The 60,948-nt window shown below is 46.3% G+C and overlaps 1 protein-coding gene across 5 annotated transcripts; it reads left to right on the forward strand.

The window, feature by feature from the left end:
- Positions 1–12,953: 12,953 nt before the first annotated feature.
- B4GALT4 (beta-1,4-galactosyltransferase 4) lies at positions 12,954–57,673 on the forward strand. 5 transcript variants are annotated; one of them, XM_050960763.1, is made up of 7 exons: positions 12,954–13,050; positions 32,639–33,128; positions 35,035–35,267; positions 39,429–39,616; positions 53,754–53,876; positions 55,721–55,825; positions 56,437–57,673. In XM_050960763.1, exons 2-7 carry the CDS (start codon positions 32,858–32,860, stop codon positions 56,576–56,578), a joined length of 1,062 nt encoding a protein of 353 aa, XP_050816720.1. In that variant the 5' UTR covers positions 12,954–13,050; positions 32,639–32,857; the 3' UTR covers positions 56,579–57,673. The 5 variants fall into 5 exon arrangements, with proteins under 5 accessions (XP_050816720.1, XP_050816726.1, XP_050816715.1 ...); XM_050960769.1 differs by having other exon boundaries at positions 12,956–13,050; positions 32,644–33,128; XM_050960758.1 differs by lacking the exon at positions 12,954–13,050 and adding an exon at positions 25,019–25,237.
- Positions 57,674–60,948: the final 3,275 nt, after the last annotated feature.

Raw genomic sequence — 60,948 nt, forward strand, 5'->3', positions numbered from 1 at the left:
CTTTAATCCCTTTTCTGCTGGAGTGGGGGAGCCACCTAACATATAATTATAAAATTATTTTAAATATAAATATTGTACTTACATTTCAATGTACAATATATAGAGCAGTATAAACAAATCATGGTCTGTATGAAATTTTAGTTTGTACTGACTTTGCTAGTGCTTTTTATGTAGCCTGTTGTAAAACTAGGCAAATATCTAGATGAGTCGATGTACTCCCTGGATGACTTCTGTATACCCCCAGGGCTACATATACCCTTGGTTGAGAACCTTTGTACTAATATGTCACACATTCTGATTTTAAAATGTTATTAAAGCACATGTTAAAAAATTATATAGTTCACAGGTTAAGAAAAGAGTGTGTGTACATCTGGGTATAGTGTATAGATTACCCACAAATACAAGGTTTGTTTTTAAAGTCATAAGATACATATAGTACATAATCAGCAATAACCCAAATTTAGGTGAATAAATTTAAGAATACAATTTAGGTATTAGCACCCAAATATTCGGGTACATCACTCATGAAAAGCTATACAGAGAGTTGGTTGTGGAAAGCAAATACAGCAATAAGTGAGGATTGTCCCTCAGTAATTGAGAATATAGGGTAGGCTGTCCATTTAGAAAATACAATCCATGAGGAAAGTATTTCAGTTACTTTCCCCCACTGCGCTTCTCATCTGCACTCCAGCTCATCCCTCCTGGTATTGCTGATGTCGGGTAATGTATTCTATGTAGATGTCCCTTGACCACCTGATGGCTTCTGACACCATGAGTTGCTGCATCAGCCTGAGCATAGCGCTGACTGATTCAGCATTCTCTCAACACTCAGTCATTACTGGGGTCCCATGTGCCCAGGGCTCTGACAATCAGCATGTGTGTCTGAACCAGGTAACCCTTAGCTCTCAAGATGTCGGCCAGAGGGGTATTTTTCTCTACCTTTTGAGCTTGGGCATCGTGGAAGGCTGGGTCCTGTTCTCGAAGGGCACCGTGATGTCCACTGTGCTGATCTCCTTCTGGTCCTTGTTGGTGATGACGATGTTCGGTCGCAGTTGGCTGTCGGTTCCAGGGATGGTGGAGTTCATGGCCATCTTCCCCATGGGTTGCAGGATCACTCGGACTAGGCAATCTTGGATGGTGTTATGTCGAGCTACCAGGCTCTGGAATGGGGCTTGCAGCAACACAGGATGTGGGGTAGAGTCTCGTTGGCATAGCCGCACTTCCTGCATCGCTTGTCCCAATTCCCATGGCAGATGGCGCTGTTCGGCAGAATGCAGTTGAGCTGGGCACTGTGGATGAACCTTCAGTCAGCAAATCGGGTGAAGCTTCCCCCAGGGAGGAAGTGTTTGCTGGCATCCTACTTGCACGTCACCTTGAATGTGTTGCCCTGGTCTGGCTTCCGTTTCAGGCTTTTCACATATTAGCAGTGGATGGCATGCATCAGGGTCCTCTCCAGCATGGTTCTCGCTTTCGGAGTGAGGACTGTGTGCTCTGCATTCTTCACCTGTGGCACCAGGACTTCCAGCTCCTGGTGTTCCTCGCACCATGTCCAGCGGCAGCTGATACATTTCTCCAGTCGTCACGCAGTGTTGTGGGCATGAGTCCAGAGTGAAGCAAAGTCTCCCCCGTCTCTTCCAAATTTGCCTTCCAACAAGCTGCTCAGGTAGCTGGCAACATCTTGATTGGAGGGGATCCTTGTAATTCACTTCTTGATGGCATCCCATATAGTACTTTCTGCGATGTTCCTCGCCATGGCATCAGGGCATGTCAAAAGGTGGAATGCATAAGTGATCATTGCAACGTCACACAGATCACTCATACGAGGGACACTGGCGCTGCACTGCCTGTGCAAGATGTACACCAGTTCATTGCTGGCTCTCTGGGAAAGAAACATCCGCTTCTTCACTAGCTGTTTGATGGTGTTGTCTGCATCATTCAAAGGTACCTTCGCCACAGCAGAGCCCCTCAAGACGAATGAGATACGGGGGATCAGAAAGGTGCTCAAGGCATTGATCTTCTGCCATGGTGCCAGTAGGGAGGACTCGATCCTGGCCACATCTCATAGGATCTCCGCGATGGTATCCTCAGGTGTCTGCTGGATGTGGAAACCCGTGGACGTTGGTATGCTTGCCCATCCTCGAGGAAGATCCTGGGTTCACCCTGGATCTGAAAAGACGTCGCCTGGACCAAGTCCCTTTTACTGCCATCGATACGCAGGGATGCGCACTTCCTAGCGTTGAAGTGGAGTCCCATCCAGTTGGCATCCTGGTTGGTGATGTCGAGCATTTGTTGCAGACTCTCAGGGCTGTCTGCGATCAGGATCAGATCACCTGCATAGGCCAGGATATTCACACTGTTGCCATACAGGTCGAAACTGCTAGTCAAAAATTCCAATGTTTCTGTAAGGTCAGAAAGTGGTATATAACAACCCAAGTTGCTTCATCAGTTTTTTTTCCTTGCATAAGAAATGTGCCATTGTGAATTTATGCGCCTGAGGGAAGATTTTTACGATGCACAAAGGAAGTTGAAGGTGATGATTTTTTTTTTTGTCCAATCTAATTGCTTCCTGCTGTGGAAAATAACAGTTCACCAACCTAATGCAATGACATAACTCCATGTGCTATGTACTACATGTCCCTCAGCAGAATCGAAGGATTATTTTAAGGTTGCATTCCCTTGAAACGGTTATTACTAAGTTTATAGACAATGATGTGATGGCTGAAATCAGTGGTTCTTATTGTTGGAGCATGTGTTCCTGGATCTTGTCCAAACACTAGCTACTGTTAATTATGATTTTACTGTTTGAAAAACTTAACTCGCTGGAAAGGTTGGAAAAAGACATAGTGCTAGCATGCATTCACATGTAACAATTCACCCATGGAGATGGGCCTAGACTGCAAAATGCAGGTTGAGACCAGGATCTAAATTTCCTCAAAGTTTGGAATCCAAGGTTCTTGTTCAGACCCAAGGTTCTAATTCTTGTCATACACTGTCACAGGGGGGCTTAGTATGGATGGAGAAAGTTTAATCCTGGACAGGCTGATTTTTAAGGTGAGAAAAGATGCAATTGGATTCTGTCTGGTATGGATTTAGTATGGATTAGCTGATCTAGGTCCCATGCTCAGAAGGAGACTAGGTTATTTACTTGTTCCCATAATACAAGAACTAGGGGCCGCCAAATGAAATTAATGGGCAGCAGGTTTAAAACAAATAAAAGGAAGTTCTTCTTCACACAGCGCACAGTCAACTTGTGGAACTCCTTACCTGAGGAGATTGTGAAGGCTAGGACTATAACAGGGTTTAAAAGAGAACTGGATACATTCATGGTGGTTAAGTCCATTAATGGCTATTAGCCAGGATGGGTAAGGAATGGTGTCCCTAGCCTCTGTTTGTCAGAGGATGGAGATGGATGGCAGGAGAGAGATCACTTGATCATTACCTGTTAGGTTCACTCCCTCTGGGAGACCTGGCATTGGTCACTGTCAGTAGACAGGATACTTGGCTAGATGGACCTTTTGTCTGACCCAGTATGGCCATTCTTATATAGGTCATACTGTACTATGTTTTCATCTTGCCTGAGCCAATCCTTGTGGATCTTTGTGTGTTTTCTGTAGGAACTGAGTATTCAATGAGAGTTTTGTCCAAATAAGGAGTTCAGGATTTGGCTCAGAGAAAATAAACTTGTTTAAAGGGATATCGGGTGTGAGGGAGAATGGATAAGTGGAAGGGTTTACAAAAGTGGAAGCGTATGCAAGTGCATTTACAAGTTTAAAAATATAAATGAAACCAGCTTTTTGGAATGTGAATTATTCCTCTGCAGTTTTGGAAACCCAAACATGGCAGTACTGTGCAAGAGAACCAGAAAGAACTAGTTTGATTGTCCATGCTGGGAAAAGTGTAAAAAGTAGGTGTCATAATTAAGACTGGTAAACCTAAATTTGACTTTTTAACATTTTAAGGTTGAAGAATTTTCAAAGTGTTATCAGTACCAGAAGTTGAAAATACAGGTTTGTTTGTTTTTAAATGTTAATGAACCCATATGTACACACACAGAACTTGTTTGTTTATCCTTTACTACCCTATGGTTCCAGAAACAAAAGATCTTTCCTTGATTTTGATTAAAACTAAAGGAGCAGACACTCCATCTCTCTTTAGCAAAACACTGATGTTTGGGAAGCAAGTGTCTTAGTTCTATGATTTCTTACATTTTCAAAACATCTGCCAAATAACACTAATTTCATTTCACTTAAAAATTTTAAACATCTTAAATGCTCTCATTTTGAAGGCAGTGTTCTAAAAGATATAACTTTTAATTAGTGAACAAAATGCACAGTACATAGGGCAAAATCACTGTTGACGTCAGCAGCACTCAGAACTCTGCCAGAGGCATAGCTTAATATGGTAAATATTCTCCACATGTGCTGGAAACATAGAAACATGCACAATATCTGGGACTGTATCCAAGAAAAACAGAAGCCTTGTTAGGCATTCAGATACTGACCACACCTGTATTTAGTTTACATCTCTGAGTTATGAAATGTTTCTAAAGCAAATAAAATGTAGATAACCAGCCCAGATAACAACATTGAGATGTGAATCACAGTAGTGAATCAGAATAGTTGTCAAGTATAACTAATTCAGTAGGAGACAAAATAATTACCTAAATGCAAAACATAATGGACTCCTCTGAGACGATGTGGAAATTTAAGCCCCCGTGCTACCATGGGCCACCCAATGGGACTACTCACATGAGTAGTTAAACACACATATAAATCTTTGCAAGACTGGGGCGTTATTTAGCTATGATCAGAAAATGAGAATCATTGTAATAAACTATGCTTTGCTCGAATTGGCAGCAGGGTGGTAACTTGCAATACAGGAGGAATTGGCAGTTTATTTCATGAGGACCCCAGGGATATTATTATTATTAACTGTTCTTTGACTGAAACGAGAGTCTGGCGAAACGAAGACCTGCTTGGCCAAACAGTTAATAATCGGTGCCCAGGGGATAATTTCAGGGACGGGATCAGGCTCGTTGGCGCCACGTTTCTTTTCACGCTTTAGGGGGCACCGTGACTCGGGAAGGAAGACGAGGCCTCCCGGCCAGCTCCGTTACTCTCCCGGCTTGTGCCCGCGTCGCAGGTTCCCCAGCAGCCGGAGGCAACGTGCCTCGGAGCCGGGGCGGGACAGGGGCCTTGACACCTTCCGGGGGCCACCGGCGGGAGTTCGCCCAGCCCCCCCGAGCTGGGGGGGAGAGCGGCTGGCGCGCGCGGAACGGCGGTTCCCACCCCACGAGGCAAGGGTGGGGGAGGGGAGCGCAGGGCCGCGGGGCCTCACTCGTGGCGGTTGGGGGGGCGGGGAGGGGTCGCTCTATCCCTCCGCCGGGGTCTCTGTGGTGGGAGGCGGCCGCTCTGCCTTCGTCTCTATGGTCGGCGACAGGGGATGCGGGCTGGTAGCGACACCGCGGCGGAGGCAGGTGAGGAACGGCCCGGCCCGCAGCCCCCAAGTCCCGGGGCTCTGAGGTGGGGAGGGGGGGGCACTGCCCCGTGGCCCGGCTCCGAGGCGCCGCGAGCGAAACAACGGGGCCCAGGGCAGAGCGGGGGGCGGGGCACCAGGAACACCGGCCCCGTTACACGGGCGAAGCACGTACCCGCCCCCGGGGCTGGGGTGGAAGCCGAAGCCGAAGGCGAAGCTCCAGCGCTTGGCCCGTGGCAGTGACTAGCGAGCGCGCCGCACACGTGCCCTCCCGCCCCCGAGCCGGCTGCCCGCGCTGGGAGCTGCGGGCTCCCTGTAAAGCCTCTTTGCGTCGCTCTGAACGTCTAGCGGAGATGCCGAGATGCATCTGGGCGCCTGTTCTGGAGGTGTGAAGTGTGGGGCTGGGGGCCCCACGTGTGTGTGTGTTTGTGTACTGGGCTCAGCCCCAGCTGTGAATTGCGGTGGCTTTGCCTGTCCCTCTCATGAGGAGTTTGGGATGTGCTAAGCCAAGTCGAAGTGGGTGGGGCTGCCAGTCCCACTTCAGAAAAGAGAAGGGGTGTGTATTTATAGGATGCTGTCAAGTCAAATTTGGCCCAGAGTTTAGACTCTGTGAAAACTTAAGTTCCTGCAAAACCCAAGAATAGTATAAATCAGTAATACTCAAACCTCAGTAGTTTAGGAGTCAAATTAGCCACCAACATTACCGAAAAGATTCACAGTAGTGCGACTTCATTGTTTCATTTACTGTAGTATTATTCCTATTTAAACATAAGGGAAATCTTGATATATAAAATTATTCTCACTGTAGATGTTAATAACTTAGTGCAAGTTGATAACATAATTGGTTAATAACATACTTAAAAGCATCCTGATTGGTTAACAATTAAATCACATAGTGTTTTAATATCATGTTCTGTAAAGAGGGCCAGGAGACACATTAAAGAGCCATTTGTGGCTCGTGAGTCAGAGTCTGAATACCACTGGTATAAATGTTTCTGTGAATTAAAGAGAGAATTCCCATGGAGACAGATAAGCAATCCACTGCAATCTATGTATAAGGATAACTCATATGTTGCAGCAATGGGAAAAGGAAATCAACTATAAACAAAAGAAAAACAGCCTTCATTGATATTTCCTTGTCTCAGGAGAAATGTAAAGCAACAACATAAACAATGAGAAGTAACTGTACCCTTTAAAATTATTCTACTATTAAATTATTATCAAAATAGTAGGGAAATTTATTATTATTTGAATGTTCAGCATATTCAAAGCACTTTACTAGCATTGGGCCTCATACTGTGGTTGGATAAGTCTAGGTTGACCCTTGAGTGTTCAGGGAGTCCCACTGAATTCAACCATAGCATTAACTAACCCATTGATTGGACCCTGATCCAGCAAACACTTAAGAAAGTACATAACTTTATTCTTGTGTAGTATCATAGCCTTACTAGTTAAATGGTAAAATGACATATGTGCTTAAGTGTTTGCAGAATTGGGGCCTAAGACCGTAACCTCTTTGGAGTAGGGACCCTGATATTTTAAGGCCTCTGAGAACTACTGTAATGCTGTTCAGGGGCAGTGCTTAATATTAGATTTAACTTTTAACACTCATTGCCATGAAAAAATCTTTGCTAATGTGAATTTGCAGTGCCTTGTGCTCCTTGTACCATTCCAGAATGTGAGAGTTTAATTTCCAAAACTCCAACATTGGAAAACCAGGAAATGCAGAGTTAAGGTCCCCTTGTATCTTCCTTAAAAGATTAGTGTTAGGGTTTAGGATTAGCACAAGGTTACTGGCCTAGTGAACAGGGGAAAAGTCATAGATGTGAGATATCTTGCTTTTCGTAGGGCTTTTGACACAGTTCCACATGACATTCTCATAAGCAAGCTGGGGAAATGTGGTCTAGATGTAATTACTATAAGGTGTACGAAAGCTGTACGCAAAAGGTAGTTATCAGTGGGTTTATTCCGGGTCTGGTACAAGTCAATATTTTCGTTGATGACTTGGATAACAGTGATCACAAATTGAATATGAGTCGACAATATGATGCACTTGCAAAAAAGACAAATATAATTCTGGAATGTGTTAACCAGAATGGACCTAAGACATCGGAGATAATTGTTCTACTCTGTGCAACACTGGTGAGGCCTCTGCTGGAATATTGTGTCTAGTTTTGGGTGCCACACTTTAAGAAAGATGTGAACAAATTGTTCGTTTAGACCCTACTCATATATATGTAAATACACAAAAACACAAACATTATCTTCCCCATATGTCTTCTATGGTTTATTTATTTTGCAGGATGTATAACTCTTTCTAGCCATGTGTCAAATTCTATTTTACAGATGGGAAAAACTGTAACAAACGGAATTAAGCCAACATTTTCAGAAATAACCTTTCATTTGGAGTGCCTTGATTTTTTGGATGCCCTAGTTGAAACACCTAAAGTCTGATTTTTTTCAGAGCTGCTGAGTAGCACACAGTTCCCATTGTCTTTAACTGGGGCTGTGGGGGTTCAACAACTCTGAAAACTAGACTCAAATCATCTCATCCTAAAACCAAGGAGCCCAAAGCTCACTCTTCAAAATTTCGGTCTGACTTGTCCACGGTCACATACAGAGTGAGTGGCAGAGCTGAAAATAGAAGCCAGTTGTCATGACTGGGGCATAGGCAATCTGACCTAGTGGTTGCACCAGAAGTTGGGTTGGGTCAGATGTCAGGAGGTCAGTCAGAGACAGAGCAGACCAAGAGTCAGGTGTCAAGAGGCAGGCAGGGTCAGGTTACCAGGAGACTGGGGTTAGGCATCAGATTACAGACCGCAATCAAATAGCGAGGCCAAGGATGAACGAGGGTCGGAAGCTGTAGTCTAGGATCTGTTGCTAGCAGGGTCTGAAGCAGAAGCAGGGAGGTTGCTCAAACAGCTCCCCATCATTGCTTCCTGGTTTTATATACTGGTATCAGCCCACCTGGTGGCTATCAGGGGCTACCAGTCAGGTCCTTCAGGGGCAGTACTTCCTGCCGAGCCTAGTTTTGTGGGGTCCTCCCGAGGACACCTAGCCTAAGCCTCTAGTGGTGATGTAGAGGCATCAGTGTCCCAGAACCCCCATGGCCCTAGGTTCTAGCCTTGCCAGTTCTTACACCAGGAGTCTTGGGTATAAACCCTGTATGCTTGTCTACATGAACATTAAGGGCAGCTCTACACTTAAAGCTGCTTTAGTGAAGATGGTACTGTGCAGATGGGAGAGCTTCTCCTATTGGCATAGTTAATCCACCGCCATGGGAAGTGGTAACTATGTCAATGGGAGAATCTCTCCTGTTGATGTAGCACAGTCCACACCAGGGATTAGGTTGGTATCTCTATGCTGGTCAGGGATGTGGATTTTTCACACCCCTGAGCAATGTAGTTATACTGATGTAAATTTGAAGTGTAGACCTGGCCTTAGTTTGCAGCAAGCTGGGTGTGACTCTACCCCATACTAACCAGCTATGGCCTAACTGTCCATGAGGACACCGCTGACATGCATTAACAGTTTGCTAGTGAGCTTTGATCTAGTCCTCTTTTAAATGGGACTAAGTCAGAGCTCATTAACAAACTATTAATGCATGTCAGCTGGATCCACACAGATAGTTAGTGCATGGCAGGCTAGTGGGTTAGATTCACAGCCCAGCTTGTTACAAACTAATTGTTCATGTAGATAAGCCTTATATCTCACTGAATCTGCCAGGGCTGTTGGGGTGCACTTGAAGAGAAGTATGGAGCACAAAACTCTGTCCTTGATGACATGCCACTGACTGACTTTGACTAGCTGATACTGAGGGCATGTCTACACTGTGTCTACACTGTCATGTCTACACTGCCAGAATTACAGCGCTGGGAGTTACAGTGGTATTTGGAGCGATGTACTTTGGGCAGCTATTCCACAGAGCACCTCTTTCTCTTCTGCTGATAAGAGTTATGGGAAGCTGGAGAAGCTCACGGGGCATCCTGGGTCCTGTCTGGGTCCTGTCTGTAATGCATTGCTTCGCATCCCAGCAATCCCTGTGCTTCTGTCCACATTTGGCACAATCTTTCAACAGTTTCTGTATTGCACACCCTGCTTCTTCAGTCTGCAGGAATGGATCCTGAACTATTGATCAGTATGCAGCTTGCTCTGACTAATACGTCATGAGTGGCATGCCCATTTTGATCCTGGGAGACCCCGCCTAACCCTTAATGCCGTGGCTTATGAAGCCATAGACGGGGCAACTTGACAGCAGCAAGGAGTAGTTCAACAACAGGCTCAGCAAGTACAGAATGACTGTTGAGTGTGCTTTTGGCCATTTAAAAGCCCACTGTCGCTGCCTGTATGGGAAGCTGGACCTGGCTGATGACAATATTCCTATGTTTATACCTGAGTGCAGTACACTCCATAATATTTGTGAAGAGAAGGGTGAAAGCTTCACTCAGGCCTGGACCACAGAGGCTCAGTGCCTGGAGGCTGAGTTCAAACAGTCAGAGACCAAGGCTATTAGAGGGGCAAAGTGCGGGGCAATAAGGATCAGGGATTCCTTGAGGCAGCAATTTGAAGCTGAAAGCTACTAATATTTGTTGCTATGCTCAGGAGTGCAGTGCTTGTAATGCTAGGAGGTGATTGGTGCAGATGATGCAATATGTGGGTTTAACATAATTGTATGTTGCTTTGCAGGGCTCTTTTTGCTTTCAATTAATAGAATAAAGATTGCTTTCAAAACAACACAATTCTTTTATTAAAAAAAAAACAAAACAACAACTGGAGGAGAGAGTCAAACCAAAAAAAAAAAAAATCAGCAGTGATGGGGTGGGGGAAGGGAAGGTCCGAGGAGGAGGAGGAGGAGGGGTCCTGGGATGGCTAAAGGTTTGTCCAGGGATCATATCCAGCCTTCTTCTTTGGAGTACAATGCAGCAGGTACTGTGCTTCAGCAGGGCCAAACTGCAGAGGGATGGGTGTTGAGTGCAGTGGTTAGTGGGGGTCCACAGTGCTGGACTGTGAGGGGGGAGGAGTGGAATGCCGTGGGTATAGACTGGAACCAGGAGGTTGATAAGAGTATGTTGGCAGTGTCTGGGGGGAGCATGAGAGAGACTTTTGCGACAGCGGCTGCAGGGGAAGGTGGGTGTGGAGCTGCTTGGTTTGCAGTGCTAGTATGTCCTGGAGTGTGTCTGCCTGGCGCTCTATAACCTTTAAGAACTGCTCCGTGGCTTCATTCTGGTGTGCCACGTTCTCCTTTCAGTCCCTCTTCTCGCTGTCCCGCCACTCCTTCAATTCCTTTTTCTCAGCAGCGAAGTGCATCATGACCTCATGCAGAAAGTCCTCCTTAGGTCTTCTTGGTTGCTTTCTAATACTGCGCAGCAGTTCAGCTGCTAATAACAAAGCAGGAGGCTGGGCTCCCAAGGTCATCTCTATGAAGTTTAAACGCAACGTTTTACAGAAGCAGTATTGTTTGCAGCACAGACAACACTGATTCAGTGATGTAAAACAGCCAGTACTCGCACACCTGTCACTAACTGGCTGACCCCAGGCAAGCACACACGAATCACAAGACCCCCAAAATGGTGCATACCCGCAGGGGCAGGGTAAATCACTCATCTCAGACTCTGCTGTATACTGGGCACGTGGCTCTTGGGAAGAGCCAGCCCTTTGAGGGGGGCTGATAATCATTCCTGTCCCCTCACTTTCCACAGGAGGTGATCATTATGGAAGATATCTTGCTGCTGAGGGTGAGCAGGGAATCAAGGGAGGGTCTTTTCCAAGCCTGTGGCTTCTGCCCTGGGCCCATATGACTCGCCTGTATGCAGCAATGGTCCCCCCTCCCCCCACAGTGATGGCACAGTGGCATGAGAAAGTTACCATTAATGGGGCAAGAAACAAAGCAGCTCTGCCCTGTATCTCCACAAGAGATTCCTGGAGATCTTTGAGGGAGATTCCCGTTAAGTGAGGGAGCCTATCAACAGCCTCTTCCACTGCTCAGACTAGGCATGCGGTGGGAGACAAGCCTGCTTTCTGCAACCCTCCTTCCCCTGACCAACTCGCTTCAGCGACTCCCAAAATCAAATCCACTTACTAGGGGGCCTGCTCTCCTGTTTGCACTTCGCCAACATCCACCAGCAGTGACTGGCTAGCCTCCTCCATGATAGAAAAGAGCTGGCTGTATGCATCTCTGACCTCTGAGTCATCCTCTGCCTCTGGGTCTCCCTCCTCCACATCCTTGTCCAAGATTTCCTCCTCCTGGCTCAGTCCACTTTTGACTCGTGTGTGAGCCGCCGAGTATCGTGTCCAACTCTTTGTAGAACCGGCAGCTTGTGTGCGCAGCACTGGAGCGGCGGTTTGCCACCTGCGCCTTGTGATAGACATTCCACAGCTCCTTCACTTTGACTCTGCACTGCAATGTGTCCCAGTGATGTCCCTTTCTGTCAGGCATTGTGAAATCTGTCCGTAGGTCTCACAATTCCTATGGCTGGAGCATGGCTGGGACTGTACAGTCTCCTCTTCCCAAATGCTGATGAGGTCCAGCGGCTTGGCATTGCTCCAAGCGGGGGATCACTTGGTGTGTGGAGCAGGCATGGCCACCTGGAAAGATGCGCTGAGACCACTGCACACATCACTGAGCAAACAGGGAGGGGATTTTCAAAATTCAAAAGGAATGTATGGGGTGGAGCTGACGGTTGGTCACAAGAGGGCAGGGGAGTAGAGTTCAAACCGATGACCAGAGAGTTGAGGCCAGGCATTGTGGGAGACATCCCAGAGGCCAGTCACAGCACTGTAATTGACCACAGCGTCTACACTCGCACGGTGGCACTGTAGCCCTGGCGCAGAAATCTGTACGCCTCTCGTTGGGGTGTTTGTTGTACAGCGTTGTAAGTGTGCAGTTTCTCTGCACTAAGTGGCTTGGCGGTGTGTACACCTTGGGAGTTACAGGCAGAAAACTGCTTTACTGTGCAGAAACTTGCCAGTGTAGACATAGTGACAATGTGATGGAGAGGTCTGTGGGTGTGACTGGGGAGGAGGGTTTGGAAGATGGTGCTAGGCAGATTAACGTAGGTAAGGATGATAGAAGCTTTACTTGAAGAATCTCCATAAGGACAGAGGCTATGGGGGTTCAGGTGAAAATCTTCTTTTGTGTTTACGAGGCTCTTAATCCTTCACAATCCAGACTTCTTACTGTTATTATTGTTCATTATTTGTATTGTGGTAGCGTCTTTGGCAAGCTGCCCTCCCGGATCTATCTGCATGCCTCCAGAATATATTGCTGTCTGCTTTGGAAGATAGAAGCTCTCTACACACTCAGAAGGGGGGGGGGGGAGAGTGAGGAAGGGAGGAGGAGCATGTAGGAAGGGACGAGGGAGTGGCCTGTGAGGTGGAAAAAGGCTGAAAGTGTTGACTTAATTTTTTTTTCCGATGGTCCCTGCAGTGTTGAGCTGACTCTTTCCTGGCATGTGCGAAGCAACAAAGGTCTCTTTGTGGTGTGGGGTTTCATGGCTGAGAAGTGTCTGCTATTCACACAGGAATCTCCATAACTCTGCACAGAGTGACTCCTCTACAGGAAAGAGAGCAGCAGCAGTAAGTAGATCTAATGTATTTGCTTCCTCTTGGTTTGAAAAGATAAAGCCGGGGGGGGGAGGAGGGGGGTGTTGGTTTGGCGGGGCTTGGTGGAAACTTAATAGCCATTGAATTCAGTGTTCCCTTTCTGGGTGAAGACTGAAAAGTTGGTTGAAAAGATTTTCTTTTGGAAAAGGTGGAGAGGAAATTAAACTTAGTTTGTAAGGAAGTGCCCTAAAGCAGTGACACGAATTAGAGTTAACTTAATGGAAAGCTGAAACATGTATTGACCTGAAAAACCTGTGAGAAGGGGCTGGAATAAGCATTTAAGAATTCAGGAGCTGTGACTGTCCTGCATGATAAGCAGATACCATAAGTCAGTATTTCTACTGAGTTGCTGGTAAACAGATCACCTCCTTGGAAGCTGAGGGTCAGAATGTTATTTTGTCTGTCCGTGCTGCCCTCAGCAATAACCTCCTTTCAACTTTGGGGATCCAGTTTGAGTACAGATGTTGAATTGTAAACTGCAGAATTCTGATCTGATAAACGCTGTCCCAAGAACTCTTCTATACTTCGGTCCCTGCTACAGCATGTGTGGACCAAATGTGTTTTTCAGTATGGGTTGAATTTTATCCCTTCTTCTGCAGGTATGCAGGGCCCTCTTTTAGTGGAACTGGTGTATTTCCGCTGAACAGGGTGTATTTGACATCCCCTGTACAGCATGGAGCCCATTTTCATGGAGCTGTCAGCATGCTGTCATGCAAGATATAAAGTAGGCAGTGGTTGGAAGGCTGGGGCTAGATTATGCAGAAATGATCAGGCTCAGAGAATTTGCCACTGTACAAATCCCTGAGTTGCTCTGCTGCTGCTCCCCATCCAGATTGCTTTGTGGGATTCTTCCCCTTCTCCAGTGCTTTGCTGAACTAGTTGGGCTGGAATATGGGGAGATCTTGTCTCTGCAGGAGCTGTTACCAGATTAGCCCGTTACTTTGGGGTATGATCATTTTTCAGGTTACTCTTCTAGGGGGGTTCTGTAGTTCTATCAATGTACTGCTTGTGTCACGTGTGTTTTCATATGGAGCTCTAATTCTCCCTTATGCAAGTCCTCTCCCAGTGGAGCTATCCTGCAGGACCTAAGTTCTTTAGGGCTTGGTTCCTCTAGTCCCAGATCTGGATGAACACACACACACTAACAGAGCAAGTCTGAGCGGACCGAGTCAATCAGCATTATTAAGCTGACCCCTTATATGTCCCTGGGCTCAATGGGCTGGATCAAGCAGCACTTTCAAGCTGCCCCCTCCCCCCAATATGTCCCAGATTCAGCATGTCCCTATCCCCACTCTCACATCTCAATTGTACTGGTAGTAACCTACTTGATGAGCAAAGCCCACAGTATTTGGCGCTGAAGGGATCTTTAGCTTAGGTAAAGAAGCGTTGCTGTAGAATAAATGGGGGAAACTAAAAACACAAAAGAGTAAAGTTCAGCAAGAGAGAGAGAAGCAACCAGCTTAACCATAAAAGCTATTTATTGAATAATAGTGATAACTACACAAGGAGGGCTAACCCAACATAACATACATTAAGGTTAATACCTAAGGTAGAAAGGAAAACAGAGAGAGAGAAAGAGGGGGATCTCCACCTATTCCATGAGGCTTGAACTGGTTGAGATTCCCAGGTAATGGTGGTAGCTCAGGGTCCTGACCCCCAGCACGATCAGTTAGGAGAAGATGCAGTTTCAGTGGAACTGATGCATAGTTTGGATCCAAGCATCAGAACGCTTACTTGAGCATAGGTAGGAGTTTTTGTAGAGAAACAACAATTCAGGGGAGAACACTAGATTTGTTTATGGGCAAACTGATGACTCAAGGATTTTCTTTAGACTAGATAATAGGAGCTGATCACTCTTGGCTATGGGTGGTGTTTTCTTCCAGGGAGCTCACAATGCAATTAGGCAGCTTCCATATTTTGGATATCAATCAAGGATTCATTACTAGAATTGGTCTGATAACTGCTGAGCTGGGTGTGGGCAGGCATAGGTTCATTAACTTCTGGAGCAGAGATTCCCATGATGCAGTGCTTCCCTGCTTTTCTGGTCCCAGAGTTAAGTGCTGTTCTCTGTTCTTCATTCTGTATGCTAATCTCTGTCCCATCTTTCATGCAGATGAGACTAAGGTAGTTGTCTCTGCTCTCTATTCTGTATGCAAATAGAGATGTCTTAATTTTGTCACTCTTGTCAGGATGGATCTAGGTGTGTTTCCCAGTGCCCTTCACTGCTCTCTGCAAGCCTTTTCTCTGATCGGTACTGCTTCAGGGAGAAACCTGCGGGGGTGGAGGGCGTCCCTCATGGGTCAGAGAGGCCAGACACTGTGCCCTGATTCCCCAAAAACACAGAGCTGACTGGTATCAGAGACCCTTGTGGATACACTAACTCAGTGTGTGAGTATGCAAATGTCACTGATATATGTTGTACCTGGAGGATGGGCAAATTAATTTGTTTAGTTTGGCAGGATTGGTTGCAGTTTTATATAGAGATGTGGTTTGCAATACCTATCCTGGTATTTGTCTGTCTTGAAAAGGAGGGTCTGACATCTGACGCATATAGTTCTCAAAAATCTGATAGCACTGTTGGTAAAACCATTCACTTTGGTGTTCTGGCTAAATTCAAATTTGGATAATTATGTTTTACCTCCTTGTATTTTCCCATGGAGTTTCAGTTGGGTATGATGGTGTTCTTTGCTTCCTGTCCTAAACTGCAGTATGTTTTTGCTGTATACTGGTAAGTATTCTACCACCGTTGTCGGCGGGGGGGGGGGGGGAAGTGATTCCTTATCATGTAGTTTGTGAAGGTATTGAACAAAATAAATAAAATTGGAAGTCTGTGAATGTTTCTCAATTATCTCTGCCCACAGTATTCAGGTTTATCTATTGTGAGAGGAGTTTATCTAACTGCAAAGTCAACAGTTTTATCTTGTGTCAAAGTTAGAATCAGGACTCAATATTTGTCAGACCACTCTGTTTTATTAGCGCAGCGCTCCGCCAATAACACCCAGATAATGTGAGTGGCTGTGCAAGACCCAAACAGTCTTATTTATACAGATAAAAGAGCGGGAATTAGACAAAGGGGACAAAGAAAGCAAAACAGTAAAATTCACCTGGGGCACAGCATGCATATCCTACTTCCTTACTAACTCTTATTGATCTAAGGCTAATACTTCACCAATTGCCCTTAAACGGTGCAATTGTTCTATGTTAATGTCTGTATTCCTGACACCTGGATTGCAGCATTCCAACAATTGTGCTTAAAGGTACAGACAGCATTTCTTGAATCCTTTCTGTTTTCACAATATAATTCATTCTACTTTCACACTTGGTATCCATATTCATGAGGAATAATTGTCCTGTATTAAAATACATAGATGCAGGCAGAACCATATTTGCAGGGCCTTAGAGGTACGAGTTCTTGCTGTAAAGTTTATATAATAGTACGCTAGCTGGCCAGGGCTGGATTAACCTTGTGTGGGCCTGGTGCCAAACATATTTGTGCACCCCCTTGCAGTCGTGGGCTTCGAGTATGGGCCTGATGTGGCAGTGCCATTGGTGCCATAGTATACTTGGTACTGAATCTCAGAGACATTTTTCATTTTGATCACACACCTCTGCATGACTACATGCATTGCCATACACAGTTCCCTCAGTCCCCAGTTTTTCTTATAGAGCTGTACACCCATGTGGGTTTACCAGTGTCCACAGTGAGCAGAACTTTCATAGTGGTAAGGGGAAACTTCCCACAGATTTATCTCCTTCCTCATTCAGACCTTCTATAGCCATGTCTCCAGTACCACCCTATGTCACCAGTCACTGCATGTGGTTCTGGTCTCAGCTCAATAAAGTTCCACAGCCAGCAGATACCTGATCAGTTCTGACAAATGCTTTCCTCAGCACCCATCCTGCCACATACATACATATAATATAACTATAATTATAACTTAACTATATATATATATATATAGTTTGTGAAGTTATATATAACACATCTCATTAGATTTCCTATACATCGCATTACACATTTTTGGATTGGACTGGTTACTTTGCAGGAACCAATCATTGTCCACGCTTGACCTACTCTTTACCTTATCTCTACATTCCTAACTTATCTTGTTTATAGTAAATGGTTCTTTGGGTATTCTCGCTTTTATCTTAGCTGGCTCAGTCATTCTGTCTTTTTAGCCTACAATATAAGGTGAGCAGGGAAACTGAGTCATGCATAGTCTTTCATTAAAATATGTTGGGGTTCCCTCCGAGACCTCTTTGCATCCATTCAGCTTCCCAAGAACTCAGTTCGACTCCATATCCCAGTGCTACCCTGACTGAGTTAGTCAGACTGAAATGCGAGTGGGGAAGAAGCAGAGTACATCAGAGCTCCAAATTTACTCAGAAACTCCTTCCTTCTTATTTATTTTTATTGCTGAAATAAACTCAGACTTGCTAAGGTGATCAGTGAGTTACAGGATGAATTGAAGCCTAAATCCCCAGTCTAGAGGGAGAGGGTATGCGTGTTCCCACCCCAAGAAAGGTGACAGCTTGAGGCATGAGACCTGAGTGGGGGTACCATGAAGGTGTCAGAGGTCTCATTACTGTGAAACTGACACATGCACACTTCAGGTGTGGGTAGCTATTTTACCTTGTTTAAAGGAATGCATTCTCTGAAGTGAAATCTGCTGTTAATGAAACCAAGCCTATAGATGATTGTAGTAAGTTGGTCTTGGTCAAATGCCTTTAAACAGAGTACATTTCCAGTATGTTAAAAGCTATATAAAGATAACTACTTTATTTAACTTAACATCCCAAGGTATCCTAGAGCTCTTTGCAAATCACACTATATACAAAGATAACTCACCCACCAACTAAGGGAAACGATCTCCGGGGAGAAATATATCAGTTTTTTAATGATGCATGGCAACACAGTGGTTTATGAAAGATAGTGAAGACGAATATTGTATCTAGTAGAAACTAGAGGAAGAATTTAGGTAGGCAAAATGTAAATATGTGAGCTGAAATTTGACCAGAATACCAGGGTTAACAATGCCTTCTTCTATGTAAAGGGGATTTTTAATGACCACAGTTGGGAGTCAGGACATCATATGAAGTATTACTTCAGTGAGTAGTACAGTAGAAATGACAATGACACTAGAGGAATAGAAAGATCAGATAAGGCAAACGTATTAAATGACAACTGAATGGGACTTGAAATTTGGGTGGAACATACTGATGTTTCAGCCAGCAATATTAAAGAACAAATTCTACCCTGTTAACTTAGTTTCAAACTCAAGAGTGAGCAGTGATTTGACTCAAGTTATATCAGTCACAATATTTTGCCCTTGCCTCCTGTTACCTTCCTTCCTCAAATTTATTGGTGTGGTATATCTGCTAGTGAGATTAAGCAAAATGTGGGAAAATGACTTTTCAGAGCTGAAGTGAAATATTCAGTGAAAATCTCAGCATTTTGTTTCCTCCTTGTTTTCCCTTACCTTTTTCCATTTCTTCCTTGTCTTCTTTTCATCCCTGTTCCTTGTCTTGTTTTTTTTTCTTCTCATCCGCTGTTGCCTCCTCCTCTTTGGCCTCTTCCTGACTGAGGGTATGGCTACACTTACAGTTTTGCAGCGCTGGTAGTTACAGCTGTGTTTGTACAGCTGTGTAGGGCCAGCGCTGCAGTGTGGCCACACTGACAGCTACTAGCGCTGCAGTGTAGCCACATTTGCAGCACTTGCAGCGCTGTTGGGAGTGGTGCATTGTGGGCAGCTATCCCAGCATTCAAGTGGCTGCAACGTGCTTTTCAAAAGAGGGGGGTGGGGTGGAATGTGACAGGGAGCATGGAGGAGACAGAATGGATTTTTGGAGTTGACACTGTTCTCAGCTCCCTGCCTTGCAAGTTCTAAGGACTGTGCCTACCTTCAATCATTTTAAAAGTTCTAACTCCCTTCCCTCACTCCTCTCTCATTCACTAAATGCAAATTATATACTGCTAAATACCCGTCAGACCAGATCAGCAACTGCTGAACACGGACTTCCCCCTCCCCCCCTGCCGTGTGAGCGTGCTGTTTCTCTCTTCAAGCAAACAGCTGTGAACATTCCAAAGTAATTCCCCTGCCTGCCTCAGCTCGCTCAGCAAACAGGAGCTGTGTTTGTTTTTTAAATAAGCAGTTTGCCTGAACTCCGAGCTCTCCCTTTCTTCCAGTTTGTTGTGGACAGGAATTCTGGGATACCTCCTTATACCCCGGAGGTCAATAAAAGCGCTGGTGGGCGTCCACACTTGCTGACCAGCGCTGGATCACCAGCGCTGGAATCCCTACACCCGAGGCTCGACCGGGTGTACAGCCAGCGCTGCAACCAGGGAGTTGCAGCGCTGGCCGTGCTTTGCAAGTGTGGCCACATCCTAAGTTGCAGCGCTGTAACCCCCTCACCAGCGCTGCAACTCTCTAGTGTAGCCAAGCCCTGAGCTATTCCCTTCCTTTAGCTGTTAATCCATCACCATTACTTCTTCTCCTCATTCGATTACCTCTTCACTTCTTATTTGTTTTCTCTACTCCCTGGGGTTGCTGCATGCATTCTCTCTGCCTTCACTACCTGTCCTAATATGCTCTGAGTGCTCTTTCAGTAGCCTGCAGCTCATACTCAAAGGAGCAGAAGAAATGGAGAAATAGAGAGTGGGTTGAGTACTGGTGACTGCAACTGTGTTGGCATTAACAAATCTCCATACCAATGTTCGGGTCCCTCTGGTGGCTCAGTGTAAGCACATGGAGACCACGTTATTGAGCTTGTATTGGTGTTCATTGAACCAGTGTACTGAGAAGTGCATTAGTCTTCCAGCATTTTGGAATGTCATAATGAAAGCCAAAGAATTGATAGACCACCATTATGCATGCATGAATGCCCTTGTGTAGAGATACCATCAACAAGGAGCAAGGTGAGATTTTGGGCAATCTCCAGAGAACCCCAGAGGGAGTGGTCAAAAGGGGTTGGTTGGGACTGTAAACCAGGAGTGGAAGCATGAGGACTCTTTAGTGCTACTAATACAATTGTAAACCTAATCGCCTAGTGTTGGCAGCCATGGAAATTCACAAGAACATCATGACTAACAGAAAAGTCAAACTGGCAGTGACCCTAGCCTGGTCAGTCACCCTAGCAGCACATAAGGAGGACAGGAGTGAGGGCCAAGCTGCTGCTCGACTGCTTTGGAGTCCTGTAGCCACTGATGCCCACCTCCAGCCTGGAGTCTGAAGAGAGGAACTGGAAGAGACCTGATGCCCCTCTCACACCCTGAGCCCCATCCCATCACATGGGACACCTGTTCCCTTACTTGACACTCTGCTCCACAGATCAGCTAACAGACTGTCAGGGTGACCCACTGCTAGAAGAGATTCACTTCCACTTGATCAGCCACATACCAAAGGTTGACCTGCTTATCATTGTCATTGCACATGTGAGGAATAACTCTGTAATGATGCTGGCTTTGGTGGGACCCAACTGAGAGTACCAGTTCAGGAGAAATGGCTTAAAGCAGGGCAGTTATAGCCCCAGGATGGGGTTCCTTTGCACACCAAGGCAAACCAAACCAGCCAAACCGAGAAGACTTCAATTTTACCCCTCTGGCTAACCGTAAGTCACACAAGCAATTTCCTTAGACACTCCAGTTTCCCAGTATCACCACCAGTGCCACTTGTTATGGGGACGAATGGTTATGAAAACCAATACCGCAGTAAAATTAAAAGGGTTCTCCCGATCCCAAAGGACCAAGCCCCAGACCCAGGTTAATATAGAAGTTAGATCTTACCCACAAACCACGCTGTTGCCAATCCTTTAGAATCTAAAGGTTTATTCATAGAAGGAAAAAGATATAGACGAGCGCTAGAACTGGTTAAATGGAATCAATTACATACATTAATGGCAAAGTTCTTGGTTCAGTGCTGGAATAAACTGCAGGTTCAAATTAAGTCTCTAGAATACATCCACAGATGGAATGGGTCATTCAGTCCTTTTTTCAGAGCTTCAGTTTGTAGCAAAGTCCCTCCAGAAGTCAGAATCAGGATTGAAGACGAGATGGAGGAGTTTTCAGGGCCTCTTATATCCTCTGCCCTGTGGAAGATTACAGCAGCAAGATGAAGCCTGGAGTCACATAGGCAAGCCACATGTCCATGCATGACTCAGTTCTTTACAGGCCAATGCCATTGTTTACATGTTAGTTTGAACATTCCCAGGAAAGCTCTGCTTTGGGGATTGACATCTCCCAAAGTTCATTGTCAGCCAAGTGTTTCTTGATTGGGCACTTCCTGAGAATAGTTCTTTCTTAAGAAGCTGACCAAATGCTTCACTGAGGTTGCTTAGAATTAAAACACATTGATATTCAGATACATAGCTAATATTCATAACTTCAACTACAAAAATGATACACCCATACAGATAGCATAATCATAATCAGCAAATCATAACATTTTCATAGACACCTCACACAACAACCTTTGTACAATATTTGCTGCAAATATATAGCAGTGATCTATACGGTTACAGGTTATGTCAGTAACCTCACATGCTCCAAGTTGGGTAGCCACCTAGCGAAGCCTCCATGAGGTGCTGGAAAGGAAGCAGCATGGTGGATCAAGAGGTACCAGGCTCAGCACAGACCTAATCCATATAGCATGTAAAATACCAGTGGCTGCTGGCAGCCTATTTACACTTGGTGCTTCAGCTGTTGCTAACACCAGTGAAGCTGAATTTGTATTAACAATGATGGGAAATGTTTTAAAAATTCCCCTACTATAGATAAAGGTTATAGAATCTTACAGGCTTGACAAGCCTGTATGTTTCTAATTTAAAAGCAAGTAGGCAACCCCCCTGCCTCACCAAAAACAAACACCACTTTTCAGGCTGCCTTTATCCATCACAAAGATGCCAAAAAAGGAAAACACCCAATTGGCAGGTCTTCTTTAAATGTTGTGAAGCTGGTGCTTCCTCTGTTCAAAAACAGTACTGTGCATTAAGTCCTGAGCTGATTAGAATGAACTTCAGAGCCAGAATTCAGTGGTCGCCTAGTAGGCAGCCTGTGAATCCCAGCCTTAGAAAAGGCAGCTGCTGAACTGTTTCCCAGCAGAAAGCTCAAGATGGCTCTACTTATATATTGTTCACTTGGCACATGCTTCAGGTGACTATGAAGTGAGCGGGAAGTGTTCCCGGTCTTTGATTATTGTAACATTTCACCTGTCTGATTTTATTCCAAACCAGTGAGTGTGTCAAGATTTACAGGCTCAGGAGATGGTCTGGTAATTTTGTGGCAGAAGGGAGGTACTCTTGCCAACAGGTCTGACATTGCGAATGTATGGGTGCAGGTAATACTTCATGCTCTAAACAATGCAATCACACCTTCATCACAGAACTACCTGCGGGGTCACCACCTTGGACATCAGTTAAACAAAGCCACAGCACATAATGGCTGCAGAGCTGCAGTAGAACATAGCCAGAGTGGGACTTGGAGCCAAAGAAAGGAGTGCTAGAGCGGCTGGACTCTCGAGTCTCACAAGAATCCCAAAGGGCACATAAGCAGTGTTATTTCATAAACCAGAGTTGGAGGAATGTTAGTGACTTTGCCATCTGCTGTAACTGTGGCCCTTTCACCACTCACTCAATGGCCATTGGCACTTCATGTATCTTCATACCATTTTCAGTGTTATGAGTGGCAGACAAGATGTGCAGTGGCCACTGTTGCTGCTAATGAAAGTTATGTGCACTGTTTCTTTAAATCACGTAGTACAGAGGTGGAGGAGGTTCTAGGCAGAAGCTCTGCAGTGAAGCAGAGACAGACAGGCAGCATATCTTTAGGGATAATACTGTCTTCCTTATTTTAAAACTGTTTCTTGTTCATTGTCAGCAGAAAGTGACTCTGTAATTCTGACATTGCCACATAAATTGTGCACTGTTAGGAGCGTTAATGATATTCAAGCTTGTATATTTGCCTGAAATAGAATTTTGGCTCTTGTTTGCCCATTTAATTTTTGACATTTTTATATTCTTATTAATATGTGTGTTCAAAGACATTGTTTTATGTCTGCCCTCAAACAGATTGGAGGGCGGGGGGGAAGAGCTAAAGTGTTACTAAGCAAAGTGGGAGTGTAATATACAAGGATATGCTTGAAGGACAGTCCTGCCTCAAACTCCTCTCCCGAAATAAGGTCAAGCAACCAGTTGGGAGGGGAAGGGGGATGAGAGGGGAAAGTATAAAAAACACTAAAAGGCCAAAGAAATTCCTGTCCCTGACTGAAGCATAACCTCACTCCTTACCCCTCCCATGGAATATAAAAGGGGTCGTACTGAAGCCCCCAGACTCATGACCCTCCAAAATGGAACATGACCATAGATAGTAAGAGGTGGGGCCAAAGGTGTGCATTACAGGTATAATTATGCCTGCTAAGGAGGGGAGAACTAAAACACTGGGAAGATGCTCTGTGGTGTCAGAGCAATGGATATGCTTGCTTGAAACTAACCCTAATAAACATCGTATTGCCTGCACTTCGTACTTCTGGACTTCTGCTTTCTGTCCGCGTGACAAGAATCGGGAAGGAGTGAAGGGAAAGCCCCCTTGTAATGGGTTAGATCACAGAACCCCATCTTGGGAGCTGCCACCTGATGTGCCAAGACTACTTCTGCTCCTGCCTTCCCTGCCAGCTCAGGACTCCAGCACCCTGTCTTGCTCAGCCAGACTCTCCCGTCTGCTCCAGCAAAGACCCAGGGTCTGAATTACCTGCCCGAAAGCTGCAGGTTTACCTGAAAACAGCTCACAGAAGTGTGCTGGTCTTTAGCACTCAGATGCCCAACTCCCAATGGGGTTTAAACCCAAATACATCTGTTTTACCCTGTATAAAGCTTATGCAGGGTAAATTCATAAATTGTTCACCCTCTATAACACTGATAGAGAGATATGCACAGTTGTTTGCTCCCCCGGGTATTAATACATACTCTGAGTTAATTCATAAGTAAAAAGTGATTTTATTAAATACAGAAAGTAGGATGTAAGTGATTCCAAGTAGTAACAGACAGAACAAAGTAAGTCACCAATCAAAATAAAATAAAACACGCAAATTTATGTCTAATACTGAATACAGATAATCTCACCCTCAGAGATGCTTCAGTAAGTTTTTTCCCTCAGACTGGACACCTCCCAGGCCTGGTCACAATTCTTTCCCCTGTTACAGCTCTTGTTCCAACTCAGGTGGTAGCTAGGGGATTCTTCATGATGGCTCTCCCCTTCTCTGTTCCACCCACTTATATATATCTTTTGCATATTGTCCCTCTGGGTTCCCACCCCCGCTTTCTCAATGGAAAAACATCAGGTTAAAGATGGATTCCAGTCAGAGGTGAAAGTAAGCCGGTCCGGTGCGGCAAGAGCCAGTACACCGTGCCAGACTGCACTGGCTTCCGCGGCAGGGATTTAAAGGGCTCATAGCTCCCGCTGCTTGTATGTTCATGGTAAGAGAGACAAAATGGAGATGCTCAGCCAATGAACTATTGGCTGCAGCTGTGGTGTGGGGCTGTGAGTTTTGCTCCGGAAACATCCTCCATGGTGGGGATAATGTACAAGTAGCTGAATTGGTTTTGGCAAATCAGTGTGGACACTGGCCCAAACTTAGCCAGTTCAGCAAGGCTAATGAGGACATGCTGAATTGTTTGTGCATCAACCTGTTCAGTTAAGTGTCTACTATGGATGACACTTAACAGTGAATGAGGGATGCTGTGTATAGTTCTTGTGCCCTTCTTCCCTCTGTGCAGCCCACTGGAGTCACAAATAAGGAAGAGATGGGAAGAAGTTGCTGAGTAGGAATCCTATAGCCACTGCAGCCTACCTCTCTCCCTGCCAATGCATGTCCCTCTCATCAACTACTTCTGTTTTGAAGAGCTTGGTCCAGTACAAGATATTACCTCACCTACCTTGTCTCTCTTACAATTTGAAGAGTTTGTACTGAGAGTGAGCCTGGAGCATTGTTCTTCCTTCACAACTCCCTTCCCCACCAGCTAAAATAATCTCCTCTCCCACCTAATCTTCTGAAATCTTCTAGAGGAGACACACCTACCTCAAGAACTAAAAGGATCCTATCCTCACTTTATCACTCAGCCTTTCTATCAGAGGGAACCTGTTCCCAACCAATCAGTTCACAGACCTTGGGTGAGTGTGGAAGAATTCATTGATTTGTAGGGGGTGAGAGCGAGGAACTGATGGATGTTTTTGGGGAAGAACATTTTACCCAGAGAATGTTCCATGTGTTGCTAAGGGCACGTCTTCACTGGCAATGTTAAAGCATGGCTCCCAGCGCTGGTACACTGTCTACACAGGCACTTTACAGCACTGACACTTGCAGCGCTCAGGGGGGTGTTTTTTCACACCCCTGAGCAAGAAAGTTGCAGCGCTGTAAAGTGACAGTGTAGACAAAGCCCTTAGTGAGGTAGAATGTTTTTCAGAGATTCTTTGTTAGAATGTTGGCAGCACATCACTCGCACGGGGGGTAGGGGGGGAAGGGGAGTGCAAGTGCTCGTGGCGCAGAGGTTGCATTTTTGCCATGGTGGGTGGTGTCCCCATGCTTCAGAGTTGGCACCCCCAAGGCCACTTTTCTGCATGTGCCTTATCACCAGTAACAATGATTCTGCAGTCAGAGTTTAGTTAGCTCTGAGAAAGTAGCAAGAGAAATAAACTCTGAGTCAATGTCTCATAGTTTGTTTGCTCCGTAGGAGTAAAAAGCCATAAAACTGTGTGCTCATCACTAAAGTTTGTAGATGCAAGATTCAATATGCACAAGGAGATCTGCTGAGATGCCATTATTATATAGTTACTTCTATGACTTTGTGCCTTAAATGTGAGGGGAGTACTCTCTGCTGGATAGTGCAGTGGCTGTTAATAAGTGACTGTGTGAACCTTGAGTAAATTATTCCCCCCTCTGTATTCCTGTTTACCCATCTGCAAAATGGGGATGATGACATCCACCTCACAAGGGTGCTAGGGGATTTAATTTGTAAAGTACTTGGAGTTCCTGTGATGAAAAGCATTGTGTTTTACTGGTATTCTCATTACCCATGCTGACCTTTAGCTGCCGCCTCTTGTTTTCCTTCTGTAATGTTGGTGGAAGGTGTAACTTCCAGTTTGACATAACCCTGCTAGATCTGGCTGAGCTAAAAATAGCAGAGTAGCCACGGTAGTGTGAGTAGCAGGAGAGGCTACTCATCCCAAGTACGCTTTCGTCTGAGACTTTAGGTACATACTTGGGCAGCCAGCTTATCCTGCCACTTTCACATTCACTCTATTTTTAGTGCATTAGTGTGGAGATGAAAGTGACCAACAGTGACTCAGTGAATTGTTTGCATGTAATTTGTTCTCCTTGGTGCAGGTTTTATTTCTCTCTAAACCTAAAAAGAAACCAAACCGGTCCTTCCCGTTCTCAGAGGTCATTGCAGAGACTTGTACTGTCACACATTTTACCAAATGTTCCAGTGATTTTCCTTTCGAAATTCTGGGGGAAACGGTGAAAATGAAAGGCCCAAGCTAACTCAGCTGTGTCCCTGTAATGGTGAAGTGTAGAGTAATCCACAAAAGAACACAGAGATCAGTGAGTACAGTCTCAAGGGCAGGAGAGATAGTCAAGGGGGAAGGACTGAGAAGAGGTGAGGCTTTAATTTTACTCTTGTTTTTGTTTTTGTAAGGGAGATTCTGCTCCCGTGCTTTTGCAGATGGGAACTAAATATTTAGTGGGGAGGTATCAAATATTATTGCACTATTCTCCTCTCCCCTGAGTTCATGCAGACTCAGGGCCTTTCCTTCTCTAAATTTGAAACCTGAATGGCAGTGTTCCCCCCACTGTCCTTTCTGCTTTCCTGTGGTCCCTAAGTTCTCCTCTTTTATCTCCATTTAACCTTGCCCAGTTTCCTCTCGGAGCAGGAATGGGGACCCTGGGGCTTTGCAGGAAGTAGCGTTCTCTCCTCCCTTGCTTTCTACCCTGCAACTGCTATGCAGAGCATCTCCCTCTCCTTTCATCTGTGCTTCTGCCTCACTCCTACCACAGCTCTGTGAGGGGGGCAGGAGAGAGTTGTTCTGAGAAGCTGCTGCTAGGTGCCAAGGTATTCCCTGAAAAGGCAAGAGCCCTCTTCTCCGACCAAAGAAGGTGGAGCCAGGGGTGGGTAAAATCAGGTCACTTTGCCAGCCACAGACTTGTCCCTCATACTCAGCAGTGTCCAGCTGAGGAAGTGGGAGGAGGAGACAGATTGTGACCACATAGCCCCCCATCCTGAGACAGCTCTGCTGGTTTCCCCTTTATTTTGTGAAGCAGTTCAAAATAACTTTCCTTGTTCTTCACACTGTCTATGTTTGATCCAACCTGTATCACTGGCCTTGTCTCTCACTGCTCCCCTCTTCTCACTTAGCACCAGCCTTCACCTTGTCCTTTCCCACTGCTTCATTACTACAGGGAGTTGGTGCCAGAGCCTTCTCTGCGGCTATTCCCTGCTGGGTTGGAGGCAGGAGAGGATGGGACTTCCTCCTCCCCTGCAAGAAGTGGCTGGGGCTGTTTCAGATCTACCTCCAGAAACCTCCCTCAGCTGCAGGAAGATCAGCATCCTCCCCTGCTTCCTGCCCCCATTGCTCCTCAGCTGTGGGGGAGGGGTAACTGTGTGGAGAACTGGTCCCCCATCCACCCAACCCCTGTGCATCCAGACCTCTCATACCCAGACACCCTTGCCAAACCTCACTCGGTACATCCAGAAGCCCCGTAGCCCTTCATACCTGAACCCCACCCCACTGAACCTCAACCCCTGCATTTGGAGCCCCCCTGCATCCAGACCCCCTTTCTCCAGACCCCCATCCCTGCACCCAGACCATCCCCCACTGAGCTCCTTGCACTCAACCCTCCACCCTGATGCCCTATCCCCTGCACCACCCTGAGCCGCCACATCCAGACCCCCATGCCACTGACTGCCAACTAGCTGCACCCAGACCCCCCACCGAGCCCCACTCTGCCAGCACCCACACACCTCTGCTGAGACCCCCGCACCCATACCCCTCCGCTGAGCCCCAACAGCCTTTATCTGGAAGCCCCTGCAGAGTCCCATTGCCCCTGCATCTAGAACCCCCTAATGAGCCTCTGTACATCCAAATTCCCCCACACAGACACTCCACAGAGCTTCCTGCACCCAGATTGTCTCATATAGAATCCTCTCACCCTACACCAGGATCCCCCCACACTGAGCCCTTCCACACTTGGATCCTGCCTGGTTGAGCCTAGCTGCCCCATACGTGGTGCACCTGGCACAGAAGGGCAGGGCCCCAGGGTGTTTCTGGGGCAGGCCCAGGCCTTATGCTATCTCAGGGTTGGGTGCAACCTCACCGCTGAGTCCGTGTCCTGGGGGTAGAGGCTGCAGGGTCGGGGCTGTCCTTACCCATAAGCAAAGCACGCAGCTGCAGAGGGCACCAGGAAATTTGGGGCACCAAATTTCCTGGTGCCCTGCGCAGCTACGTGCTGCTCCAGCCTCTGCTCTGGCTCTTCCCCAGGAACCCCGCCCCTGCTCCACCTCACCCCTTCCTTGCCCCAGCCCTGCCTCTTCCCACCTCTGCCCAGCCCTGCCCCCACTCCCCTGAAGAGTTCAGCAGGGCTGGGCCGCTGCATTCACCGGCAGCGGGAGTGCAGCAACCTGGCCCCAGCTGCGCTGCCAGTGAGTGGGGGTGGTTTCCCCTGCCACCCAAGCCAACCCCCTCCCCCTCCGCGGAGGCCTGGAGCACACCCTCTGCTCCTCTCCCGCAGAGGCCTGGGGCCCGCCCCCGCCCCACGTAGGGCCCCCTAACAGCTAGGGACGGCCCTAGGCAGGGTGATCTTCCACCTTCGTGCAGCCAGTGGCCTATGCTCCCCACTGCCATCCTGGAGACTGCAATTATTTATTGACAAATAAAACTTGCAGAATTTTGCAGAATTTTAAAATATTGTGTGCAGAATTTTTAATTTGTGGCGCAGAATGCCCTCAGGAGTAGTCTTATCAGTTTCAGTTAACAATTAAACTCTGCTGACTGCTGGGACCCTGTGCCCGGCGGGGCTGGCAGAACTCCTTAACGGTTAACCGTTTAACCAATAGAATTTTAATAGGTTAAATGGTTACTATTTTTAAACCCTATTTACATCCCTACTTTGGACTTAACTGTCTTGAGTAATTTTGTATATTCTCCAAACTTTGCCACCTCACTGTTTACCCCTTTTACCAGATCATTTATGAATATGTTTAACAGAGCTGGTCCCAATACGGATCCCTGGGGACACCATTGTTTACCTCTCTCCGTTGTAAAAATTGACCACTTATTCCTATCCTTTGTTTCCTGTTTTTTAACCAGTTACTAGTCCATGAGAGAACCTTCCCTCTTATCCCATGACAGCTTTGTTTAAGAGCCCTTGGTGAGGGACCTTGTCAAAGGCTTTCTGAAATTCTAAGTACTATATCCACTGGATCACCCTTGTCCACATGTTTGTTGGCTCCCTCAAAGAATTCTAATAGATTGGAGAGGCATGATTTCCATGTACAAAAGCCATGTTGACTTTTCCCCAACAAATTGTGTTCATCTATGTGTCTGATAATTCTGTTCTTTACTGTTTCAAACAATTTGCCTGGTACTGAAGTTAGGTTTACCACCCTGTAATTGGGATTGTTTCTGGAGCATTTTAAAAAAATTGTCATCACATTAGCTGTCCTCCAGTCATCTGGTACAGAAGCTGATTTAAGTGATAGGCTACATACCACAGTTACAGTCTAATTTCTCTCTTCCTTGTATGGTCTGTTTCATGGAAAATTAACATCATAGCTATGTGATCATGGGTCAGTGAGAGGGAGTGTCTTCTGGACATGCAACCTGTGAGGTGATTGGGGGAAGAAATAAAAGGTTGGATCTATCATGCTGTCTGGAGTGGCTCATGACCATGAGTGCTTACCTCAGAGCAGACTGTCAAAAACAGGACAGACACCCCAGACTGGTGATATGTTGGTGAAATCTAATTATACAACCCAGTAACAAATGTGAACTTCTGGATCACTGTAACAGTCTTATCATGGAGTCACAGACAGTTCCTTTAAGCTCTCCAGTCTATCTTGTCATTTGGACAAGCTGGACTTAGTGATAAATGGTCACTTACACCAAAAATCACAAAATAGGTTGCTTGCAATCCCAAGAGACTAGTCACTTACCCCAGCTTAAATAGATATCTCACAAAAGATGCCTGTAGCCAATTCTGTAATAAACTGACTAAAGGTTTATTAACTAGAAAAAATAAGTGAGTTATTTACAAGCAAGCAAGCATATAACACAAATGAATTGCAGCCTAAATCCTTAGAGTGATAGAGTCCAGAGTGACCTAGACAAATTGGAGGATTGGGCCAAAAGAAATCTGATGAGGTTCAAAAAGGACAAGTGCAGAGTCCTACACTTAGGAAGGAAGAATCCCATGCACCAGTAGAGACTGGGGACCGACTGGCTATGCAGCATTCTGCAGAAAAGAATCTGGGGATTACAGTGGACGAGAAACTGGATATGAGTCAGCAGTGTGTCCTTGTTGCCAAGAAGGCCAACAGCATATTGGGCTGTATTAGTAGGAGCACTGCCAGCAGATCGAGGAAGTGATTATTCCCCTCTATTCGGCACTAGTGAGGCCACACCTGGAGTATTGTGTCCAGTTTTGGGCCCTCCACTACAGAAGAGATGTGGACAAATTGGAGAGGGTCCAGCTGAGGGCAACAAAAATGATTAGGGGGCTGGGGCACATGACTTACGAGGAGATGTTGAGGGAACTGGGCTTGTTTAGTCTGCAGAAGAGAAGAGTGAGAGAGGGGTTTGATAGCAGGCTTCAACTACCTGAAGGGGGGTTCCAAAAAGGATGGAGCTTGGCTGTTCTCAGTAGTGGCAGATGACAGAACAAGAAGCAATGGTCTCAAGTTGCAGTGGTAGAGGTCTAGGTTGGATAATAGGAAACACTGTTTCAGTAGGAGGGTGATGAAGCACTGGAATGGGTTACCTAGGGAGGTGGTGGAATCTCCATCCTTAGAGGTTTTTAAGGCCCGGCTTGACAAAGTCCTGGCTGGGATGATTTAGTTGGTGCTGGTCCTGCTTTGGGTATTGGACTAGATGACCTCCTGAGGTCTCTTCCAATCCTAATATTCTGTAATTCTATGTAGCGATCTGACAATTCAAAATGTCTCCTCCACCTTCCCTCCCCCCAGGGTTAAACCATGCCAAGCATCATGGGGATCTCTAAGGTTATGTTTAGAAGTCCTTACTCCTCCAAGTCCACATAGCATAAGAGAGATTCAGTTTCTCCTTGATAGGGATTTTTATCTCTTCCTCTCTAGAGTCCAAAACTGATGGAATAAGTTTATGCATAGGTCTCTCCTTCCTGGAGGGAGTAAGGAATGCAATCAACAGAGACTCTGTCCTTTGATGCTACAAAATAGGTCAATGCTTTCAATGGGCTATTCTTGTATGCAGGACAAGCACTTTACTTTTATAAGTGCTTCTTTTCCCGTTTGTTATGTAACACGGTTACAGAGGTTTACAATGCAAACACTCAATATAATTTTGTACCATGGGCTATAGAGAGATTATAAATGAGAGTAATATATGTAACATCCTACAAGGATTTTATCAAGTCTAAACACTAAGCATGTTCTTATCAACTTAACACCTATTATCTCTTTTGATGATGCTAACACACAAGTAAACAAGACTGGTTTCCAGTTATGCATTTGTAAAAGTTCAGTGAGGCCTGGGACCTTGGCACGAGCTGGCACCTGGTCTGCCAGTATCATCGGGAAAAATTTCACTTGAAAATGAAACTCCCACTCAGAAAAACAGGAAAACTTGCCTCCTCCCAGCTAGTTCTTCAACATTCTGAGAGCAGATGAGAAGAAAGTGGAGGGTAGGGGTCACGAGGTGGTAATGGTGAGTGGCTGGGGAAGGAAGGATTTCTGACACTAAGCAAGCATTGTGTGGCTCACTCCTGGGGTGCATCCCTGAGAACATCTCTCCTTAAACTTTAAAGCAAAGCAAGTTTCATTCCTGAGAGGTAATTTCAGTTATGCCTCAACTTTTTTTCAGGAGTGTGGCTAGAGGCAGGCCAGGCAGAGCTTCCTGCCTTCCAGTTGGTGTTCATTATTTGTACTGAAATAGTCCAAGAGACTCAAAATCAGGGCCCCATTGTGCTGGGCACTGTACACACACATAGTAAGAGACAGTTCCTGCTGCAGCTCATAATCTAAATAGGACCAGAGAGAGAGAGTGGGAGGGGAAACAGAGGCCCAAAGAGTGGAAGAGATTTGCCCAATATCACACAGCAGGTCAGTGGGAGAAATGGAAACAAAACCCAGGTTTCTCGACTTACTGTCTCGTGCCCTACCAACTTTTTGTAGTGCTGCTTTGGCTCTCCGCTTCGGCTTCCGCTTCTCTGTTAGCACCCCTTGTGCCCCATGTTCTTCTAGTGAATTCGATGGGGTGGGCGGGAGGAGTGTGTTACAGTGCAGCTGGGGGAATGTAAATAACCTCTTCTCTCTGTTTTAGTCTAGGGTGAGTCGTGATGTTTGCCCTCCAACAATCACTGTACCAGAACTCCATGAATTCCAAAGCAACAGGAGGCTCAGCAGCCTTTGATATCTCCCAGCCTCCTGCCTTATTGTGACATTCCTTCTGGATCCTTTATTTTCACCCTTCTGAAGTGTATGGTGAAAGGGCTGCATCAGGAACATTGCCGAGGGAGTGGCTTGCAAACAAGAGAGGGCCATGGCCTTGAGCTCTGTCATCTTTCACCTCTCCTACAAATTCAGGCTGCTGCTGCTTTTCAGCTTGTGCATGATGGTGGTGGCATGGGCCACCTCCAGTTACCTTGTGGACACTATGCTGGAGACTCCCAAAGCAAAGAGCTTGGTGGAGAATTTCAGGAAGGCAACCACGCTGGAGAAGGAAAATCAGAAAAAGAAGGCCATGACAACTGTGGAAGTTCACACAGTGAAGTTCACCATGAGTCACTGCCCTGCTCTCTCTCCCTACCTGCGTAAGTGGCTCAGTCTTCAGTATCTTTAATGAATGAAATCTGCTTTTGTGCTACTGATTCCTTGGTTCCCCTCTGGCTACCTCTCACCCAGGTGCTTTTCCTGTGAACCAAATTCACAGCTAGTGACTGTTGCATAACAGATAAACAGCATCCTCTTAACAGTTAGATATCCCTTCACCCTAGAAATACTTAAGAAGTATACAGAGATGTGTAGGACTGTTTAATGCATTATGGAGAGAGGTTGTTGGGTTCATGCCATTCCCTGCCCAGTGATAGTGCTTTGGCTAGGTGAATTAAACTAACTCTGGCAGTTCATGCGTTCCCTATATAACTGTCTTCGTTCTGAAAGGATAGCAAAAACCCACCATGCCAACACTGGAAGGAGATGGAATGAGCTTGCCTATGAGACTAGTCTGGCCCATCTGTACTTACTGGCTATGGCAGCCAATTAGACAGTGGGGACAGAAGGGGCGGGGGAAGGAAAACCCATCAAAAACAGCTGTAGCAGCTTGATATCTGGATACTGTGCTCCATTGGCAACTGTAAGTACTTGGTTACTGGGCTCACTGCAGGTCCCATACTGTGCTTTTCACTGGTTAATCTGTTAAATCTGCAGTACTTGAGTACAGCCCATTTTCTGAAATGCGTATTGCAATGTGCTGAACTCCAGAATAATAATTTACTAAGAAATGGGTCTCTGCCGCTACCTGACTTGCTTGCCGATTCCACTGTTTCACTCTTTTTTTCCTTCACTTTTTTTTTCCCTCCCCTCTTTATTTTATGCTGAACCCTGCTTTTGTGGTAAGAGATTTCCATCTTCCTCACAACCCATACACTTCCTTCTCCTTTCCATCTCTACAGCAGATGTGAAAACCCTGGTGGGAAATGAAATGCAGTTTCATAAGTGCACCTTCCTTTGACAAAGACTGTGTGACTGTTTTGGGGATTAATGCTGTCCTCCTGGCTAGGGGTCAAATGGACATCTTCAGAGGCTTCCTTAGACTCCTTGTTGTTTTATTAGACTGGCCATTTTTATTAGTACTGTAGCTCCATGGAACTGTGAGTGGCCCATGGAACCTTGAGGTTCACCATATTGGCCCATGCTACCTTTTTCAGCTTTACTGCCAGGGGGTGATTTCTATGTTAGCAGCACAAAGCTTCTGGATCATGTTGTCCTCTTTGTATGCCCACACTCATGCAAGCTTTTTGAGCGATACAGATGTTTCTTCCTGCAAAAAAAAAAATTTTTTTAAACATTTATTTTTTCCTGGGAATTTTTTTCAGTCAGAACTTTGCAACCATCTCTAGCCGCAGTTGTGTGATTTCTTCTCCCTTAAGTGAGCTTTCTCTATATCAGCAGAGGCCATGATTAAAGATCAGCACAGCAGCCATTGAAAAGGTCTCATTTGGACATGGGAATATTGAATTGAGTCATTTCCTGACCCTAAAATGTTTACATTCTTCTATGTCCATGGTTAAAGCCTATTCTCACATCTCTCTCCACTCTTGTTCCGCCCCTCCCTCTCCTTGAAGCCCATGTTGAAACCATGACTATCCTTCTGGTTGAGTGGGACTCTTTTTATGTATCATTGGCATTGCTGCTTCAATGAATAAATGTTAAGCAACTCCAAGTACCCATTCCCTCCGGGACTCATGTATTGCCTTTACAGCACTCTTCATTCCGTTGGATCTGGGAAGCAAGATAAATCAGAATTTGGGATTGAACCCAGGCTTCTCATGCTGTTGTATGGACTGTGTTACAAAGAAGGTCAGACTAGATGATTAGAATGGTCCCTTCTGGTCTTGGAATCTATAAATGCTGGAGTGCAGAGCCGCTCCCCTGAAGGCACTGAGCTAGCCCGAAACCTGAAATGAATTAAGAATGCTTCCTGTGCTTCTCCTACAGAGGGCCCCAGCAAGCTCAAGTTCAAAGCATCTCTCACATTGGAAGAGGTACAGAAGGAGAACCCTCAGGTTGCAAAAGGCCGGCATCGCCCTGCTGAGTGCTCAGCACTGCAACGAGTGGCCATCCTGATCCCACACCGCAATCGAGAGAAGCACCTGTTATACCTGCTGGAGCACCTCCACCCATTCCTACAGAGACAGCAACTGGACTATGGTATCTATGTCATCCACCAGGTGAGGCAACAATGAAGGCAAGAGAATGACCTGCCTGGGAGGGATGGGAGATTGATTAATGCCTGTGCATCCCAGACTCTTCTGCCCTGTAGATATTCCTCCTGGCTTTGTGATGGTGTCTTAGGGCTGGCTGTCTCCTTTATTGGCTAGAGAACAACGGCATTCCTTTTGCTCAGAGATCCTGTCTGAATTAGAGAAGCTCTTTAAAAATGTCCCACCTTCGCTAACACCAATTCAGTTCTGTCTATATTAACAATATTGCGAGCTTCAAAACAGACTGGTTGGTAGCTCATAGACTCATAGACCAGAAGGGACCAATATGATCATCTAGTCTGACCTCCTGCACAAGGCAGGCCACAGAACCCCACCCATCCAATTTTATAACAACCCCTAACCCAGGACCGAGTTATTGAAATCCTCAAAATTGGTTTGAAGACCTCAAGCTGCAGAGAATCCACCAGCAAGCGACCCGTGCCCCACGCTGCAGGGGAAGGCGAAAAACCTCCAGGGCCCCTGCCAATCTGCCCTGGAGGAAAATTCCTTCCCGACCCCAAATATGGCGATCAGCTAAACCCTGAGCATGTGGGCAAGACTCACCAGCCAGCACCCAAGAAGGAATTCTCTGCAATAACTCAGTTCCCATCCCATCCAACATCTCCCCGCAGACCATTGAGCAGACCTATCTGGTGGTAATCCAGCCTGCTCAGAACAAGTCTAATTGTTATAGTGCTAACATGGCTTTGGCAGTCCTTCTGCGTTGGGGTTCACACTGGGAAATCTGGACTATTGTTAAAGATGGGAATATTTTTAGAAAATGTCCTTGATATAGCTAGAGCTTTTAAAATCATACATAGAAAGCCTTTGCCAGCCTGAATAAACTATTAAATGTATTGTAGCTTAGTTACCATTCCCGAGCTAGGGCTTGAGGTGACCTGACCATCCTAATAATGTTCGTTACTGATAAAATTAACTTACCCAGCACGTTAAACTTACACAACCAGGATGAAATGTTCTCAGGCCAAAAATTTTGGGAGTGTTCAGATCGAGGATCTTGGTTCATGGATCTCTTCCACGCCTTCAGATAGTTTATTGATAGTGACAATCATTATTCACATCATAGTACTTGTGTACAAATTCCTGTTGTCTAGAACAAAACACTAAATAAGAACTTTTTGGCATACAGGTACCCTTTGAGTAGCAAAGATGAATGGAAGGTGAAGTCCTGACAGTATGTTTGATACCTCTGAGATTCTGTGATCTGCCTGTTCATATTCAGTGACTCTTTGCTAACTTAACTGCTAATTTTATAGAACATTTTAACCCTTGCTTGGGTTTCTTTCATGCCCAGCACTGGTGCTGTGGTCAGGGTGAGCTTGAAACAGCAACCTGCTCTGGGAGTGGAAACCAGCAAATGCTTTTCTCGTAACCCACTCTCAGGACTTTCTGTTTTTAAACTTCCGTTCACATGTCTGCTTTACTTTGATTCACTATTCAGATAGCAGAAAACAAATAAATTAATGCAAAACTCCCCACCCCGTCCTGTTTAAATAACCTCACAATTGTGTCATAAACCAAGAAGAGGCAGGAAATTCTGAATGAAGGCCTATTTCTAGTTCTAAATCATCTAGGAACAGGAGCAGCAGTGATTGACAGGATCTGCTTTCACTTGGAATATCCTGTCTTGTTTGTTTGTTCATTGCTCTGAATCAGAGTTGTACAGGTTGGCTGAAGACGGGGATGTCCTTCCTAAACTACTTTAGGACATATTAAAGAAGGCCCCAAAGCTCCGTTTGTCTAATCTATCAACAGTGCCAGGTCTTGGTTTCTCTGTTTTGCTGGAGGGTCTCTCTTTTGAAGACTCCGATGTGGAATGAGACTCTCCCATAGTCCTTTATTGTTTGGGGGTGGTGATGGATAGGCACACACAAAATCAGAACGTGTAAACACAGAGAAGGGATTTTGAGGATCCGCTGTTGCTTGCTCTTGTTAACTGTGAGGTCATAACCTTACTAGTTGTCCACACTGTGTTCCAGAAGAAGCAAGATGGACCACACCTGACTTTTTAATACTAAATATGCAGGGACTGCCTCTTAGGTGGTTTTGGGGGAGAGAGAAAGGGAAGAAAAGGGCCTTTAAAGTCTTCTCCACTGATCATGAAAAGGGCACCAACCCAATCCTTTTCCCTCTGCAGGTCACCTTTACATTTTTTTTAAAATATGTATTTTTTTTTAAGGGTACTGGTGAAAGCCCTGCAAGAACAAATGTTTCCATTGTCCACAAAGTAGGTGCTGAGCTGTTTTCCGTAATTTATTCTTCCACCAGTATGCCTTAAGCCTGCTTATAGGGGGAGAAAGGGGAATTTAATTTCCATAGGTTATGCAGTCCTTGGGTTTAGGCTGAAACTGGCAACAAGAGAGGCAGTTAGAGCCGATGGTAATTGTGATGTGGCTCTTTGCATGTAGGAACTGGATTGGGATAACCTGATCAGTGACTCCAAACAGCCTTCAGATGTTAGATTCTTTGTAACTACCAGCCTAGGCTGAATTTGACCTAATATGTAAGTGAAAGGCCATACTCAACGTATATGCATGCCTGCTCTTCCCCCAGGTTTACCATCCCCTGGATGTGAGAAGGGCCAACTTCTTCAGACTCCTTCACAGAGCACTTCTCTGTCTCCCTGGATGGGTCCTGAAAGGACCCCCTCTCATTCCTCAGAGAAGGGCTTTTAAACTCTTCAGTGTTTTGATCTCCAGGCTTCCAGCTTTGGCAAAACAACTCTGACACTTCAGCCTGGAGACAGGATCCTAGAAGCTTAACAGCTTGTCCCATTGTCTTCCAAGTGTGGCTTGAGGCTGCTTACCCAGGTTTATTGCATTGTTTTCCTGTTTGTTATCTCTTCAGATCTTTCTTAAGTTAGATCAGTAGTTTTACAGGAAATTCTATTAAGTCACCATAGTTACACAATAAATGTACTTCCCTGATCAGATCACTTAATTATTCATATCATTATTGCACATCAGTATTCATAGATTAACACATTGCAGCTCATTCTCTGTCACAACTGAATCCTATGTGGGTGTGTGCTGCTTTGTCTGCAGGAAATGTATGTTAGCCTAGGGTTAAGTCCAGTGGCAACTGATATAACAATATTGATCCTAATTTTTTAGTGGATGGTTTTATAAAAATAAACATTGATAAAGATGGAAAATGGTTAACTTCCTTTTTAAAGGGAATGTGAACGGTCATTCTCTTTCTGTTTGCACTGCAGGCTGTTATTCACACATAGCCGCAGGATGTGTGCTGCAGGCTAGTGTGTGGGTGGGTGCATGCGTGCATGCAAATACATGCGTGCTCATTAGACGGCTGCGTCATTTCTCTAATGTGAATTTTGTCACCAGCATAGACTTATGAAACGACCAACTACAGCTCGAAATTCTTCAGCTACAATTTAAAATAAACCTCTAGAACTGATCATTCTGAAAAGGAAAGAGGCACCAAATTATAGCAAAAAGTAAACGTACAATCCAGTAAAAAATTAAAATAAAATCCCAAGCCAGAAGTCTCGGTACAGTTCCGTGTATATAAAAGACAGTGTGTGTAGATTGCGAGTGGGTTACCAGACTGGGTGTTAGGAGTACCACATTTTTTCCCCAGTTCCGCACATAATGTGTGACCTTCAGCAAGTCACTACTTCTCTGTGTTTTAGCAGAAAAGTGCTAAATTTTATAATAGTTATTTTTGATGTTTATGTAACTCATGCTAACTGCATTTACACTCTGCGCTTTCTAAGCTACATGGTTGTTGCTCTTTCATTACTTTGCCTGATGGAAATTCTAAGGCAAGATCAGTGATGGGAGTAGAATAGTATCACACAACTTAGGTTACTTCTGGCAGCTAGATAACCTGTGCCTTGTCTGACTCTGTCCATGGCCATTCATGACAGGTAGGGGATGAAGAAACACCTCCCAATATTGGCTGCTTTGATGCCCACATAATATGTCAAGGAACAGCTCTTTGTTTGGTATGAGAACTTGGTACAGTATAAAGGCTGAGAGCCATGAAGGATACTGTAAACTATGTAGTTAGGATAGAATCCGGGCAGGCTGCAAATAACCTTTAATGGGTTTGATGTATGCCTTGTTTTCCTTTCCTTTTTCATAGGCTGGCAATACCAAGTTTAACCGAGCTAAACTGCTGAATGTAGGATACCTGGAGGCCATGAAGGAGGAAAACTGGGACTGTTTCATTTTCCATGATGTGGACCTGGTGCCAGAGAATGACTTAAACATGTACACCTGTGACAACCAACCAAAGCACCTTGTAGTTGGCAGGAACAACACTGGGTACAGGTAGGAATGAAAGAGTTTGGAGAATATTTGGACTAGTAACTGCCAGATTATTGGTAACATTCCCCTTTTAAAGGACCCTTAGATTGGTGCATTCCCTGCCATCTCATGCAATACTGTGCTCTTCTATAGCGCCTTCCATCCAAGGATCTCTACAAACATAAATGAATTTAGTCTCTCAAGTGAGGTAGGTCACTGTGGTTAGCCCTGTTTCTCACATGGGGAAATGGAGATTCTGAGGGGGCTAAGTGATGTATCGCAGGTTGTGCATAGACACTGTGGCAGAACTGGGAATTCATTTCAGGTCTCCTGGTCCTGTGATTTTTAGCAGGATCATCCTCCCTAAAGTTGCTCTAATAAAGTTTCCTCTTCTGTAAGATCTTCGTGTCAGGCCTACCTCTGTAGAAGAGGTAACTTTATTAGAGCAACTTTTGGAAGGATGATCCTGCCTCTCATTACCTGTTTGTACAGCTCATAGCACAGTGGGGTCCTGATGTCACTAGGGCCCTCTAGGTGTTACTGTAACACAAATAATAGATCTAGAGTGTGAAATAGGAAATCAAGTCCCACCCTCCTCAAATAAGCAAGGTCCTCAAATTTGGCATGAATACTTAGAAGAGTTTGAGTAGGAATGCTGTAGCCTTTTCTTTGAAGACATCCTTCCTTTTTTAATGCCATGCCAATCCAAATATTAGTGATAAAAGTTGTGCTACTCAAAAGCTGATGTTTAGTGTGTGAAAGTAGAACTCCTTTACACCCTTTATAAAACGATTGGGGATCGGGGGTGGCAGAGGGCAGGGAGAAGACTAAATGTGCAAATCCTTACACGGGATAAACAGTCTCTTACCATATCTTTCCTAGATCTGAAGAAGAGCTCTGTGGAGCTCCAGAGCTTGTCTCTTTCACCAACAGAAGTTGGTCCAATAAAAAAGATTACCTCACCCACCCTGTCTCTCTTACCACTCAGTCAGTCTAACTCTGGGATTCCAACCAGCCTCATAACAGATTTCTGAAAGTACTGTGCCTTGCAAAGAGAATATCAAGGGCCATAAGACAGCCCACTGAACACAGCAGAAGCAAGCACCTCAGTTATTCAAGAGATAGTTGGATTCCAGAAGAGTAACAATGGAATGCCCCTTGAGGCACTTGAATGGCCTCAGATGCCCTAGTTACTGCATCTATTTTGAGTAATGAATCACAGATGAATTTTTGCTCTTAGTAGCGATTTTCTTACAGTTAATTTTCGAAGTCTTCCTTTGTCTCTGGAAAAGAGCTGCTCGTTTTCATTCAGATGATTTAGTGGTTCGAGCCTTGGTTTGGAGGGAGGGGAAAAAAATCTGTCAGAAGGATAGGTATGTTGTTAAGATACTGGACTGAGATCTTGGTTTAATTCTTGGCTCTGCCACACACTTCTCATGTGAGCTTGGGCAAGTCACTTTTTAAAATCTCTGCCTCCTATACCCATCTTTAAAATTGGAACAGTTCTTCCCTATATCCCAGCAACTTCATTTTCATGTCTGAGAGATTCTGTGCTCAGGAGAGCCATGTAAGAAGCTAGACAGAGCCCTAGTGAGCCTGGAACCACATGTTAAAACCCCATCAGGGTTGACTCAGCCTTTTGTCCCGCTGAGGTGGATAAATGAGGCAGTTTACTGTGTGCAGATCTTTCAAACAGGACCCAGGCGCTGACTGTTCTTGTTTTTCCCGGTGGGTGCGCCACCCGATTGGCCTCTGAGGCCCTGCCCTTGTTCTGCCCCCTCCCCCAAGGCTACTGTCTGGGGGGAGGGGTGCGCCCATGCATGCACACACGTGCACACTGAAGCCAGTTTCTTTGGCTTGCTGCCTCTTCCCCTGCCTGGAGTGTTACCTGGACTGCTGGTACTGGGAGGTGGGGAGGGACTGGCTTAAGGGGAAGCGGGGGAACTGGCTTAACAGGGGGCCCCAGCAGCTGCTGGCAGCTGCTCCGGCACCAGCTGTGGCAGCAGTGTCACTGCTCTAGTGTTGCTGCAGGCACCTCCCTGCTGGGGCTGCTGTGGCTGCGGAGCAGATGCAACATGCTGGGCTCCTGCTTCCCCCCACCCCCTGGCATTCCTGTAACCCCTCCTCTTCCCCATCCCCTCCCTCTTCCTCTCACCACTGTCCCCTGCCCCATCCCCTTCTCTTCCCTCCACCCCACCCCTTGCCCTGCTCTCTCCTCTAGCGGCACTCACTGTTGTATGGTAAACAGGCCAGGCACGAAGACCCTGGAGGCAGTGGCCTGGAGCACTGGAGAACAGCTTCTCTGTCCTGCTGCCTCTGCTCTCCCTGAGCCAAAACATGCTGGGCAGGGAGCGTTGGAGGGGGAAGCACAGTTCGTGAAGGACAGAGTCGTCCTCCTGCCCTGCAGGCCGAGCAGAGCCAGTCCTACAGGGCAGCTTGGCGCTCCAGAAATCAGGGGCAGGGGAGAAGTGGCACATGACCCCATGTAACCCCCTCCACACACCCTCCACACACACACCCCTCACCTCTCTTTGAGGGGGGAGTGCTCCCATGCACTCCCCCAAACTGTGCCCATACTCCGTCCTCTGAGCACCTTCCGCTGGCTGCTCACTCCTTCCTGCCCCTCCTGCCTTAAGGGTGAGTGATGGCGCTGAGAGGAGGGAGAGGAGCAAGTGGTGGAGGCTTCGGGGGAAGAGGTGAGGCAGGGGCACGAAGAGGTGCAGCATAGGCAGGGCCACAGGGGAAGAGGCAGAGCGGGAGCAGTGCCTCAGTGCAGAGTGTGGGCGGGGCCACTGTCCATGGGTGCTTAACACCTCCTTCCCCCCCCCACCCCCATAAGTGCTTAAGCCCCAGAGCACCCACGGAGTTGGTGCTTGTGAAACAGGATCTTAAAATGTAAGGCCCTATCTGTTCTGCATAGACACTTACAGGGCATTTTTTGTCAGAGGAGGGATTTACCCCAGTGGCCTTGTAGAAAATCGCCTCTTATCCCCTGTTGCTGTGTGGTGACTGTCTAGTTGGCTGCTGCACTCTCCCCCAGAGTGGCTACATTTCAGTAGTTCTGTATTTATATAACACTGGTCTACAATTTTTGAGAAGTCGTCTGCTTCAGAGATAAAATGTGATATTTATTATGTATTTTGATGTGCTGAATTCAAATATGACAATTAAAACAACTGATTGGCTACTGTTTCTAAGATATTTAAGTTTTTACATTTTATGTCTATGTATATTGTGGAGATAGTAATGTTTTAATCATAAATTGTAAACCTAGGTCTTTTCATGTGTTTATGGTTGCTTTACATGATAATATTTCACCTGTCCTGTTTATGTAACACTTTAAAAATCAGCAAAAGGGTTCTATAAATAAAATTTATTATGAAACAAAAGGTAAAAAACTATTATGTACATAGTTTAATCCTATTCAGTGTCTACTCGGCGCTTCTTGGCTTGTCTCTTGTATTCATTCAATGGAGCATCTCTTGTCACTGTCCAGCAATAGTCTGCAAGCATTGATGGGCTCCATTTGCCCTGATAGCCTGCCAGGAGATTCCACTGCTGTAGTCTGGAGCCCAACAGCTCTGCCTTACTCTTGGGTAGTTCCAAATCCCTGACAAGGTCATTCAGTTCACCTTGTGTTATGAGGTGTGGTTAAGAGGAGGAGGATGGGAGAAAATGTGGGTCCTGTGACATTGATGGTTCAGGACCAGAAGTTTCATCCTCTTCTTCTTCCTTGTCTGACTCAAGTGAGAAGGATTCTGGTGCATCAGGAACCGGCAGTCCTTCTCCATGGGGTACTGGGCGTATAGCTGATGGAATGTTTAGATAATGTACAGTCCACTTTTTCTTCTTTGACACACCTTTCCCAACTGGAGGCATCATGCAGAAGTAACAATTGCTGGTATGATCTGTTGGCTCTCTCCAAATCATTGGCACTGCAAAAGGCATAGATTTCCTTTTCCTGTTCAACCACTGGCCAAGATTTGTTGCACAAGTGTTGCAGCATATATGTGGGGCCCACCTCTTGTCCTGATCTCCAATTTTGCAGCCAAAATAAAGGTGATAGGCTTTCTTAACCATAGTGGTTATACTGCGCTTTTGTGATGCAAAAGTCACTTCACCACAAACATAGCAGAAGTTATCTGCACTGTTCACACAAGTACGAGGCATCTCTGCTCACTTTGGCTAAACAGAAATGTGTCCCTTTGCAAAATCAAACACTGACAAATAAGAGAGCAAGACACTGTATGATTTCTAGAGCTGATATAGGGCAATTTGTTCAGCAGAGTGATGTAAGCTTCTTTATGATTGCATCATCTTTGACTTCCAGGAATAACATGATGCAATTCATATCATGTATGACGCAATACCAGCTTCAGATTGCATCATTCATTGTTTTGCCTAAAAAGCAAGTACTGTCCAAACCCAGTCATAGATTTATTCATAGACCCAGTCAAAGATGTATTTTAGTCATTTCTGGTTTAAATTGAGATCCCTTCCCTTTATAACTCACATATCCTCTGCCATTCCCAAGTCAAGGGTCGTATATACTGACCCAATAGCATATCTTGAACACTAGAGCCAATCAACAATTTTAAGCATCATTTTCGTTCTCAGTGACGCAGAATTAGTAAAGTTGGACTACATTTATTTGAGAAGCATTTTGGCTGTAGAGCAGTGTAATTTGCAATTTGATCTTTGATTCTTTGGGAGGGTAAGAAACTTTTTTCTCATCATACTTATAATATTGAATCCCAGAAGCTGAGGATGGAAAACCCGTCTAGCTCAGCCAGCCCATCTCCCTGGGGCCAGCACACAGTTGTTGGTATTGTATATTTTCTAGTGGTTCCGACCCCCCCACCCCACCAGTCTAGTTTTAAAAGTACCAAGTGAGAGGCTTCCACCTCTTCCCCTGAGAAAGAATGCCTTTGAAGTTGCTGAAACACAACCAGGTATTAGATGGAGCCTATCACTCCTTTCCTATGGCTTTGTTAAAAGCCCATTCACAACACTCAAAAGAGATTGGCTTTTCCTGTTATAAGCTGTTTTCAGTCTTAAAGCACAGGGGTCATGCAACAGGGTGTCTTGAGTAAAGCAGGTTTGTGGAGCTTCACCTGATAAACAGCAGATTAGAAACAGTGCTTTATTATCCCCACTGTTGAGCACAACAGGCATTCACTGTTCCGCAGATGGGCATCCTGGTATTTCCCCAAGGCTGGGATGGTGCCACTTGATTTGCTTCACTGAGGGCTTGGCTACACTTGCAGGTGTGCAGCGCTGGGAGTTACAGCTGTCTTTGCACAGCTGTAGGGAAAGCACTGCAGTGTGGCCACACTGACAGCTACCAGCACTGCAGTGTGGCCACATTTGCAGCATTTGCAGCGCTATTGGGAGTGGTGCATTGTGGGCAGCTATCCCACAGAGCACCTCGTCCCATTTTGGCGTTGTGGGAAGGGGACGGAAGGGTGCGGGTCATTCCGCTTCCTGTCCCAATGCCCCGTGGTGCATCGCTTCACATCCCAGCAGTCACTGTTTTTCCGTCCATGTTTGGCGCCATTGTGAGTCTCCCAACGGTTTCTGTGCAGCGCGGTTTCTGTGGGAAATGGAACCCGAGCTGCTGAGGACTTTGCTGATGAGTGTTGCCAGCACATCACGTTTGGCAGTTGAGCTATTCCTTCAGCTCCAAAGTGACAGTGAGGAGTCCAATGATGATATCAAGTCGCCTGACGTGTATGACACGAAATTGCTTGTGGCAATAACGAACATGCTGAGCACCATTGAACGCCACTTTTGGGCTCGGGAAACAAGCACTGAGTGGTGGGATCACATCGTCATGGAAGTCTGGGATGACGAGCAGTGGCTGCAGAACTTTCGGATGAGAAAAGCCACTTTCATGGGACTGTGTGAGGAGCTCGCCCCCACCCTGTGGCGCAAGGACACGAGATTGAGAGCTGCCCTGCCAGTGGAGAAGCGGGTGGCTATTGCAATCTGGAAGCTGGCAACTCCAGACAGCTACTGATCGGTCACGAACCAGTTTGGAGTGTGAAAGTCGACCGTTGGAATCATGTTGATGCAAGTTTGCAGGGCCATTAATCACATCCTGCAAAGAAGGACCGTGACTCTGGGGAACGTGCAGGACATTGTGGATGGCTTTGCACAAATGGGTTTCCCTAACTCTGGAGGGGCGATAGATGGGACGCATATTCCTATTCTGGCACCACCCCACCTAGCATCCGAGTACATTAATCGGAAGGGGTATTTCTCTATGGTTCTCCAGGCGCTTGTGGATCACCATGGGCATTTCATTGACATTTACACAGTCTGGCCTGGAAAGGTGCATGATGCACGCATCTTTCGGAACAGTGGCCTGTTCAGGAAGCTGCAGGCCGAGACTTTTTTCCCAGACCGGAAGATCACAGTAGGGGACGTCGAAGTGCCCATTGTGATCCTTGGAGACTCCGCTTACCCATTAATGTCTTGGCTCATGAAACCGTATACGGGGAATCTTGACAGGAGCAAGGACCGGTTCAACTACAGGCTGAGCCAGTGCCGAATGACTGTAGAGTGTGCTTTTGGCCGTTTAAAGGGACGCTGGAGATGTCTTTATGGGAAGCTAGACTTGGGGGAAAGCAGCATCCCTGTGGTTATATCCGCGTGCTGTACCCTGCATAATATTTGTGAAGGGAAGGGAGAAACATTCAGTCAGGAATGGACCTCCGAGGTTCAACGCCTGGAGGCTGAATTTGCACAGCCAGAGAGCAGGGCTACTAGAGAGGCCCAGCACAGGTCTACAAGGATCGGGATGCCTTGAGGGAGGAATTTGAGGCTGAAAACCAACATTAATGTTTGGTGCCTTGCACGGGAGTGAAGTGCAGTAGTTACAATGATTTGCAGTGCCTGTTTTTTTCCGGGGCTACGGTATCTTTCACTTTCTGCAATAAAAAAAACTGTTTTAAAAGCCAAGAATTCATTTATTGAAAAGAAAATAACTAAAAAGGCAGGGAGGTGGGGTGGTGAACTGTACAGTCAGAGGTTTGAATATGTCCTGCCTGGAGTGCTGTGCAATGACTGCTGCACTTCAGGATGAAAATGCTGCATGGTGATGGGGGTTGAGTGCAGAGGGTAAGGGTCGTAGTTCTCAGGGCTGGTAGGTGAACGTACAGGTGTTGGGGGCAGCTGGTGATGGTAAGAACCTGGATGCTGGAGAAGGGGGTTTTGAGCTGACATTGGGGCACAAGGGAAAGAGCTTTGGGACTGTGGGGGGTAGCACGGTAGTGATCTGCCTGCATGGCTACGAGTGACTGGATACAGTCCATTTGATGTGCCAGGATGCTTATCAGCTGCTTCGTGCTTTTCTTATCCGCTGCCTTTCTCCTGCTTTCTCTTTCCCTCCACTGTTGCATTTTTTCCCTCCAGTCCTGCAGTTTTTTACTCTTTCTGGCAGACTGATTCATAACTGCTTTCACCATATCTTCTTTGCTTTTTCGTGGCTTCTTCCTCAGGTTTTGTAGCCTCTCAGCAGTCTCTGATACGGCTAGTCGAGAATTCAAGGACACTCTTATTAGAAAGACAAAAATTGAAACATTTAACAGAGAGGCAGCATTGTGTATAATCACAGTGAAGGAGTTTACAGTCTCACTTTAGCATACTTTCCACGTACCAAACAGAGCACACAGAACCCACAGCAGCGAAGAAATGGTGAGTAAGGGGGAATGGGTGCAGGAATTAATTAATCCTGAAAGATATCTCACGGCTGCGGGTCACCTGGGAAGGAGGACTGATTGGTTCAGGGCTGTACTGGGGTTTCTGTGCGTTAGGGAAAGCAAACAGCTGCAGGGGGACCTACACTGAACACTATCCCAACATTTTCGACAGGAGTTTATCCTGGAAGATATCTTGCTGCTGCAGGTCACCTGGGAAGCAAGGGAGGGTCTTCTACAGTAATGCAGATTCCGCCCTGGCTCCTATTCAGCTTGCCTGTGTGCAGCAATGGTCCCCCTACCCCTCGCAGCACAGTGGCACGGACGCGTTAGCCTGACTGGGACGACCACAGTGGCTCTCCCTATAAACTTGCGCAAGCGCATTGCCCATGCTCTGGCAGAAACTTTTGAAGAGATTACCGAGGCCGATTACCGTGTGCTGCGACTGGCTAGCTTCCTCCTGGCTTGAGAAGAGCTCCTGACTGCATGCCTCCTGGGACTCCGGGGTGTCTCCCCCCACCCCAGTACCCTCACTCTCGGTTCCCCCCCTCCACCTCCCCCTCCTCTCCCCGCTCTGAAGTGTCCATCGTGGTCGTCGGATTGGCAGTGGGGTCACCCCCAAGTATCGCGTCCAGCTCCTTGTAAAAACGGCAGGTCGTGGGGGCAGCACCTGAGCGGCGGTTTCCCTTGCAGGCTTTGCAATAGGCACTCCGCAGCTCCTTTACTTTAACCCTGCACTCCGGCGTGTCCTGGTCATGGCCCCTTTCCAGCATGGCCCTTGAGATCTGCCCATAGGTATCGTAATTCCTACGGCTGGAGCGCAGCTGGGACTGCACAGCTTCCTCCTCCCAAACACTGATGAGGTCCATCAACTCGCCATTGCTCCATGCTGGGGCTCGTTTGGTGCGTGGAGGCATGGTCACCTGGAAAGTTTCACTGATTGATTGCACTCCTCACCTGGCTGAGCAAACAGGAAGGGGATTTTTAAAATTCCCGGGGCATTTAAAGGACGGGTCACCTGAGGCCAGGGCTGTAGAGTGCGAACTGATGAGCAGAGTGGCTGAACAGGCATTCTGGGATACCTCTGAATACCTTGGAGGCCAATTACAGCGCTTTTGGTGGCCACACTTGCGGAGCAGCGCTGCATCACAAGCGCTGCAATCCTTACACCCGAGGCAGAGCAAGAGTACAACCAGCACTGCAGCCAGGGAGATGCAGCGCTGTATGTGCCTTGCAAGTGTGGACGGTGAGTAAGTTGCAGCGCTGGTGGTGGGTTTACAGCGCTGCAACTCTCCAGTGTAGCCAAGCCCTGAGAGAAACAACAAAATCACATTCACATTGAGGCCCATAGGTGTGATGGCTATAAACCCTTATTTACTGTTCCAGGAAATGTTGATTATGGTGAACAATGGGTGTGATCACTGTGGGCAACACTATTGCAGGGAGTCCAATGACTCATTCAACAGAGAGCAAAACTGGATAGTGAAATGGGTGGGGCGTGTGTATATGGGGCCTCATTACAGTTCTATAAAAGCAGCAAAGAATCCTGTGGCACCTTATAGACTAACAGACGTATTAGAGCATAAGCTTTCGTGGGTGAATAGTTTGTTGGATGTGGGTATTCACCCACGAAAGCTCATGCTCTAATACATCTGTTAGTCTATAAGGTGCCACAGGACTCTTTGCTGCTTTTACAGATCCAGACTAACATGGCTACCCCTCTCATACATTACAGTTCTACTTACTTTGCACAGATCTAATGTCATTGGTGTGAAATGAATTCAAAACCTTGAATTGAAGTCAGTGTTTTATTGGTTCCTCCCCATTCCTTGACAGGCTAAACCCACTGTCCCATTTTAGATCGCTAGCAGAGCTACTCGTTTTAGGTGCTGGGGTCACACTTTCAAATGGGCTTGCACTCAAACCCCCTTGTTCGGCTGTACAGATGGGGTAATTGCTGGTCCATCTAGCTGATCAAATCACTCTGCTTTTCTAAACCACCCCTCACTACAGTTTGTAGATGGTGAGACACAGCTACAATTCACAGCAAGTTCTATCCAACACAAGACCTCAAACCCTTTCCCCACCATCAGTCCTTGCATGTTGCAGCCTGATGACCTACTTTTGCATGCTGGCGGAGGAGGTGAAGGGAAAGTAGGAAGAGAAGTTGCAAGGAGGAGGGGAAGAAGAGGCGAGACATCAGAGGGAGAGAGTATCCAGCCAGAACAGCATCTTTCATTGCTCACAGACCAACCAGGCACGCTGTCTCTAGAGAAGCAGACTGCAGTCCCAGAGAGTGACAGGAGTACAAGGGGCAGCCTAAATCATCTAACCCAGTGATTTCCCTACACCCCCCCCAAGGGAGGTGTACACCCTTCCTGAATTTCCCCAACACCCCTACCCCCAGTTTTGTGAACTAGTTACACGCCAAACCTGGTGGCTGAACTTTGCGACTGTCCTCACTCACAACTATTTCACATTTGGGGACAATATATACCTTCAAGTCAGTGGCACTGCTATGGGTACCCGCATGGCCCCATAGTATGCCAACATTTGTATGGCTGACTTAGAACAACGCTTCCTTAGCTTTCGTCCCCTAATACCCTACTCTACACTGATGACATCTTCACCATCTGGACCCATGGAAAAGAAGCCCTTTAGGAATTCCACCATGATTTCAACAATTTCCATCCCACCATCAACCTCAGACTAGACCAATCCACACAAGCGATCCATTTCCTTGACACTACTGTGCTGATAAGCAATGGTTACATAAACACCACCCTATACTGGAAACCTACTGACCAGTGTACTTACCTGCATGCCTCCAGCTTCCATCCAGGACACACCACATGATCCATTGTCTACAGCCAAGCTCTAAGATACAACCACATTTGCTCCAATCCCTCAGACAGAGACAAACACCTATAAGATCTTTATCAAGCATTCTTAAAACTACAATACCCACCTGCTGAAGTGAAATAAAAACAGATTGACAGAGCCAGAAGAGTACCCAGAAGTCACCTACTACAAGACAGGCCCAACATAGATAGTAACAGAACGCCACTAGCCATTGTCTTCAGCCCCCCATGAAAACCTCTCCAGCGCAACAGCAAAGATCTACAACCTATCCTGAAAGATGATCCCTCATTCTCACAGATCTTGAGAGACAGACCTGTCCTCGCGTACAGACAGCCCCCCAACCTGAAGCAAATACTCACCAGCAACCACACACCAGAGAACAAAAACACTAACCCAGGAACCTATCCTTGCAACAAAGCCCGATGCCAACTCTGTCCACATATCTATTCAAGTGACACCATAATAGGACCTAATCACATCAGCCATGCCATCAGGCGGCTTGTTCATCTGCACATCTACCAATGTGATATATGCCATCATGTGCCAGGATTGCCCCTCTGCCATGTACATTGGCCAAACCAGACAGTCTCTGTGCAAAAGAATAAATGGGACGCAAATCAGACGTCAAGAATTATAACATTCAAACACTAGTAGGAGAACACTTCAACCTCTCTGGCCATTCAGTAACAGATTTAAAGGTGGCAATTTTGCAACAGAAAAGCTTCAAAAACAAACTCCAATGAGAAACAGCTGGACTTGAATTAATATGCAAACTAGATACAATCAATTTAGGCTTAAATAGAGACTGGGAATGGCTGAGCCATTACACACATTGAATCTATTTCCCCATGTTAAGTATCCTCACGCCTTCTTGTCAAACTGTCTTAAATGAGTCATCTTGGTTATCACTACAAAATTTTTTTTTTCTCCTGCTGAGAATAGCTCATCTTAATTAGCCTCTTATAGTTGGTGGGCAACTCCCATCTTTTCATGTTATCTGTATGTCTATATATATCTCCTCACTATATGTTCCATTCTATGCATCCGATGAAGTGGGCTGTAGCCCACAAAAGCTTATGCTCAATTAAATGTGTTAGTCTCTAAGGTGCCACAAGTACTCCTGTTCTTTTTGCTGATACAGACTAACACGGCTGCTACGCTGAAACATGCTAATTTAGTGACTGTTTGGAAATTTGAATTGAAATTGAAACATTAATACACACTTTAAAAGCATATACCGTATATGATAAAATACATAGATCTGAAAAAGTATAATAGATTTCAAAAGTGTGAACATAGACTAGCTTCCTTATACAGATGTTGTTTTTATGACAATGTCAGTGCATTCATTTCGGTGATGTTGGCCAACCTAATAATTTCAAATGATGTTTTGTAAGCAAAGTCTAAATGAGCTCTCCCTGACAGCTCTCCTTGATGAGCTGGGGGTTGAGGGGAGAGGCTTCAGGACCAGATTGTATTTACATTCACACCTAATCTACCTAGGTATCCAGCAAACAGAGCTGTGTTGCCCAAGTGATAGATTTTGGCTGGGGTTGGGTTACAAATCACTTGAATGCGGGGGGTGGGAAATGAAATGTTGTTCTTATTGTATGAGTAAAGGTCAGTAGAACTGTACTTAGCCTGTGCTGATTGACCTCTATTGTATCCCCCTTTAGTCGTCTCTTTTCTAAGCTGCAAATTCCCAGTCATTTTAATTTCTCTCCTGTTTCATATCCCTAATCATTTCAGTTGCCCATCTCTGTACCTTTTCCAATTCCAATCTCTCTCTTTTGGGATGAGGTGACCAGATCTGCACACAGTATTCAAGGTGTACACAAACCATGGATTTATATGGAGGTGATATGATATTTTCTGTCTTATTATCTACCCCTTTCTTAATGATTCCCAACATTCTGTTTGCTTTTTTGGCTGCCACTGCACATTGAGTGAATGTTTTCAGAGAAGACTCCAAGATCTCTTTCTTGAGTGGTAACAGCTAATTCAGACTCCTTCGTTTTGTATGTATAGTTGAGATTGTTTTCCAATGTGCATTTCTTTGTATTTATTAAGATTGAATTTCATCTGCCATTTTGTTTCCCAGTCACCCAGTTTTGTGAGATCCCTTTGAAACTCTTCGCAGTCTGCCTAAGACTTAACTATCTTGAATAGTTTTGTATCATCTGAAAATTTTGTCACCTCACTGTTGACTCATTTTTCCAAATCATTTATGAGTATGTTGAACAGTACTGGTCCCAGTACGGACCCTTCTGGGATACCACTGTTTATCTCTCTCCTCTCTGAAAACTGATAATTTATTCCTACCCTTTGTTTCCCATATTTTAACCAGTTACTGATCCATGAGAGGACTTCGCTCTTATCCCATGATGGCTTATTTTTCATAAGTCAATTTAAATTAAATACATTTTAAAAAAAATTATATATTTTTTAGAAATCTAGATCTGTTATGTGTAACTTGTGTTATCCTTATGTTAAATTTGCATTATCCTAACAAAACATTTACTTTATTCATATCTCTTTTCTATATCTCATTGGCTCTGACACCCCCCCGTAAATTCGAACATCCCCCCAAATTTCAATTCCTGGGGAAACTACTGATCTAACCGTAGAAAGAAATTGGCTGGGAAAATAGGTGAGTGGGAGCCCTTATTTTGGGCATTGGTGGGAGACTGTTCCATGTTGGGCACATTAAAGAAATGAATAATAGCACTTGGATCTTCCATGCTGTTTACATTGCTTATCTTCTGTATATACTGTAATGGACACCTTCTTCCAGTCTCTTCAGCTTATGCATTACATCTACTTAGACTTACTCACACGCACTGACCCACGTGTAATTTAAAGCCTCTTGCATATCACCTGGCAGGCTGTGTTGTAACTCAGGCTTTAAGGTCAGAGGAGAGGAGTGTGTCAGAAAAAGCAACTAGCAAGAGGGCGAGTAAAGTGTGTCACCTCCTAATTGGTATAATTTCCAGGACAGAGAAGCTAGAAGCTGAAATTAATCTCCCTTGGAGTCAAGCTCTCTTGCACTAATTTATCACTGTGTAACTTACACTACCTTACACATTACAGTATCTTAACACATCACCTCTGAATTGGTCCTGCAGTTCCTTTAGCTCTGTACCATTGCAATCAGTTTTTCATATCCAGTCTTCAAGACTTTAATGTCAAATTGTAATACTACCAATCCACTGATTAGAAAATAGTTCTCCTTTTCAGTATGTCATTGTGTAGCCTTGCTGCCTCCCTTTTCATTTGCAGCCCTTGGGATACAGAGCCATCTTTGACTGGCAACGAGCGATCTAGAGTTGAGGGAGCAAAGTAAAGAATGCTCCAGACTGCCAGTTGGAGAGAGAGTTGTTCTGATTAGCACTCTGAAGTGAATCACTGTTTTTTGGAGAGAAATGGGCCTAAATCCAGGACCTGACACCTTTGAATTTTGGAGAAAGTTCAGACCTTGATTCAAACTTTGCAGCTTGGGCCCAAGGTTCAGGGCTGTATTTCCAGTAGTATTAGTTCTTACATTTCATGTCACTTCTATCTTTCAAGTTTTTTCACTATACCTTCTTGTCCATTTCTAGGTTGCGTTACCAGGGATATTTTGGGGGAGTAACTGCTCTAACAAGGGATCAGTTTTCCAAGGTGAATGGATTCTCTAACAATTACTGGGGCTGGGGTGGAGAAGATGACGACCTCCGAATCAGGTAACCAAATGGCTAGTGGGAAATGGGTGTATGTGGTATGGTATAGGATTTGGATGAATGGGATATCTGCCAATAATATCCCAAGTGTGACTTAACATGAGCACTTCAGTTCAGAAGGAATAGGGAAGGGAATGTACCACTGGAAGTTCTTGATATGAAGAGTAAACGAGTCAGGGAATTTGCAATGCGCGTGGCACGGTATTACTGGCTGATCAGCAGTGTGTTATTGGGTGCTGGAATCTAGATGACACTTGATTGTGGTTGTGTCTGGCAGCAGGATACTTACATAGCTGTGCTCTCTGGGTGATGGGGAAATGATTGATTTCACCGAGAGCAGAAGCATTAATTCTGGGTAGGATTTTCAATGTTGTTTTCTTCTGTGTATCCAGAAGAGGGGCATCTCTTGAGAATCCTCCTCAGGGCTGCAGTGGAAGCAGTTACATCTGTATTCTGCTCTTTGTCTCTGTATTAAATGTACTGCTCTCTTTTGAGCCTCCTCCTAAAGGAAGTTCTGTGAAGAGAGTCTGAGGATGCAATTGAGTGTGTCTCATTCATTTGACAATTTACTGCTGTATTCAGTCAAGAAGCCTTAGGGCTTCAACTCCTCAGACCCTATTTAGCTTTCTGACTGCAAGCTAGATGCTCTTTCAGCTGCTTTGGTGACAAATAGCCCTGGGTACTTCCCAATTCTGTGGCCATGAAATTTGCTTTCGAACTCTCCACTTGCAGGAGGATTGTGTTCCATAAACTTTTATTTAAAAAACAAAACATCCAAAATGTTCAAAGGTGGGTGCCTGAAGTTAGGCTCTTACTTGAAGTACCTCACATACACATGCGTTTATCTAGTACTTGTTGTTGCAAAGAGACCCTTCAAAATGTAAAGAGGTTAAACTGATGTGATGATGTGTGTCTCAGTCTGCAGACAGCCTGAAACAATAGTTCGAGAGGTGCCAACTGCCCAGTTACTGCAGTAAGATGTTCACTCTGAACTCTAACGATGAATGTGAACCTATTGACTTCATTGGGGCCAGAATATCAATGTTATTATTTCCTTGTCCATGTGCCTTGGTCCTTCTGACAGCCAGTTTGTGTCTTTATCTCGCTATGCTAAACTGCCTCCCCCGTTGCCAAAATCCACAATGGGTTCCCTACCTTAGTAGTTGACATCTTTAGCTTCCCTCTAACTTCTTCAATGCCGTTGGGTTTTCAATGTAAAAGCCTGTAGCTCATTGAAAATGGAATGGGCAGCATAAAATAATGTGAGTTTAATATCAAAATAAATAATAATAGAGTTAAATATGCATTCCATAGACAGATTAGACTGTGTTGTTTTTAATTTTCCTGGTGATACCCTGGCATTTTCAGCTGTCACCTGAGAGCCTTAGAATCCAGGGCCCTGCCACAGAAGTTGGGCCAAGTTCACTGTAGAGTGAATGAGGCCTTGCCATAGACTCCCTGGATGAATACAGCCAACATGAAACAGACCGCAAGGCTAGAGAGAATGGCTGTTTAAATGCTCTGTAGTATAATGTGTTTAAACCCCTCAAATAAGCCATACTAGCGTAACAATTAATTGCTTGTGGTCAAAAGGAATGGGTGACTGGAGCCCTAACTGAGTGCTCTGTGACAGAAGAGAAGTTTGCTGGGCTCCATTTCTATGGTGGAGTGGGGTGTGGGGGAGAGAAGAGGGTGTGTCTGAGTTCTTTGGGGGTGTGGTTCTCTGTTCTGTCTATATACATGTTTTAGCTCTCCATCATCCTCTAGGTGCCCTTGAGAAGTCTGTGACCCTCTTCTTGCCATGCTTACAGATACTGTTCTGCTCACTGTAATGTTATTACTTTCAGGGTTGAGATGCAGAAGATGAGGGTGATGCGGCCATCCCCTGATGTAGGAAAGTATACGATGATCTTCCACACAAGGGACAGAGGCAACGAGGCGAATGGAGAAAGGTGAGTAAGGACTAGCACTCCATTCCACACCCTCTCCCCGTAGGGGGAGACAGAAAAGACTGATGGCACAGCCTCTCTCCTGCTAACACCATCTGGGAAAGTGCTTTCTGCAGTGTCCTTCTCCTGTGAGCCTTATAGGAGAAAGAGGCTAACTATCTAGGCTTATTCCTGGAGACCACTGCATGGTATCTGAGCACCTCTTAAAATTGTGCACATAAATGCCTCCCCTCTCCCCCAACAACTAAGACGGAGTTACAGTTACAGGCACATATCCATCATTTGGGTGCAAATTACCTTTCAAGCCTCAAAGGTTAGAAAGCCGTGAAATTATAGGTTCCTGTACATGTGAGTCTGATCCTGCTGAGGGAAGGGAAAGCAGGACTTTATGCTTCCCAATACACATGCACACATGAGAATAGATGTAAAACTGGGTAAAGGGAACACAGTCTTTAAAGTGTTCTCACTTCTCCTTCAGATCCCCCAGTAGCATTGGTGCAGGGTAGAGCTTGACGCTCCTCTGCTGTGAATTGTAATGGCACCTCCAGCTCTGGAGTTGGGGTTTCTTAACTCCACAGTCCTATAAATATTTTTTTCTCTGATTGTATCCTTAGGATGAAACTCTTGCGGCAGGTGTCCCGAGTGTGGAAAACAGATGGGCTGAACTCCTGTTCCTATAAATTGCTCTCGGTGGAGCACAACCCTTTGTACATTAACGTCACAGTGGATTTCAGCATGCCACCCAAGATCTCGTAACAGTATTTCCTGTAGTTTCTAGGAGACAGAAATAGATCTTCCGCTTGAGGTAGCTGCTGCAGTGACTGGAAAGGCAGTGTTCTGCTGGAAGGGGTTCCCCAGCAGCACACAGACAGTGCAGAGGAAATAGCTTCTTTCATCTTTTCTAATTGTTTCTTTACAAATTTTGTTTTGTAGCAGTGCTGTGTGTTAAGCAGGGGACCTGGACTGACTGAGTGGCTATGTCGCTGTGCCTGTTTGTTTTCACTGGGATATTTAGAAAGTCTATTTGTTTGGACTGTTGGCTTTTTATTGGCCTTGTTGGGAACATGAACTACACCCACTGAAAGGCTTCAGCTCCAGTAGCTGTTTTCAAACCTTCTGCAATTAGAGAGCAGGACACAGGAGCCAACACTGCCGTGTTTTCAAAAAGAGCGCGACAGTGTTATCATACAAAGCGCAAGAATATTTCATACCCTAAAGTCTTGTTTAGAAAGGCTGATTTGATCTCAGCCTGGGTGAGCGAGGAAAGGGAGAGGGAAGTAATCTGCAGCCACATTGAAGAGTTTAAAAACTCTCAATAAAATACAACCCATTTCACTCCAAAGGATTCCCTTGTCCTTCATCAGTTCAATTCAGTACCTAGTGGGAGTACTCAAGAGTTCTGTGGATATACGAAAGGCTCACTTATTTCTGCAGCAAGACTGTAATACAGACACTAGTATGGTTATCACCTTTCTACTGTGCCAGTCTGGGCTGGGCATTGAGGGAATACACACAAATAAGTCATGTGTAAAATGGATTGAGACTACCCCCCGTTTCTTGCTTCCGAGACACTGTTAGCCTGGTGCTCAGTGTGGCATAAATACCCCGCAAGGTAATGACTTGACTTTTTGTAGTTCTTGCTTTAAAAAAGAAAAAAAGAGGTTGATTTGTGGATAAACTGGTTAGCAGTTGCGGTAAATTGCAAGTTTTCCCACTGCAAATGCATGGGAGGGTTATAAGCCCCTTTTCTACAGCAGCAGACAACACTGTGTTGGTGCTTGATGGGTAGATGTTGGTTGCAATCAAATGTAAGATCATAGTCTTCTCAAGAAGAAAAAGCTTTGATTCTGATGTTTGTTATATTAATTCCTCCAGGAAGCAGTAATTTGTTACCTAGAAACTTAAATGTTAAAAACCCTGCTCATGGTAGCATGAAGTCTAAAGAATTATTTCCTCTGGCTAGTTGCTAAGCATATTCATTCTATCCTGCAGAGGAAAGACTCAAGCTGTTACGGCTTACTGCTCTTAAGAACAGTATCCATCTTGGCCCCTGAGTTTGCCAACTGCATTCATTTGCTCTTCAGATTAGCTCTGAAATTACTAATATTTTGGAATGTACCAAAAATTGCTGAGATTTTAAAACCAGTGCCAGATTTTTCACTTCCACTGTTTCCTGTTGTTGCTGATGGTTAGGCAGGTGGTTTTTTGAGGGGAGAGAGAATAAACACTCCCACTCCATCTCCCCTATGCAAAAACTGTCCCAAAAGCAGCCCTTGCTCAAGCTCACCAGGGCTGAACAGGTTGACTGCATACAGTGAGGTCACAAAGGGGGCAGGACCTTCCAGACACTCTGCTTCAATTTGAAAAGTTAGATTTTTTTACACTTTTACCTTTTTCCTCAAATCAAGCTGTCATGGTATGAACCCCTATTCTGAACCTTAGCATCCAAAAGATGGGGTACCAGCATGAATTCCTCTAAGCTTAATTACTAGCTTAGATCTAATAGGGCTGCCACCAACCAGGATTTGCAGTGCCTGGTACACTCTGGTCCCTCCAAAACCTTCCCAAGGGACCCCAAGACCCAGACCCCCTTGCGGCCTAGCAGGTCCATACGCCTCGCCTCCTTGGACTTGGGTGCTGGGGCCTCTTGCCCGTGACGCTCCCTCTCGTTCACCGACTGCACGACGAGGGAGCACGGTGTCGGGTGTACATGGAGGTACTCGTAACCTCTGGAGGGAGCCATGTACTTACGCTCCACGCCGCGTGCAGCAGGAGGGATGGAGGCCGGCGACTGCCAGATGGTATTGGCGTTGGCCTGGATAGTCCTGATAAAAGGCAGGGCGACCCTGGTGGGAGCATCTGCTGAGAGGATGCTCACCACGGGATCTTCGATTTCGGAGACCTCCTCAGCTTGCAAGTTTAAGTTCTGCGCTACGCGCCTGAGGAGGTCCTGGTGCGCCCTGAGGTCGAGTGGGGGAGGGCTGGATGATGATGTGCCCGCCACTGCCTCATCGGGAGAGGACGATGAGGAGACCCCTGGCAAAAGAGTGTCCATGGGAGGCTCTGTCTGAACCCGCGCCTCTGACTCCGGAGGGAGCTCAGGGTCCTGCTGGTTGGACCTATCTTCCCCCGCCGGAGAGGGAGAGGGGCGAGATAGTGAAGCCTCTGGCACCCTGCGCTCAGCTGTTGCAGGCTGAGGAGGAATTTGTTGAGGGCCCTGGGGTTGGTGGTACGCTCAGGGTGTCCAGAAACCCCACTGCTGCGGTCTCTGATCCTGCGGAGGAGGGTCCTGAAAGAGGGCTGCGGGTCTGTCTGCATCTAGCGCATACATACTGTCTGTCTGCGACGAGGCAGACGGCTGCCTGGAAGGCCATGGAGGGGCCGAACGCGGCTGGTAGGGTTCCCTTGGTCCCGACGCCGAAGATCTTCTCGGTGCCGGGGACCAGTACCAGGAATCATACCGGTGCCGGGATCGGGACCGGGACCTGCCTCCGACGCGGCGCTGGGATCGCGACCGGGACCTGCCTCCGATGCGGCGCCGGGAGGTCGACCGGGACCGGGACCTGCCACCGACGCGGCGCCGGGAGGTCGACCGGGACCGGGACCTGCCACCGACGCGGCGCCGGGAGGTCGACCGGGACCGGGACCTGCCACCGACGCGGCGCCGGGAGGTCGACCGGGACCGGGACCTGCCACCGACGCGGCGCCGGGAGGTCGACCGGGACCGGGACCTGCCACCGACGCGGCGCCGGGAGGTCGACCGGGACCGGGACCTGCCACCGACGCGGCGCCGGGAGGTCGACCGGGGTGCTGATCGCCGACAGGAACGGCTGCTAGAGTCTCGGTGCCGGTAGCGGCGACTTGATCCAGACCGGTGCCGGGAATAGCAGGACTGTTTGGAGGATGACCGGCGCCGCGAGTGCAACCGGTACCGCCGAGGGGAGTGGTGCTGGGACTGCGAGCGGCGCCTGGAGCGAGAGCGTCCACAGTGTCGGGACCTCGAAAGCGACCAGTGCCGGCTGGGTGAGTCCGGAGACGGCGCTCGCATCGTCGCCGGCTTGCCTCTGGATACGACCCGCACCGGGGGTACCGGGGGTTGAGGCTGGGTAGGCTCCGTAAGAACAATCAGGTCCCGTGCCGAAGCGAAAGTGTCTGGCGTCGAAGGGACCAATAGCTCAACCCCAGATCTTATAGGGGAGCTAGGAGGGACCCGACTCGACGGACCTACAGGGCCCAGAGTCGACGGGATCCCTGCCGGTGGTGCCGCGGCCGAGGTAGGCGCCGGGCGCTCTGCTCGAGTCTGCCTGGATGGAGTCGCAGACTTCGAGGGCCTTGTTTCGGGTCCCGGTGCCGGGGAAGGACGGTGGCGGGGTGTCTTTCCGGTGCCGGCGCGGTCCGGTGCTGGCGTAGAGGCGACGCTCTGTGTCAAGGTTACCAGGTTAAGTGCCGCTTCCATTAGGAGAGTCCTTAATCTCTGGTCCCTCTCCTTTTTTGTTCTAGGCTTAAAAGCCTTGCAAATGCGACACTTGTCTGAAATGTGCTATTCCCCCAGGCACTTTAGGCAAGCATTGTGGGGATCGCTGGTAGGCATCGGCTTTTTACAGGCCGAGCATTGCTTGAACCCCGGCGAACCAGGCATGGGCCCGGTGCCGGGAAGGGCTACAGCCCAAACCCGCTAATAACTATACAACTATATTACAAAACAACAATAACTAACTATACTTTTACAACTATTTACAACTAACTACAACTATGATACCGTAAAAGCGAAGGAGAGCTAGGGACGTGGAGGACAGCAATGCCACGCTCCACAGTTCCAACGACCGACACGGCGGTAAGAAGGAACTGAGGAGCGGGTGGGCCGGCAGGGGTATATATCAAGCGCCATGGCGGCGCCACTCTAGGGGGCGACCTGCCGGCCCACTGGAGTTGCTAGGGTAAAAAGCTTCCGACGAACGTGCACGCACGGCGCGCACACCTAACTGGAATGGATATGAGCAATCACTCGAAGAAGAACCTTCTTTCCGCCCACTCTCAAAATTTCCCTTCGCTCCGAGGGTATTTGAGAGGCATCTGGGCCTGGGGATCTTTGGTGTGATGGTGGTGTAATGAATTGCACTCGGTTG

This window comes from Gopherus flavomarginatus, chromosome 1 (assembly GCF_025201925.1).
Source record: "Gopherus flavomarginatus isolate rGopFla2 chromosome 1, rGopFla2.mat.asm, whole genome shotgun sequence".
Taxonomy (NCBI): domain Eukaryota; kingdom Metazoa; phylum Chordata; order Testudines; family Testudinidae; genus Gopherus; species Gopherus flavomarginatus.

Excerpts from the sequence above, each read along its gene's own strand:
- B4GALT4 (XM_050960763.1), top strand. The coding sequence starts at position 32,858 with ATGGCCTTGAGCTCTGTCATCTTTCACCTCTCCTACAAATTCAGGCTG. Across the intron at positions 39,617-53,753 it reads AGGAACAACACTGGGTACAG|GTTGCGTTACCAGGGATATT; the intron begins GTAGGAATGAAA and ends GTCCATTTCTAG. Across the intron at positions 55,826-56,436 it reads AACGAGGCGAATGGAGAAAG|GATGAAACTCTTGCGGCAGG; the intron begins GTGAGTAAGGAC and ends TTGTATCCTTAG.